A 71,854-nucleotide genomic window follows, 5' to 3' on the forward strand; every position below is an offset into this window, starting at 1 on the left:
CTAGCATTGCATAACACGTCTCTCCCAACCTCTGAGCTAAGCTCCACTCAAATTAGGAGACAGAAGACAAGGGCTCAGGATGATGATTGGGCATTTGGGGGTTTGGAGATGAGACGGAAGATATATTCTCATTTCTGCAAGCTGCTGAATTTATTCAGCTTCCTTTAGTAAATATGTGCTCAGAATTCTCTAATGTGATTTTAGGTAAGATCAAAACTGCATTCATTTCATATCCATAGGAGAAGGGGAGTCAAAAGCAAAGAGTCTATCTGTGGAATAATTTTTTCTTACTCTCAGCTCAAACAGTTATTGTTCTACAGAAGCACCCAGAGTAACATGGTAGCTTCAGATGTACTTGATTCACTTCAACTGAAAAAAATCAGGTGCATTATGACTAACAGGATTACTCAATACCTAAGTGGCAGAGTTCAGGTGTTTGGGGCTTACTGTTTGACTTGAAGCTTCCCTAGAGATAATACATATGTATCATAACTAATTCTTCTGGTCTCCAAGAGGTCATCCAATTCCATAATTATCTTCTACTTTGTGAAACTGTAGAGCATTACTTCTACCTAAAGGGTCATTATAGAATAGAATAGAGTAGAATAGAATGGAATAGAATAGAATAGAATTAACCAGGTTGGAAAAGATCTTCAAGATCATCGAGTCCAACCTATCATCCAACACCATCTAATCAACTAAACCATGGCACCAAGCACCCCATCCAGTCTCCTCTTAAACACTTCCAGTGATGGCCACTCCACCACCTCCCTGGGCAGCACATTCCAATGGTCAATCACTCTCTCTGTGAAGAATTTCTTCCTAACATCCAGCCTAAACCTCTCCTGGTGCAGCTTGAGACTGTGTCCTCTTGCTCTGGTTGCCTGGGAGAAGAGACCGACCCCCTCCTGGCTACAACCTCCCTTATGGTAGTTGCAGAGAGCAATAAGGTCTCCCCTGAGCCTCCTCCTCTCCAGGCTAAGCAAGCCCAGCTCCCTCAGTCTCTCCTCATTTTCTTCAGGGCAAGAGGCAAATGATCTATTAGATTTTTAATAAATAAATAAATAAATAATTGTACCTGCAGGCTTCTTTTTCCACATGTTCCACCAGGGAACAATTAGGATGACACAACTGCGGCAGATCTGAGCCGGCAGCCACAGCACTGTCCATGACAGCACTGAGTGACAGCAGCTGACGCGGTTAGCTGCATAATAATCACTGTGCCCCATTGGATTCTCTGAGCATCACGCTTACCAGCTGATCACTTTATGACCCTACAGGCTCAAATAAACTGTCTTGCAGCCTTGGTACTTCTACTGGTAATAGTCTTCTTGCATATCTTATACAGATAATAGTCTTATTTGTTCAGGAGCATGTATGTCTGAAAGCACTCTGCATTTATACCCCTGCAACAAATTGTTTGCCTTAGAGATGGCACAGAACTGGGAAAGCAAACAAAACTTTCATTGGTTACTGCAAATGAACTACTGGAGAGAGTCCAGCAGAGAGCCACTAAGATGCTGAGGGGGCTGCAACATCTGCTTTCTGAGGAAAGGCTGAGAGACTGGGGCTGTTTAGCTGGGAGAGGAGCAGACTGAGAGGGAATTTCATTAATGTTTATCAATATTTAAAGAGCAAGAGTCAGGAAGGTGGAGCCAGACACTTGTCAGTGGTGCCCAGCAATGGGACAAGGGGCAGTGGACACAAGCTGGAACACAGGAAGTTCCATGTAAACATAAGGAAAATGTCTTTACTTTTGAGAGATGCAGAGCACTGGAGCAGGCTGCTAAGAGAGGCTGTGGAGTCTCCTTCTCCAGAACTTGAAATCCACCTGGATGTACTCCTGTGTGATTTACTCTAGGTGACCCTGCTCTAGCAAGGGGGTGGGACTAGATGATTTTCAGAGGTCCCTTCTAGCCCTTACCATTCTGTGAAGAAGAGGAAGGGAAATCAAAGTGCTTTTTTATAAAGGAAAAAAAAACACTAATAATAAATAACATGAGAAAGAGCAGCCAAATGTTTCCATCATATGCAACACCTTCTCCTTGGCCCTTTGTGGAGAAATGCAGTGCTTTCCACAAGCCTTTGCCATCTGCTTGCCATGCTGCTTCAGAGCAGAAGTCCTTTTCTCCACCTCTACCGCAAGCACCCTCAAGCAGAGGGGGAAGGTTACCCTTCAACATTTGCACGCACAGACAGAGCCAGCAAACACTGACAGATGCCTTCAAAAGCCAACATAAACATTTCCTACAGCTGGCAGATCATACCAAGTTTGAACTGGAACATTTAAAATGCTTTGTGTGAGCCATGCCAATTTTTCTCCTGCTTGTGGGCAGCTAGAGTGAACAAGTTACATACGCCCTAACAAGTCGTTTTCTCCAGCTCTGGTGCTCCCTTCAGAAATCAACTAGCCTGTTTTTACTTACTATTTGCCTAAAATGAGCTCTCAGTAATACTGTCAGGCTGGGAACAAACTTGAGTTTAAAAGTAAAGAGACACAAGAATAAAGCAGCAGCCAAGGAGCTGTTGGGTTATCAGTTACAGGTGTAGTTTAAACTAATCATTGCAGCCATCCTGGGGGGCTTTTCCCAGCTTTACAAAACTCTCCTCAAGCCTATTTTGTTTTCCTTCCTCCAAATAGCCTTGGAAGGCCTTCAGCCTTTTTTTGAGTGAAGCTATTTTTAGTAAAGTATGATTTGTGAGATATGCTGATTGTAACAGAAGCCAGAAATGCCTCCCTTGGTGAAGCAGCCTTTAGTTACTTTCCCCAAATCAGTATTGTCTACATTTGTTTAACCTCCTAACTCTTCGGCACTTGTTGAGAGAGACACTGAAAAATAAAAGCTGTCTGTGAATCCCAGCCCTCACTTCCAGTACTTCCAGATTGTAAGAAACAGACAATTTGACTTTAAAAAGCGTGAATGTTGTGGGGAGCACCAGCAGCCAGATCTCCCCTAGAGAGCAAGGCATCGTCGTATCAGCAACCTCATTCTCTTGGAGCCAAAGTATCCTGCACTCCTGACTGCACCTCTAAGCATCTGCAGGATGCTTAGATTATAGCCTTGTGTCAGAAGTCTCCACATGGCCCATGAGACAGAGCAGCACAAGCTGCACCTTTTCATGTCATACATGCTAGCAACGCCATCCCAGCCTGCCCCTGTTTCAGGTACACCTCACACCCAACTTACCATTTTGTTTGGCTGCCGGCTCCGTTGGATTAACATGCAGCATGTGGCAGTCACTTCACATTAGCACAACCAAAGCCTGTCTCACCTCCAAAGTAACATGCAGAGAGTTGCCTGGGTTTGGAAAGATGAGAGTCCTTTCCAGCCTTCTCAGTTTTTTTCTTCCTCTTCCTCCTCCCATTTGTCTGGTGCCCCTGTTCAAACAGGACCAGTCAAAGGCAGTGATGCAACTCCAGGAGCAAAAACCTACATGGGAGCTGGCTGTGGCTGACACCCATGGTGCCAGCACACACATGCATGGGTTGGTTTGTTTATCCTTATAAAAATTATTTCCTTGTTTGCCCTGAGTGCATTGATGCCAATACACTGCAAGAGGTCAAGGTGCTGAGCAGTGGCTCAGACAGACAAACATAAAGCAAGCCACGAGCAGAGCTTCACCCCAGCTGTTATCCATGGTGTTGCTGTCACAAGCAAGCCATGAGCTGGTCCCACTTCTGTCCCAACCAGCCATCAGCCTATCTCCTGCCATAATAGTCAGGCTCCCACCTGTGTCTCAGGCTACCTCTGCAGAGTTTATCACCAGGTTCATTTCATTCTGGCAGGCTTCCTAGGGACAGCTAAGAGAGCTGACTAAGGAAAAAGTTAACAGGCTAGCCTTTGAGTTTATTACAGAGGATCTCCAGCCCTTTCATAACTAGTTGCACAGGGCTTTCCCACCTCACCTTCTTTCTTTCTTTCTATTTCTTTTTTTTTTTTTCACTTGTTTGTTGGTTTGGGCTTTTGGGGGGTGGGGGTTCTTTGAGTGTTGGTTGGTTGGTTTTGCTTGTTTGGGGTTTTTTGTGGTCATTTTGGTTGTGTGTTTTGTTGTTGTTGTGGGCTTTTTTGACAGTCAGAGAAATACCAGTCTGAAATATTTATGACCTGTTTGTCATGGGGCAATATAACCACAAAGCATTCTCACAAAGTCTTCCTGGAGGAAAAAGCAAAAGAACCTTCTACCCTCCTGGGCAGACAAACTTGGAAGGGGAGATTGTCAGACCCAGCTCCCTGTGAACACCAACCACCTTATTGTTCATACAGAGCCATTTCCTCCTCAGCACATCCCAAGTGCACACCCTGGATGCAGGGCTGATGAGGCAGGGGAGACATCCTTAAGTAATTACTAAGTTTGTTTCCTGCTGGTGTGGCCCTGTCCTGCCTTTGCATACTCTGTCTGGTTCTTCCCAAGGCACTCATCCAAGCTGTGCTCAAGGGTTTAGCAGCAGTGATTCCAACCTTGACAATCCTGAACACTTTTTACATTTCTGGACCTGGAAGCCTTCAAAATGCTTTTAGAAAAAGGAGAAGAATAGATTTAAGTGGCACCAGAAGGACCTGGGAGGGAGGTATCCCACTGAATTCAGAAAGCCAAAGGTTGGAAGCAGGGATCCCATTTGATTCTCTACAGACATGCCTTAGGGAAAATGCCTTGATGGCTTCCTGAAGCTCATGCTGGAAGCACCTCCCAGGCAGGGAGCAAAAGGATGTCCTCCTGTTACCTCTCCCTAATGGGGCTGTCCTGTCTTGTTCTGACCACAATCTTCCTGACTGCCTGGGTAGATCTCCATTGAGATAAGCTTGAAAGCTCACTGTAGGATGTAAGTGGGGTTATAGGTAACTTGCCTACCAAAAGTTATTGATAATGGAGGGCTCCTTTGCAGGGCAAGGGCTAAGAAGATACCTTTTGACAGAGTCAGTGAGTGTGAACAGGAAAGACGGAACAAGAAGAGGCTGACAATCTTTTAAGGAGAGGGAAAACTCATAATTGCTAGCACTAGACAACTGCTGGTAACCTCTGTGCACGCCAACATCCAGAGGACAGGGTACACCAAGAACCTAGCCTGAGAGAGATCAGGTGTGGGAGATGGAGTTCAGCTGGTGGTGATAACACACCAGCATATCTTCATCTTGTTCTTTATGGAATCCAGTTTCAAGGGAAAACACTGATGGTATCTCAGACCAAGCTTTCTTTGTCATGTTAGCTTTGGAGTCATGTATGCACTGATAGAATAAACCAGGTTGGAAGAGACCTTCAAGATCACCGCGTCCAACCCATCAACCAATCCAACACCACCCAAACAACTAACCCATAGCACCAAGCACCCCATCAAGTCTTCTCCTGAAAACCTCCAGTGATGGCGACTCTACCACCTCCCCAGGCAGCCCATTCCAATGGGCAATCACTCTTTCTGTATAGAACTTTTTCCTAACATCCAGCCTGAACCTCCCCTGGCGCAGCCTGAGGCTGTGTCCTCTTGTTCTGGTACTGGCTGCCTGGGAGAAGAGACCAACATCCGTCTGTCTACAACCTCCCTTCAGGTAGTTGTAGAGAGTAATAAGGTCACCCCTGAGTCTCCTCTTCTCCAGGCTAAGCAACCCCAGCTCCCTCAGCCTCTCCTCGTAGGGCTTATGTTCCAAACCCCTCACCAACTTTGTTGCTCTTCTCTGGACTCGCTCCAGCAAGTCAACCTCCTTCCTAAACTGAAGGGCCCAGAACTGGACACAGTACTCGAGGTGTGGCCAAGCTCAAACACTGCTGGTGAGACAGACTGGGCTTTTCAACAATTTTGCAACAGAAAACACAAGTTTGTTTCTGCTCTTCTACTCACTTGTGCTGAAGCAGCAGGAGAGGATGGTCACCTGCTGCCATGGGGCAAATGAAGTTCTTCGTAATGCATTGAGACCTTGAGTCCACATTTCATAGGCACATTCTCTGCCTACCAAGTGCTAAGAGCCAAGATGTTCTGGTTTAGACAACAATAAAGACACTTTTTTTTTTCCTCCTTTTAGCAGAATTAGAACATTTGGCATTTTCTTTGTATTTTTGTCTCCTAGAGACTCACTTCTCTAGAACCTCTTCCAAAATCCACAATAGTCCAGGAAGTTCTCATGTCGTCTTCTTGTCAAACTAAGAGTAACTTCAACCTTTAATTATAGCTGAGAGGCTGTTCCCAGTGGGGAGGTTCACACAACTGGAAAATGGAGAGCACAGCAGCTTGAGCTTGTGCCCCAGGATCTGCAGCCAGAGGAAGCTGTCCGAGCACCTCCTGAATGCTTCACTCCAAATCAATGGAAGCAAATGCTTGAGGTTTAGACCTGCAAGTGTATACACCAATAAACACTGGGCAAGGAATTTTGGCCAGGTTAGGAGCACCACTGGGTAATGCTTGCATTCAGATAAGATCCTTGTAGAGCAGGGGAACAGGAATGTTGAGCTAGGACAAGGTAACTGTAAGAAGAATGCCACATAGATCTGAGACTGGTGTTTTGCCAAGGAGTATCCCACCAGCAAGTATGGGTGCACCAGTAGTACCAGACATACCTTAAATGATCAGAGTTGGGGTTGCTCAGCCTGGAGAAGAAAAGGCTCCAGGGAGACCTTAGAATATTTGCAGGGGGCTACAGAGGAGCTGGAGTGGGACTTTTTGCAAAGGTATGGAGTGACAGGACAAGAGATAATGGCTTCAAACTGGATTAAGAGATTAACCATTAGGAAGAAAGCCATTACCAGTGGGGAGCCACTGGAACAGGATGCGCAGAGTAGTTGTGGAGGTTCCAAGCCTGGAAGTGTTCCACGGTAGGTTGAATGGAGCCTTGATCAATCTGGTGTGGCAGGAGGTGTCCCTGCCCATGACAGCAGGGTTTGGACTAGATGATCTTTAAGGTGATAACAGAAATGTGAGAACACTATGGCCCAGAGATCTTTCTAGGGTGCTCCTGAGAAGTAACTGAAGACAGAATATACGATGCCATGATGTCTGCAGGACTACACATCCATGAAAGAAGATGTGGCAGCTCTACAACATTGTGAAACCAGCCCTAATTTAGAGGCCCAGGTTGCCAGTAATGGACTAGCGCTGTCAAAGAGGCCCATGCTCCCCCCCACAGCGGCAATCCCCATTCATCTTGAACATCCCAGTCACACAGTCTTACCTAAAAACATCCTCAGCTGCCTTGCTCACAGCCATGTCCTAATCTTAATCACACACCAATAAAAGGCACTGAATTGTATCAGAAGGGTCAGACAAGATAACAGACAGCACTGGGTGTGACACACACTGAAAAATGCCACAGCCCCTCAACACACACATAAAAACACATCAAATAAAAGCAGGTGCCAACATGGGACTCTGCCTGGGAAATGGCCAGTGAATTACTAGCATGTTCTTTTTCCTTCCATAACTGAACAGCCCAGAAAGCAAGTGAATAAGCCAGGGATAACAACTACTAACCTTCATTAGCTGCTTCTGCTAGTGCTGTTGTTCCTTCAAAATTAAATGCACTTTTAATCTCAAATCCTCACTGCCAAGTCAGGCACTCTAGACTATGTTTCTGAAATCACAACAGGTTATTAAAGACTCATTAATCAGACAGAAGTGCTGCGAGGCAAAGGGAGTCCAGACAACCACGACCTTTCACCATCATATTGAAAAATGCACCCATTGGGTGTCAAATGTTCTGAAAATAACTGAGTACTCTGAAAGCCAGTTCTGAATGGCATTTAAAACAATTAAAAAGGCAACTATTGACCACTGGCTCAATTCTTACTTTTCAGAGTTCACACCATTATTTGATCCATTTTTGTAGGTCAGCACAATTTATAGCTGTTCACATGTTTCCAATTCAGGTTACTTGAGACCTTTGAAAGGCCAGTGTTGTCACCTCTGCTGAAGAACAGGAATCAAAGGCACTGAAAGGCTCAACCAGCACAGACAAGCACACACATACCCACCCACTGATTCCAGCTCAGCCCTTTAAACTGGTTACCAGCACACCAACCCCACAGCGCTTGCAGCCTGCTTTTATGAAATGCATTTGCTGGGTCCTAAGGCAATATTTAGGTGAACTTTCTCTGTAAAAAACCCACAAAACCCCAAAACATTAAAAAGAAAAAAATTATTAAGTCCCAGCATGTAGCATTTCACTTTGCCAAGTGATGTTTATCAGGTAAACTGCATTAGCACATTAGATTCTAATTGTGAACTGTACTTCCTTTTTAACCACAGCCCCACCCCGACTCTAACCATGCACAGATCCCACACTCGCTGCAAACTAGGCAGAAAGCCCCATCTGTAAGGGGTGGGGGGGATCTTCAGAGATGGAGATGTGTTTGGAATGGTGTTAGGGCAACTCCAGTCAGCAGCAAAATAAATGTCAGAGATAAGTCAAAGCTTCAATGCGGAGACGCTCTGCCTGCAGCTGAGCTTCAAGGCTGAAAACCAATCTTTCACTTCAAAATCAGCATCTAAGTTAGGTGTGCTGGAATCAGGGCTTGTATCTATCTGGCCCACAAAACCTCCACTTAACAATAAAGTGACTTCTGTTTAAAACATTTCCTATCAATCAGTGCGCTTTAAAAATATCATTTTAACAGCATACTCCCTTGTCAAGCTAGTTTACCAGCATGCAACAAAAGCAGCTTCCTGGTAGGAAAGAGTGCATTTTGTAAGGAATTTTTTAAGTGCATGGAATTAAACAAGTAAAGAAGCTAATTAAAAGTTGTCAAGTATGGGAAGGCATGGTGAACTGAAGAGGAAAAAACCTCTGAAGCTCACAAAAGTCATCAGATTTAAGTGTGGGTCTGCACTTGGAGAATTTAGTCAGCTTTTTGTTATGAATGAAGAACTCAGAATATCCTTTTTCAAAACAAGCATTTATTCAGAGAAGGGATTTTACACACACACACACACACACACACACAAAGGTTTTCAATTAATTTAGCAACACACCTAAAGTCTTCATCAGAATGGTGGTGATAGGACACAAAGATATATTAATACACACCCAAGGCAAAGAGAAAATAACCATCAGCACCTTGCAATACTTTTCCAAGCTTGAAGACCTGAAACTTTGGTCCTCAAATAAGACTCTGGTTCTACAAAACTGCAGAGATTTAATTGGACTCCCTGGTACAACAGCCACCGAGGTTGTTGCCACTTTCCAGGGTGATCTTCTGCCTGCTTTTAAGACCAAGAGGAAGACTCTTAGCTCTCTTAAAAAACAGTAACAGCAAGATAAAGAAAAGGGGGGAAAAGGGAAAGAGTGAAAAGAAATGAAGAAATATTTTAGGGACATTTGCCACTGTCTTTTACTCACTAACTGTATTTTCTCAATACAAGTAATGGGCACTGAAGGAAAGGAGGGAAGAGAGGAGAAGAATAACTAGTTCAACAAATGCTTTCTTGTACTTGTATATCTAACACTGTAAAGAAAGAGCCACCCTTTAAAAATAGCCACAAATTATAAAAACATAATAAATTATACTTCTGGAGAAAAAAAACCCAATTCTTAAAAGCACCACACCAAAGCCAAATGAACCTCTAAGAGCCTGAAATGCAATTAAATTGTCAGCATTTCAATTTGGATAAGTATCTGTCAAGACCTTTGCTGCTACCAAACCTCTGCCCATCCCTGAAAATGCACTTTTTAAAGCAGGAAAAGCAAAAAGAAAATGCATTGACAGAAAACACACCACCACCACCACCCAAGCCTTTCTTTCTTCTGTGTCTCTCTGAAGTAGGATTTTCATAACTTGTCCTTTGTTGGGGCTAAACCACAGCACCCACATTTGAGACTCCTGTGCAAAGCACCAACACAAACAACAGCCAGCTCAGAAATCTCTACTGGGAGATAAGGACAGCCCCACTAAAACCTCTCATTGCCACGGACTTGATGCAAGCAGGTGATGTAACTTACACACCCAGCGGTCATGGCCAGGAACGTGGGTACCACCCCTGGCAGCCAGGAGCAAGGAGCCTGGCTCCCGCACCATCTCCTCAGCACTGGTAATGCTGCTTTTAGAAAACTCCTCCTTCCCCATGGTGATTTATCAAAATCCCTTTACTTGGCATGCAGCTCTTGATAAAATCTTTATTGGCATCTTCCTGTACTGCAAGACAGGAAGGTAAAATAACTACCACCTACTGCTGAAGGAATAAATGTTTCCACAGCTTGATAACAAAAGTTTCCGGTGAGCTTGCCACACATCCATGATTCTTATCTTAATAGTTCAACAGCAATATTCTTTTTTCCTCTCCTAACCTCCACTGGGAAAATTACTTTGGAGTCTCCTAAAAACAAACAAACAAACAAACAAACAGCAACCCACAACCAACCAACCAAAACAAAACAAACAAAAAACCCAAACGAAAAACCCCAACTGAACCAAACGAAACAGAGCAAACTGAGGACACACAAAAAAAGCCCAAATGAAAAAAAAGAAGGGGAAAAAGGAAAAAACCTTACATTTGAGCAAACATAACCATAATCTATAATTCTGCATGAAAAGAATGCAGCATTTCAGACAGTTTGTGGTGGGTTTTTTTTTTCCCTGGTCTCTTTTTCCAGCATACATCCTAATGTCAGGACAAATGATGTGTGCAGTAAAAGCAGCAGTGGTAATTCAATGGATGCTCACCCAGAATGGCTGTCCTGGTGCAAGGACAAAATTAGGTGCCTTTGTCTTGCTTAAATATGACAGAAACCAAGAGCTTCCCAGACCTGAGTATCACTGAGAGTTTTGGGTGCTCAATCAATTCAATTCCAAATCCCTTTTAGGTAGGGTTCTTCTCATGGGATTGGGTTGTGGAGGGTGGGGTAGGAGGAAGTATGTCTCTTCTTCTCCCCATCCCTTCCTAGTTAGATGAGAATAATTTAAGTACCAGACACATTCAGTCTTAAAAAACAAGAACACTGACAAGTGTCCTCCCTTTCCTGACTTCCACCAGTTTGTGACAACTGCATAAAATCAAAACATCTATGACTTGTCAACTAATTGCACCCCATAAAGCAATCATTCACTAATGGTACAAGCAGCCTAACAGCAAATTTAAAGTCACGAACACGACAACTTTTCAAGATGACAAGCAACAGCTGCAGAAAGACAGCAGCATTCCCAGAAGCAATTACGTCTTTCAAGAGCTGAACCTTAACAAGAAATCACGTGCCTCGCCATCACGTAGCTGCTCAGGAATACTGGTATTCTGGTGGAGCTTAATATGTAGTAACAAAACAGCAGCTGTCTATGAAGAAATGGGACTGGGTCAGGAGACAACTGGGTTCTTTAAATTGAAACCTGTTTAGAGAAACTGTCTTTGGAAACCGTACTGAACAGCATTACTGATTATGTTGAGCCACAAACAGATAAGGTTGGTGGTGCCTTTTGGATGTTAGCTATGCGATTTGCAGCACCTTCTTCTCGTGGTTGTAAACCTTATTTCTGAAAGCTGTGTGAAACAGAAAGCTGCAGACGTGCACTAATGCCCTTCCTTAGACTAAATCTTCCCAGAAGACTCTTCCTTGCAATTTTAGTCAAATTATTAACATAGTGAAACTAATACATCTCTTATTAAAGCAAACAGCCTTATCAATTGCTGAGGTATTACAGAGAAATACAGCACCTAAAGCCTGGGAAATGCTGCAGGAGTATTTCAGCTTTATTCACTCCCCAAAGGTTTTAGCCTCAGTCAAACCACAGCTTAATTCGAGTTGAGAGGGAGAGCTCTCTGTTTACGGTGGGGCACCAACTGCACTTCACGGAATGGGCGACCTGGTGTCAATCATCTCAGATGGGATAAACTTTTCTTCTTTCAGGATCCTGAGTTTCTGATTAAACTAGGTTGTAAAGATAATATTTGTAGAATAGAATAGAATAGAATAGAATAGAATAGAATAGAATAAACCAGGTTGGAAAAGACCTTTGAGATCATCGAGTCCAATCACCCAACACTATCTAATCAACTAAACCATGGCACCAAGCACCCCATCCAGTCTCCTCCTAAACACCTCCAGTGATGGTGACTCCACCACCTCCCTGGGCAGCCCGTTCCAATGGCAAATCACTCTTTCTATGAAGAATTTCTTCCTAACATCCAGCTTAAACCTCCCCTGGTGCAGCTTGAGACTGTGTCCTCTTGTTCTGGTGCTGGTTGCCTGGGAGAAGAGACCAGCCCCCACCTGACTGCAACCTGACTTCAGGTAGTTACAGAGAGCAGTAAGGTCTCCCCTGAGCCTCCTCTTCTCCAGGCTAAGCAATCCCTGCCTCCCTCAGCCTCTCCTCATAGGGCTTGTGCTCCAAACCCCTCCCCAGCTTTGTTGCCCTTCTCTGGATACATTCCAGCAACTCAACATCTTTCCCAAGCTGAGGGGCCCAGAACTGGGCACAGGACTCAAGGTGTGGCCTAACCTGTGCTGAGTACAGGGGCAGATACAACCAGTCTTAAATCCTTTCTTTTAATATTTCTACTGGCTGGTGTCTGTTCTTTCTTCTTCTTTCTGAACAGAGTCTTCTGAAGACCTGCATTTGATATTTCTGCAGGTAATCCTTTCAGGAAAACGAAACAAAACAACACAACCCTAAATCACTGCAAGAAGTGCCTTTAAAAAAACTTAAAATTGCATGCAATGATTCCAAATACTTTTAAAAGCTATAGTCAAAGCTTGACTATCCCAGCACCCTCCACACACAAATACATTGAATACTACTTGTACCCTATCAGAGGACACAGTCTCAATCTGTGCCAGGGGAGGTTTAGACTGGATGCTAGGAAGAAATTCTTCATAGAGAGAATGATTGGCCATTGAAATGTGCTGCCCAGGGAGGTGGTGGAGTCACCATCACGGGAGGTGTTTAGGAGGAGACTGGATGGGGTGCTTGATGCCATGGTTTAGTTGATTAGACAGTGTTGGATGATGGGTTGGACGCAATGATCTTGAAGGTCTCTTCCAACCTGGTTTATTCTATTCTACTCTAAGCTTATGCCACAGTCCTGGATTGGATCATCAAACAGGGATCTAAACACATGATTAGGGCCAAAGTACAGATCACACCATCTATTTGCTACTCTGAGTAAAGAAAGAGTTCTGTACACATTCAATAAACAGACTCTTCATCTTCTTAGCAAGCAGCAGACAAAACCCTGCCACTACTGAAGAAAAAATTCATATCAATGCTCCAGTGTCACCTGTCACAGTCACGTTAAGTAGAAGATCTTTAAGGTCCCTTCCAACCCAAACCATTCTGTTACCACTAACCATAGAACTGCTACACTGGCTCCTTCCATCAATTGCACTACTGGTTTAAAATTTAAATTGAAGCAATAACCAGGCTTCCTGGATGTTTCAGGCAGAAAACTGGCAGCACGATGGCAGCTAGAGAAGTGCTCCTTTCTATTTTACAGCCTGATAATTTGCTAGCATCTGCATAAAATCCCTGCTGTCGTGAGCACACATGAGAAATCAGCAGAACTGCCTGCCTGCTTGGAAAGAAAGCTGATCTTGTGGATATGGTTTTGCATGAGTGGAGCTTTATAGTGCAGCTTTTTCAAAGCATTTGAGTTGTGGAAGTGCCAGTATCTAAGTGTCAGGTCCTACAAACAGCTAGTTATAAATTTTCTCTCATTACACCAGGTGCTATTCCCCTCCTCCCCACCTTAAAGAAGAGTCCTGTATCATCCCTGACCTGCACATGCCGGCAAAATGCAGATGTGCATGGAGGGATGTTTTCAGGCAGTGTCTGGCAGAAGAGGGAAAAGAAGACAAGAAATTTATAAAAGCAGTGATAACAGCACACATCTAAGAGCTGGGTGATGTAGCTAATTAGTGAGGCAAAATCCTTGTCCAAATTCAAGATCTGAGCCATCCATCACATGCAATCTGGCATGTGTTAAGGGATCCAGCAAGGACAGACGCTTGCTCTTTGCACGGAGCTGTGTTGATATTGATCGCTGCCCAAACAGTACAGTAGTGATGTGAAATTACTGCTAGAAGTCAAGCTGCTCAAAGCTGAAGGGGTGGAAGACACTCTCACTCTTTAATCTTGTGAGAATACTTCTGCAGAAGGATTAGTTTTTTTCCAAAGAAAAACTCAAGAGAAACACATAACCCAATCCAAACCAGACTGTAGTGCAGAGATAAGCAAAGAGGGCTAAAAGCTTCCTCATATGTGAACAAAGTGGCACAATTCCAGCATGAAAGAATGGGAGGAAACCATCATGAGCAGTCTGCACCTTAGCCAACTCCATATATTTCCTCTGTCTTATTCACACTCCGGTACCTATCCTCGCTCAGATAAACACCATTAGGAGAAGGGAAGATTCACAGAGCACAGAAAAGTGATACAGAACTCAGAACTCAAAAAAGTATGTTGGGTGGGAGATGTGAAGGGGATGCTACAAAGACATTTCCTACCTTATTTCCTTCCAAGCCTTTTCACCTGCACCAAAACATCAATTTTCCAGGATTAACCTGGAAAACCACATCTGGCTACAGATGTCTTTGAGAATTTGAGCTTCTTCTACACTAAAATACACTCCTGTGCCATTCACTGTCTTGTTTAGGCTGGGAAAGACCTTTAAGCTCATTGAGTACAACCATTACTTAACACTACCAAGACTGCTGCTAAACTATGTTCCTCAGCGCTACATCTTTTAAATCCCTTCAGGAATGATGATCCAACCTCCTGGGCCTGCCTCCCTTGGCAGCTTGTTCCAGTGCCTGACAACCTGTTCAGTGAAGAAATTGTTCCTAATATCCAATCCAAACCTCCCCTGTTGCAACTTGTCCTATCACTTGTTACCAGCAAGAAGAGACCAGCACCCATCTCACTACAACCTCCTTTCAGGTAGCTGTAGAGAGCCTTAAGGTCTCCCCTCATACTCCTTTTCTCCAGGCTGAACAAGACCAGTTCCTTCAGCTGCTCCTCACAAGACCTATTCTCCAGACCCTTCACCAGCCTCCCAATTTCCTCAAGATGATCTGTCGGTGGTGGGGACAGAGGGTGAAGCCTGCAGACACCCATGTATCCACCTTGCATTTGTGACTTGCTGCCACCAGCCTGTGGCAAGCCTGACTGGGAGGGTTCTCTCCTGGCAGTCTCACTCCGGGACAGGGCACTGTGAAGCAGCTCAAGATCGCAACTCCCTCTCCTCTAAAAGGCCGATTCCAGAACACGGTTGGGGTGGGGTTTATCCGCCTTCTCTTCAGTTTTTCTGCTTTGGGTTCGTCTGAAGGACTGGCTCCCCGCGGATGAGCGGCTCTTTCCACGCACACTGCCAAGGTCCATCCTTCCCTCTCCGGCCGGCACTGGGCGTGTAGCCGGGGCTCTGTGTAACACCCCACGGCACGCTGGGGCCCTGCCACAGCTCCTGCCGTCCCGCCTGCGGGGATCCCGAAGCCGCACGCCGCTACCTCCCTCTTCTGCTTTTACCCCGGCCGCTGCTGCCAGAAGCACCTTGCCGACTTCCACGGCGGCGGAGCGGGGATGCCTCCTGCCTTGGCGGCCCGCCAGCCGTCCGCGCCCGCCTCGCCGTGCTGAGGCTGCGGAGCCCGGACCTACGGCGGGGAGCACCGCGGCTGCCGGCGGAGCAGAAAGTGAAAGTAGCCGCCGCCAGCGGAAGCCCCATGGGAAATGCCAAGTCCGCCCGTCCCGCAGCCGCATCTGACAGCGCCGTGACCCCCTCCCCGGGCAGGCAAGCTGCGGGGGGCTGCTGAGTCCTGTCCGGTCTCCGCGACTCCTCTCGCTCCCGCCCTGCGCGGTGCCCCGTGGGCTGCAGCCACCATGGGCGGCTCGCCGCCGCCACCATGACCGCGGAGCCACTGGCGCAGCTCCCTGCCACCTTCTCCGCGGACCATGATCCATGGTAAGGAGCGCGCACCTCACCGCACCGAGTCTCTCGGAGGTTAGAGCTCCGCGGGTAGCCCTACTCCACCTGCGCCCAGGCAGGGCTGGGCTGGGCTGGGCTGTGCTCCGCACCCTTCCCTCCCCCCTCCCCCCCCACAATCCCCAGCCGCGCTGTCTGCTCACCAGCTCCGCCGCCTCGCCTGCTTGTGGCGGCGCGGTGCTGCCCGGTGTCCTTTTAAACCCGCGGTGATGTCCGGGGAAGTTCCAGGGTTTTCTTTTATTTTCCATTTCCCCGTCAGAATGAAAGTAAAAGCGCCCAGTTCCCATCCCGCCCGCTGCCGGGAAGCGGGGTGCGGAGCGGCAGCAGCAGCCAGACGGTGCTGGGCGCGGGGCAGCTGCGCCGCGGGCACCTGCCGCTGCCCCTTTTCCTCGAAGTAGGTGCCGGCGGCAGCTCGGTTCCGGGCCCCCGGAGCCGTAACTGCGACGGCAGCGAGTTGCGGCGTGCTCCTCCGCACCTTTGCTGAGCTTCGCGACAGAAAAACTCTCAGTGAAAGTTCCGCCGGCGGGGATTGCGGCTGCGGCAGGGGGTCTGTGCGGTCCGGACAGTGCCTCGCCTCCGGCGTGATGCTTTCAGGCTGTGTGCGCAGGACGCGGTGTGCGTGTGTTTAATCAAAAAACACGAGAGGGGCTTTTTAACATTTGGAAATCCTGGAATGCTGACTCCTCCTGGTATTTCTCAGAGAACTTTTTGGTGTTTTCCAGATACGACCCATGAGCTTTTGAGATTTCACTAGAAGGATGGGGTGTTAGCAGAAACACACACTCCCCTTCTTTTTGAACGCTGGTCATGCAGAGCACTGTCAATTCCACTTCTCTGGAAGTTACCTAATATTAAGAAAACTCCTTTCAATTTTCATTCTGAAGTTTCTTTCTATGACTCTCGCTTAATGGCTTCCAGAGGACTCCATTAGGAACATCTGAACGGATTTCATTGTAATCCTGCTGCCGGTCAAGGGACTTCATGACTGTGCAACAGATCTGTGGGATATGAGAAGAAATTTCTTCACTGCAAGGGTTCCCAACCACTGGAGGAGGCTTCCCAGGGAGGTGGCTGAATCCCCATCCCTGGAAGTGCTTAAAAGAGATAGAGATGTGGTGCTGAGGGACCTGGTTTAGCACCTGACTTGGGATAGTTAGAGAATGGTTGGACCCCATTATCTCAAAGGTCTTTTCCAACCTAAAGGATTCTGTGATTCTTTCTGAATTCTCTGCTTTGGTTCTGTAACTTCCTCATTCCAAAAGGAGTCACAATCTGGACAACACAGAGAAAGTAAAATGACTCTGCAGTTCTCACCCTTGTTGCTGGACAAAGCAAGCGATGAGTGTTGGGAATCTGTTAGACTCTATTTCATTTAGAAGATTGTTATTTGTATCTTTTGGAAGCACAATTTTGCAGCAGCATATCCAGCTTGCTTGTGTCAGTGACTTGGAAACAGGCACTGCGGTGCTTTTTTTGTACTGGAATCAAGAGGTGCATTATTGGCCTATGAGAAAACCATTGTCCTGTAATTGAGTTCTTCCATATTGTTGTAAAATCCATTTAAAATACAGAATCCCAGCCCTACCTACTGACAATTCACTTGGCACAGTGGCATAGAAGTCTACAGAGGTAGAGCTCTGTGGAAGGCAGTTGTCCACTTGAAGCCCAAAGACTGTCATAGATTCACCTTAGCTAATTTTTGTGTTCATGATGTGCATGATCCAGGGTGTGACTGTGGTTTCTCCCTCATGGAGGGAAAAAGAGTCAGTAAAGATTCTGATCAGGTTTCATTGCTTTCCTCTTAGTCAAGATTTCTTTCTGAGGCTGGAGTTGACTAGTGACACCCACGTCCAGAGATGCCCATGTGCATGTGCTGGATGTACCCAGTACTCCCCTCCTCACTGGAGAGGAAGGAAACCAGCAGTGATGGTCAGGGCATTCTTTTTTCCTTTCCTGGCTGCCACCTCAAAGTTACTCTGTATAGCAGTTCTTATTGAGTAGCAAAGATGAGTGGAAATGCTTCACACTAGTCCAGGAACCTCCAACCTAAATTTCTAGCTCTCATTTTTGCCAAGCCAAATGGAAGCTTTTAAGCATCATCCTAGCCAGTCTAGAATAGAATAGAATAGAATAGAATAGCATAGACCAGACCAGGTTGGAAGAGACCTTTGAGATCATCGAGTCCAACCTATCATCCAACACCATCTAATCAACTAAACCATGCAACCAAGCACCCTGTCAAGTCTCCTCCTGAACACCTCCAGTGATGGTGACTCCACCACCTTCCCAGGCAGCCCATTCCAATGGGCAATCACTCTCTCTGTGTAGAATTTCTTCCTAACCTCCAGCCTAAACCTCCCCTGGTGCAGCTTGAGACTGTGTTCTCTTGTTCTGGTGCTGGTTGCCTGGGAGAAGAGACCAATCTCTGCCTGTCTACAGCCTCCCTTCAGGTAGTTGTAGAGGTTGAACGCAGTGATCTTGAAGGTGTCTTCCAACCTGGTTTATTCTATTCTATTCTTTCTATTCTATTCTGGGGTCGCCGTCGCTGGGGGTGTTCAGGGCGAGGCTTGACAGGATGCTTGGTTGCATGGTTTAGATGATTAGGTGGTGTTGGATGATAGGTTGGACATGATGATCTTGAAGGTCTCTTCCAACCTGGTTTGTTCTATTCTATTCTATTCTCATCCTTGAGTATGAGGGAGTTTAGACACCCAAACAGTGTCTTTGTCCAGAGCTGGATCCTTCCCTCAAGGTACCAATCATGTGGTTGTACAAAGTTCCCTTTTGAAGGGAACGTATTTGCTACTACAGCACACACCCTGTCACATGTACTGTGGACTTACCTCCTCTTGTTGTAATCCAGCCTTTTTTAGATCTATCTTCCGGGTTCTGCCACTGCTCCTTGTTCTGTCTCCAGTGAACTCATCAGCTTGTACAATGGGAAACAAAACGACTGAAATCCGTGCGAAGTATGAGAATATACTAAGCCACGACATCGATGAGCTGGTAGGTAGTAGCTCTGGGGCTTTCAAAAAATGTTGCTTGTTTTTGATGACAGCAAATAAAGAAAAGAGCTCCTTGTCTTAACACAGGATAAAATAGCAATTTAGAAGCACACGTTATCCTGGAGTGGTGGCTTCATGTGATGGGGTGAGACGACTCAAGCTTCTTCAGAATCTCTGAAAAGCTCTCAGAAGAATCCCATTTTCATAGAAATGCCTCTGCTAATCCTAGAATCACAGAATGCCTTGGGGTAGAAGGGACCTTAAAGATCATCTAGTTCAAGCACCCTGCCATGGGCAGGGACACCTCCTCCTAGACCAGCTTGCTTACGGCCCCATCCGCCCTGGCTTTCAGCACTTCCAGGGTTGGAGCCTCCACAGCTTCTCTGAGCAACCTGGTCCAGTGCCTCATGGCAAAGACTTTCATCAGAATGACTAATCTAAATGTGGATTCTTCCAGTTTGCAACCATTACCCTTCATCCTGTCATGCCATGCCTTCATAAAAAGGTCCCTCTCTTCAAACACTGGAATGGATCAATCCCGTAGCAGTTAGCAAATGAAGCCACAAGTCTGTAGGTCTTATTGTGATTGTTAATGTATTCATTTAGGTCTAAATCTGGGTGCAGTGTGACTGCAGCAAAACTTCATTCTCTTGTGGTACAAGCAGAGATGTGCATTAACTTCCTAATGTTTGTTTGGGTTTGTTTTGTTTGTTGGGTTTTGGGTGGGGTTTTTTTGGTCAATGACTGTTTACTCCCTAAACTCTTGGGTTTGAAAACACTTACTGGATTAAGTTCTGTTCATCTCAGGTGAACCTTTGGGGCTCCCCAGTATGAGAGAAATATGATGCCACTGGAGAGAGTCCAACAATGGGCTAAAAAGATGATTAAGCTTCTGGAGCATCTGTCCGATAAAGAAAGGCTGAGAGAGCGGAGACCATTCATTCTGGAGAAGGGAAGGCTCAGGGGAATCTTCTCTCAATGTATAGAAATAACTGAAGGGAAGAGCAGAGAGAACAGAGTTGGGTTCAGTGGTGCCCTGTGGCAGGACAAGAGACAATGAGCACACACTGAAACATAGGAGGTTCTGCCTGAACATCAGGAAACAGTTTTTCACCATGAGGGTGACTGAGTACTGGCACAGGTTGCCCAGGGAGGCTGTGGAGTCTCCATCTTTGCAGACATTCAAAAGCAATCTGGACATGGCTCTGAGCAACCAGCTCTTTGTGGCCCTGCTCAAGCAGGGGGGTTGGACCAGAAGACCTCCAGAGGTCTCTTCTCCCCTCAACTATTCTGTGTGTGAAGACCTATAGCAGTTGTATCTGGACTGGGTTTTTCTTTGCTTCCCAAGGACAAGCTCAGAATTGCAGACTGACCCTGGTACACCTGAGGAGAAGCTGACAACTTAGTGTTGAGATCACCAGCTGTGAGTGAGAAATTTGGCTCACTGGTCTAAAAGCACCTCCATGTTTAACTGTGTGTGGTGTTTTACAGGTAAATATGTCTGCAGAGTATCGTGACAGGTGCTGCAGGAATAAAAAACATGAAAGAGTCTTCTTCTGCAACGACACTCAGGTAAAATTTAGAGAACAGAAACTCAAGGGAGTTCTTTGTGCAGTCCAGTCCCTGAAGAGCATGCCTATGACAGGGGGCAATGTGAACTTTTTGGAGTCAAACTGGGACATGCCTGGTTGTTCCTTTAGTTGAATTTCAAATCACACCATTTGTCAAGTAAGTGGATGGGGTTTAAATTAAAACATTAAGTAATTCCATACCTGAGAAGGGTGGTGATTTTCTTTCCCTGCTACAAAATTTCATTTATACATTTAATTCAAGATAGCACAGAAAAAAAATACTTTATTTTGCCAGCAGAGGCAAAGATTAACGTTTCCCAACATCTGTTTTCATTTTTCTGGGGAAAAAAAAAATGTCTTATTGGCTAAGCTTTTCCCTTCAGATGCGAAAGCTTTACAAGTGATGGTTTGGGCAGGCCTCCAGTGACAGCACAATTGTCAGCTGTTGTTACTCATTCTTTTCCTACCTGCATCAACTGATTTTGTTAACAGCTATGATTACTCCTTAAGATCCTTACACTATTATTATTATTATTCCTACTACAAAATTACATTGTTAATATTTTGAAGAGGTGGCAGGCAGGCTGGTGAGGGGTTTGGAGCACAAGCCCTATGAGGAGAGGCTGAGGGAGCTGGGGTTGCTTTAGCCTGGAGAAGAGGAGGCTCAGATGAGACCTTATTGCTCTCTACAACTACCTGAAAGGAGGTTGTAGCCAGGTGGGGGCTGGTCTCTTCTCCTAGGCAACCAGCACCACAACAAGAGGACACAGTATCAAGCTGCACCTGGGGAGGTTTAGGCTGGATGTTAGGAAGAAATTCTTCATAGAGAGAGTGACTGCCCATTGGAATGGGCTGCCTGGGGAGGTGCTGGAGTTGCCATCACTGGAGGTGTTTAGGAAGAGACTTGATGGGGTGCTTGATACCATGGTTTAGTTGATTAAGTGGTCTTGGATGATGGGTTGGACGCGATGATCTCCAAGGTCTCTTCCAACCTGGTTTGTTCTGTTCTATTCCATTCTAGATTAGTCCTGTGCTTTGTTGGAAAAGATTGGCACTACAAAAGCCTAAGAAACTGATGGTAACTTAGATTCATTTCAGTTGTAAAAGGCCTTTGAGATCATTAAGTCCAGGCATTATCTCACTCTACCAAGTCTAGTGCTGATGGAAGGGTTTGTAAAAGAGAACTCAGTGTTCTCTTAGAAGGAGAGGCAATGGCCTCAAGTCACACCGGGGCGGGAGGAGGGTGTTAAGATGGATATTAGAAGAAACTTCTTCACTGAAAGGGTTCCCAACCAGGGAGGTGGTTGAATTCTCACCCCTGGAGGTGTTTCAAAGAGGCAGAGATGTAGTGCTGAGGGACATGGTATAGCACCTAGCTTGGTAGAGTTAGAGAATGGTTGGGCTTAATGATCTTCAAGTTCTTTTTCCAATCAAAAACAGTTCTGTGATTCTACCATTCTAAAGCCTTAAGAGTGTACAGACCTCTCAGGGCATTTTTTTTCTCTTGCTGTCTTTACAGGAAATACAATCACTACAGAGGATGGCATGCAACATGCTCAGATTCTCTCATAAGCAAAGACTCAGCAGGGACTTGAGATGGAAAGCAGCACTAGTCTCGTGTGGGACTTTACAGGTTCTACAGTGCAATATTTTATGCAGACATAGAAAGGTGAGTGGCAGTGTTGGTCTGCAATTTGTTGGAAGCATGTGATTGGCTTTGTGTTGAAGATCTCCAAGGAGATCTGCCTCTCAAAGGTAGAGCTAGCACACATGTGATATATAGCACACGTCTTGTAACAGACATTATGCCCAGTGCCAAGCCTAAGTAAGACAATGGTCTGGAAGTCTACGGTGAAAATACATGCTCTGGTTCAGTACTGACATACCCCAGTTAATTCTGCACTGAAAGACAAAGGTCACACTTGTGCAAAGAAGACCTTTAACTTCTCTAGTGTATAAAAATCATACTTGTTACTTCTCACTGGGTTTCTATGCCAAATTCTCTCCATAATCCTTTTGATCTTGATTTTAAGCATAGTATTTCAAACTCAACAACAGTGAGACAAGAAGATGGATTTGGATGTCTAACAATTTAGTTGATTTGTCTCTCAAATCTAGCACAGCAATCCAGAGACTACCACAGCAAAGGAAGAGCGTTCATCTGTGTAGCTCACACTTACTTACTGAATACAAAACTATTGGCCAGCATCAAAAAGCCTCCCCATAGGGACCAAAGGATGCAATTCTTTGATTGGTTAAAACTGATAATCTGCTCTCCCAGGGGGTTGGGACTAGGTGATCTTTCGAGGTCCCTTCCAGCCCCTAACATTCTGTGACTCTCTGATTTGGATTCAAGGCCACATTTAACACTCTCTTTTTCTCCCTGAAATGGGAAAAAAAATACAAACCACAACTTCAAAGTAATGCTGGGGTTTGTATTTTGCCTGGCCACCTGTGGTGAAGCTGATGTTTGCCTTACCATAAAAGGTTTCCCAAAGAGTGTTAATCTTTTGTTTACATTTAGCTTGTATCTGGGGCTAAACTCCAGCAGTTGCTCTGTCACCAGCTGACCACTCCCCAGCGGAGAAGAGGAATCAGGAAAAGGAAAGACCCACAGGCTGAAATGAAAATGGATGTAATGGAATAGCCAAACTGATCCCAATGTTGATACAAAGCATATAAAGTTATACTCAGCCCAGTAAAGGTCCAGCAGTCACAGCAAACAGGGAGGCAGTCCTGAAGAGTCACAGAGGAGCAGGAGAGAGGAGACTCAACTCTCCTCAGCAAACTTCCACCTTTACACTGAGTGTGATCCCAGGGCTGGGATCCACCTGTAGCAGACTGTAATCAGCTGTGCTGGCTCAGAGCTGCCGACAGCCTGCAGCCCGTGGCTGGGCTGGCGTTCTGGCTCAGCAACACCAGGGCACATACAGGGTTCCTGCCTAACGCTGCGGATGCCTGGGTTTTAAATACCAGTTAAGGTCATTTGGTAAAACCCATGACCGCTCCCTGCGCAGCGACAAGAACCAGGGTCTCCTTGTCTCTGCGTGAGATCCTGAGCGCTAGGTGGCAGCACTAACCCCTGAGAACAGCTCTGTCTTTCCCCAGCCGTCTCAAGGTAGCACACTTACAGTCAGGACTTCTGCAGCATGGCTCAGCATTTAACTGGCTTTTTACAGGAAGGCTGCGGAGGGACTGTTTGGAAAGCTTGTAGCAATAGGACAAGGGGCAACGGTCTGAAACTGGAGCAAGTTAGATGTAGGCTGGACATAAAGAGGAAGTTCTTTACAGTGAGGGTGGTGAAGTACTGGAACAGGTTTCTAAGGGATGTGGTGGAGGCCCCATCCATGGAGACATTGAAAGTCAAACTTGATGGGGCTCTGAGCAGCCTGATCTGGCTGGGAGATATTCCTGCTGACTGCAGAGGGGGTTGGATGAGATGACCTTCCAGGGTCCCTTCCAACCTGATGCATTCTGTGACTGTGATTATTTTTCCAGTCCTTCTGACAATGGAGGCTCATTTTTAGCGCCCTGACAGAGAATGTTCTCTGTTGCACACATTGGTTTCAGGTCTCCATGTTTGCTGTGTGTTAAAGCTGCATTCTCCCAGTCCAGCTGGCCAGGCACAGCAGGAGGGCTGTGCTCAGAGGGAGAACCTCTAAGTGATGTTCTGCCAGGGAACGTCTTGTGAGTAGCCCAGCCTCCTGGCTTCGTTACCCTGTAAGGTACCTCCATTAGACAGACAATGGTTTGACCTGATGATCTCAAAGGTTTTTCCTGCCTGAACTAATTCTGCAATTCCACGATTATTTATTGAGATGGAATGGAGTAATTTTGTTCCAGAAGATGTCTAGGTGAAAAGAACAAGCACTCCTCAAGTAACATCACAAGCTGTTCTCTTTCAGGTTTGCACACAGTTAAATACTGGCAATAGAGAAGATGCAGGAACAGGGGAACAGTCCAAAAAGAAATGTAACCAAGACTTTTGTGAACTGAAAGAAAACCTGTCTAGCCTTCGATCCTGCTGGAATAAATTTGAAAAGATCGTTTCCAGGTGATTCCAGGTGAACCCTGCTCTTTTCTTTCCCAGTGGCATTGCTCAGAATCTGCATTCCATGTGCATTCTCCAAGTAATTCTGCCCACTTCTAGCAACACTGTGGGCCAGGATTTTGTTGGGAAGCTACTGTGCCTCGTTCCTGGAGGCGGAACAAACAGAAATGGCTGAAGGAAGCTGCTGAAGTTGAAGAGGTGGAAATGAAAGACCAGCATTTGGAACAAAAGGACTCTGCAGAAGGCTGGGTCCCACTGTCCTGTTCTGGACACTGCTTTGAATTGTTTGATCTTTTGAGTGCCTTTACCATTCCATCACAAGGAAAGCAATCTACGTATGTGTCTACCACGATGTACACAACGAGCTGAGAAGCTGCAGGTGAAGAAAGCAGTTTGGAAAAGTAGCTGGTTTCTAACTCTACAAAATGCCTCAAGGACCAGAAGGAACCATTTAAAAAGCAGGTGACTTGGGGGCTGTACTGCTGACGTGACCGTGTTTTCAGCATCAGTCTGCAAACTGAGATAGGCTCGGAGAAACAGGGGAAAAAAGGTTAACTTTTGGGGAAACTTGGGAAGTGTAGTGATTTTTGAGAGCTGTAGCACAATTCTGCTGGCTGAAGTGAGGCCTGTGGAAGGAGAACAAGGAGATGCCCGAGTGTAAGTTTGTTCAGCTGACTGGAAGCAGCAGTGGCCTTGTGTACTTGGTTATCTGAGACTTAGCTGCAAGAGGAGCTAGAATTTCTTGCCTTCAGATTGTGATCTGTTACATGCAGTTATTTTCTGTAACATGTATAACATGTTAGACAAACGTGACTATTTTCAGAGAATAATATATGGGCATTTACCTAATGAAAGGTTCATATTTTATTTTGAATAAATAGAAGTATTTTTATAGCTGTTTGTAACTCTTTTTTCAGTTTCTTACTTGGATATTGTAACTCCTTTGATAATAAAATATTTGTCTTCCAATAGAGTTGGGTGATTAAATTTGCTGCTGTCATTAAGGGGAAGAGTGACTGGAAAGCTGCCCAGCAGAGGAAGACCTGGGGGTGTTATCAACAGCTGGTTGATAAGCCAGTGTGTGCCCACGTGGCCAAGGAGGCCAACAGCATCCTGGGCTGGGTCAGCAATAGTGTGACCAGCAGGACCAGGGCAGTGATTGTGCCCCTGCACTGAGCACTGCTGAAGCCACACCTTTAGGACAGTTTTGGGGCCCTCATTATAAGACAGACATTGAGGTGATGGAATGGCTGCAGAGAAAAGCAATGAAGCTGGTGAAGAGTTCAAAGAACAGGTCATGTGAGGAGTGGCTGAGGCAACTGGGGTGGTTTAGTCTGAAGAAAGAAGCTGAGGGGGACCTTCTCGCTCTCTACTGCTCTGCTCATCTGTATTTATCCCCCCCAAAATAAGGAACCCAAACCCTTATTACAATTTCTGCTCACACCTGACAGGAGAAAAATGTAACTTCTGATTTTTTTCCTGCTTAGTCACTTCATCAAGTCAGAGCTTTAACCTCGTGAAGGAGAACAAATCCAGCTCAGACATCGGTTATGTATGAGCAGCATGAGCCAGCAGTGTGCCCAGGTGGCCAAGGCAAATGGCATCCTGGACTGCATCAGAAACTGTGGCCAGCAGGAGCAGAGAGCTCATTCTCCCCCTGTCCTCAGCACTTGTTAGGCCACACCTTGAGTACTGTGTCCAGTTCTGGGCCACTCAATTTAATAAGGATATTGAGACACTTGAATGTGTCCAGAGAAGGGCAACAAGGGTGGTGAGAGGTCTTGAGCACAGCCCTGCGAGGAGAGGCTGAGGGAGCTGGGGGTGTTTACCCTGGAGGAGACTCAGGGGAGACCTTATTGCTCTCTACAACTACCTGAAGGGAGGTTGCAGCCAGGTGGGGGTTGGACTCTTCTCCCAGGCAACCAGCAACAGAACAAGAGGACACAGTCTCAAGCTGTGCCAGGGGAAGGTTAGGCTTAAGGTGAGGAGAAAGTTCTTCACTGAGAGAGTACTTGGCCACTGGAATGTGCTGCCCAGGGAGGTGGTAGAGTCACTGTCCAGGAGGTGTTCAAACAGGAATTGGATGTTGCACTTGAACCATGGTTTAGTTAGTCATGAGGTGTTGGGTGATAGGTTGGACTTGATGATCTCTGAGGTCTTTTCCAACCTTATTGATTCTATGTATTATACTTTACAATCATCTTTAAAATTAAAACCCAAAGAGGAAACATGGTAATAGCCTTTCCATGAACTAAACTCCCCCTATAATTGGTAAAAAGAAGAGATGCAGAGTTTATATATAAGCAGATCACACCTGGTTAAATAGCTCATCTAAGAATATTTTCAAAGTGTCTAAGGAATCCAAATCCCATCTCACAAGTCAAGTAAAAGAACCTTACCTTTGGAAAGAGTAATTTGGTGGTTCTCTTCCAAGCACTAGGAGACACTGGATCATCTTCACATCATGTCTGGTGTCCTTGAGACCAAAGACATCACAACATTCCCAAGGCTGAAATGATGTTACCTATCCCTGTGCTATTTTAAGAGAATTTCACAGTTGGCTGCAAAACTCTGTGCATCACAAGAAGTTTTATTGGCATATTCACTTTATTGTTAACAAGTGGCAAATTAGCATTAGGTGGTGATTTACATTTGGTAGTTAAAACAGAACTGACACTGTAACATAAACATAAATGTACCAAATAAGATGCAAACAAACCCAGGAGTTCTGAAAAACAACCAACCAACCAACCTAACCCCACTGGATGGCCACAAACACACACAGTCAATGTACTGTGAGGCAAGGCAAAAATAAATGCAGTGCTGACAAAATTAATCACATGAATGGACATTTCACTTAAAACCACGAAAGAGAAATAAATTATGTATCTTCCTGCATTCATAAGTATCATATGGGGGGCTGAACACCAAGAGTTAAAGCAGTAGGGGCTGTAGCAGTTGTGGAGAATACGCAGCACTTCACAGATCAGATCCAAACCCACTCAAGCCTCTGCCAGAAATCCAAGTCCAAATTGAGAGCAAGGGCAAACCACGAGCTGCTCTCTTAGAGCTGAATTCCAGTCTTCAGCTCTGTTAAACTGAATGTTTGAGTTGCTGACTCAAAAGCTAATGTTCACATCAGAGCAATGTGATTTCCCTGTTGATTGTTTTGAAAGAAGAAGAAGAAAAACTAATTGACAGAAAATGTCAATGAGCTGGTTTCTGGCAACCTGAAAGGGGGATTAAGCAGGGTTCTCCAGAAATGTGTGCCCTGGAATGCCACAAGGACAACAACCCCCTCCAACACACTGGTATATAAGAATAACCTCTTACATTGTGTATCCTGGAAAGAAAATATCAACTAAGTAGTGGGTAAATACAGCTAGAAAATCTTTTACCTCACATTTCTTCCAACAGCACAATTAGGTAACTCAAACCTTAGTCAGGTGAAAAAAAAACCCCAAACCAAAGACCCAGCAACAAAACCATCACAAGCTGTAACCAGCGGCACTTGAAAGGCAATAAAACTATTTTCACCAGAGTCACCAAATCCAATTTCACCAAAGTTGAACCCTGTCATACAATTCAATCACTGACAGCTTAGTCAAACTGAAAAGATTGACACTTGCAAAAAGTGCTCTTAAAATCCACAGAGATTATCAGCTAAAGGAAACTTGCAACGGCTTTGTTCTTTGCACATACACGAAGTCTATCGCACAGAAAGCGGCACTTCTTGAGAACTCTGCAATACCTAGACAGTACCATTTCATGTCATACTCCAGACTAACAACACAGCCTACATCAGTGTGCACTGCCACATGCCTTGCTTATCAGCCTTGAAATGACTGCAGCTGTACCTCTTGCCACCCATTTGGAAAGGGTGCATCACGAAACTCTTCTCTGCCCGCCTCATTTCAGGCACTAACGCTCAGCTGGGATGGGTGAACTAGGAGCGAGCCACTCTCAGATGACAGAGAAGTTCCACAAAGCCTGAAGACTGTGTCACCTTTTAGATTTTATAAGCTCCTAGCCTGTGAACCTCACTACCTGTGGCATGTATGGAAGAGCTTTAGCGGCTTGAAGAGGTTCAGTGCCCAGAGCACTATGGAGAGCTCCTCAGGAAACTCCTCTCCTTCCCCCCAAAGGCACCCTTCAGGGTGGCCGCCTTAGACTGCTGCAGAGGAGTGTGTTTCCTCTTCCAGCTTCTTTGGTACGAATTGGTAAAGCTTTGCCTCACTATTCATTGCTGAATGATTCACAAGCTGAAGTGGTGGTGGAGCAATCTCCCTATGCCCATCCTCCTGCAGAGGTGTGTAAGACTGAGGGTATAATTATCCCTATAACAATATACTTAAGCTGCTGCATATTTAGAGACTCCAGTTCTGAAACTACCTAGGGTGCAAGTAGCATGCATAAATATAAACCTGTGTAAGATGCCTTAGGCAGTGTTGCATTTACTATCAAAGCTGGAATTGTCTGTAATTCCACTGCACTTCCATCAGCCCAGCTGCAATGCTCCTGCACTCCTTCCTGGCACAGGGATATCCCTTGCAGAACAAGCATTCACATCAGCAGAATGGGAATGTAAATGCTGTCAGGCCATGCCTCAAAAACAGCCTTCCTGTTTCATTATACGGAATTTTACCACTGACTTCCCCCACCCCACCCCCCTTTTAAAGTTGAGTGGAAGAACCTTAGCAAGCATGGGACAAAGATACAGTAGCAGACAGTAAAAGTCTGTCACAAGGTCAGACATTGATAGAGAAATCATGGAAACTATCACATCAAATTTCCCTCTCAATGGACAGTAATTACATTAGTCTGAAGCTTCACACTCCTTCAGTAGCCTTCAGTCCTGCTTTGTATCACCCCTGCTTTAGCAAAACAACCTTTTACATCTGTGTAACTTTGGAGCTCTCACATCCTGGAGTTTCTCTCCAGACACAATCACCACTATGTGTCTTGAGACATTTTGGAACACTCCTCTTTCTGTGGATGTATCAATGGTCCTTCCTCCCATGAAAACCAGGGCAAGGGCTATAGCAAGAAGTTTTGGATCTAGGTCATTAATAAACGAGATTTGGGAACTTCCTGGAACATGTAATGGACCTAAAAATTCAAAATTTAGAGTCCATCTCCATTAACAGTTTGGGTTTGGTTTGGTTGTGTTTTTTCCCCTCTAAATATAACAAGTTGGTTTCACATACTCAGTCTTGCAAGGGCATTCTGAAGACCAATCTCCTCTTTCCTAACAAATATTCCATTGAGATGAAATCCCAGTGACCTGTGCTGGTAACCTGTGTAATACAGCCCAGGGTCTGTCACATCAGACTGGAGAAAGCCAGGTCATTCTGTAACAAAACCAAGTTGATAAAGAGAAAACACGAGGCCTCTGACAGGCCTCACTATACAGGAGAAAACTGCACAGTCAACTACAGCCTCATTGCCTGCTTGCCTTTGTTTGGGATTCAAACACACATTATCCAATGTTACTATCAACAGTCATTTATGTTTCACTAGACCTTCTCATAAGACCAAATTAAAAGTGCAGGAAACCTTTTTTGAAGTTCTTCTCTCAGTTCAGGTCAATCCCCTCTCTAGTCCTTGCTTCAAATCACAGAAGTGTCAATGAAGTAAATGATGTGTCACTCAAGGAGCTTACTAAATGCTGCATTGGAAGCAGAGAATTAACCACAAACAGCTCAAAAATGATGGTAACTGTATGTGGATTTGTTTGAAACTAGGAAACCTGCCACCTGCAATTGGAAGGTGAAAGAGTCTCTGTTTCTTCTACAGCTGCAGCCATCTTGGAAGGCCTGGAAGGTTCTTATTTCCTTACTCAACTTTCCCTTTACAGAAAGCATTGTCAATAAAATGTAAAATGATTTTTCCAGCACAAAAAAAAGAACTGGAAAGTCATCAAGTCAGACCAGATTTCTCAGTAGGTCTACCAACTGATCAAACCTATTCTGGACTTCCGTCTTTGCTGATGGACACTCAGCTTGCAGTAATTCAGTCTGCAGTCCTCTGTGGCCCAAGTGTAGGGCAAATTTTCCAAAGCAGGACAGAGACAGAGGATTCCCATTTTTCCATGTACAGAGATGAAGATGACAAACTAGAGATCCTAAAACCTAAACTACCTGGAAGATAACTTGGGTAATATTTGTCAGTTCTATCATCACCAGCGAGCCACCCCACCACGCTCGGCAGCCAGTTTACACAACTCAGAGTAGCACAAGACTACATCAGATGAAGGATAATGCTTTAAAATAACTTTGTATGGGAAGCACATGACAATTCCACACCACTGAGCTAATTCTAACACATCAATAGTTTGTGGCCTGCAACTTGACTACATCAAGTCTCTTAAACCTCTCACCCTCCATGCCTGGTCCCTGCTTTAGAGATGCTTTACTTCAATCATGCTTTCTTCAAAATTGGCCCTCTGGGTGGTAATCACAAGTTCTGAGATGCAAACAAGGATCACAATGCTATTAAGGAACATATTAATTATGTTAATTACTACTAGTGGTGCCTGTGAGCTGACAGTAACCGTTCCAGACACAGAGTGTATTTGCTGTGGGAAAGGCACAATTAAGTTCTTTCAGATTGTGTCAATTGAGGTCTTTCAGCTACATGGTGCCAGTGCTCCAAAGCAAAACAAATGCCTGCATTCAGCTGCAAACGATTGGGCTTGTGAATGGTTTTAATCTCCTGTGAAATTTATCAATACAACCCCAGCTTCCAGGGCTTGAACTTTCTTCCCAACAAATGAATGTCAAGTCTGTCACTGACTTCAAGAGCCCAAGAATGCACAGAACTGCCAGCAGACCGTGTGAGGTATTAACACCTAACCTATGGAGCACAGCTACTCTGTGATGCACTTTTATGCAAGCTGTGCTATTTGCACAAGAGTAAGAAGAAAAAAGAGCTGCTACTTACTTCAAGGTCTATTGCTCTAATAACATACATTTATATCAACCTTTTTTTTCCCCCTATTTGATCCATCAAGAGGCTGTTTTCAAAACAGGAGTTGGAAATTTAAGCAGGATAGGCAGAGACTGTCTCTCCTTCAGGAAATGAGGGAAGAGAGAAAAAAGGAGTAGGACCTTTGGAAACTTTTAAAGCACAAAACCTTTAGATATGCTAGTCATGGTGGAGAACAGGAGGAGGAATACAAGACTTTCTGAGCAAAAGGAACTTCATAAAATGACAATATCATATTTGCCCTCATAAATACATAAAAATATTAACATGTTCTTATGGGAAAGGAGAAGCACAAACAAAAGTCTTAACTCTTCTTCTTGAGTGGGAACAGTGTTCTCAGTTTTTCCAATTTGACTCCTTAAAAAACATCCTAGGAAGCAACTGGAAAGTCCAATTAGGATATCACTGTTAAACTGTTTAACAAAGGATGCAAGACTCTATGCACTTTTAACTGGGAATTTATAAGGAGTTGCTTGTGTTCTTTTCACTTTGAACACAGCATCTAAATTACTGTCACATATGAAGGAAACACATCCACAGAGAAACTTCTGAAGCTCAAGTTCTTCATGGCTAATTCCCTATGGATCAGTATTATCCTGCATAAGTGATTATTCTTTAGCTAGTAGAATTGACAAGAAAAAGAACAGTAACCCACTTCTCCTGCCTAAGTTACATAACACATTTTTACCTTAATTTTACAGATTTCCAAGAGATATTAAAGAGTATTTCCTTGGGTGGCACAGTTTTAGGTGTCTGCTGTTTCTTATACACACAGTCTATGTATTTGTTTATAAATAACTGTGTAACCAGAAGATTGCACTCAGAAAATGACAAGGTGATATTTCAATGTGTTTGCAGCACGAAGTCTTAAGTGGAAGGAGGGGTGCTCTAGCTTTCTATGCAGCAGGACACAGCAGATGCTTCCAGCTTCTCGTTTTCTTTCTGCTGGCCAGAAGCTGTTCACACAGCAATCCTTCGAATTCCACACTCACAGCAAAACTTGGCCCACTCCACCGGATACCTCGTCCCACATTCGTGGCAGAACTTTGAGAACTGTACAGGTAAGTTTCCTTCGCTGCTTTTGGAACTTCCTCCATTGACTGAGGATGGGTGGTCTCCACCGTCATGCACAGTTCTACTGTCAGACCTGAAAATCCCCAGGAAAAAAAGAACATTGTCTGTAACCCAGTTTATAGCTTGATGCAAAATTATTCCAAGCCTTGCAGTGAATTTCTGTTATTTTAGCTGTCACTTCCATGCTTACCCTTCCTATTTGCTTACAGTAATAGGATAATACAGTACCATGCCTTGTAACTCTACCCAGTCCCCTCTACTTATCTCCCAGGTACCCACCTTCCCTGCATGGCAACACAGAATCAAGATCAAATATTTGATTGATCAGTTAATCTAATCAGAGTGTCTGAAAACTTCAAACTTAGGTTGTCAAAACAAGAAAGGCTAAAACAACAACAATTCCTATCCTACCCTTTGAAAGGGCAGACAGCAAAGAACTTCTGCGCTCAGCATGCAACGTTGATTCCATTTCACATCAACTATTCACTTCCCATTTGAAAGACTATTCACCCAGGTTTTTGACACTTCTACCACTCTTTGTGCACATCTGAGACAACTGATGACAAAGGTGCTCTGTTAGCTGATAAGCAGATAAAATATGTTGAGTATAGCTTAAACGTGTCAAATAATAATGGCCATTGGTTCTCTGTTAACTGCAGGGAGCAGTATTTTTCCCACCTTCTTTTGCACCAAGTGCTCTCCTTTATTTAAGGATCTCTCACTGACACAAAGGCCCCAAAGTTAAAAGCTACCTTGAGTAAATTTCTGAATTGCTGGTTTTCCTTTTGTTTGTTAGAGCACCTGTGCTCATGGTTCTTGCCACACTAGGAGGGGTTGATGTCCGTGGTTTTGTTGGGCCTCTAAAAGAGAATACACATCTGATGATGTCTATGCACACAGAAATATGTACAAGAACATGCATTTATAGATGACATTAAAATAATAGTCCAACACTTTACACAGCTATCAGTTGTATGAAAAATATGCCTTATTTCCCTCCCAGCAGACAGAAGAGCTGTGGTGTGAGCCTGCGTGGTTTGGACCAAATCTGATGTCTCTTACTAAAACAAGTTAAAAACAACAGCAAGTTCCTTCTCGTTCATGTGTTTCAACTTGTTATCCCACCAAAACACTGGTACATCCTGCTGCTACAGGTTGTTTAATGTGTTCTAATGTTAGCTTTCACTGAGCAGGTCCAGAGAACTGGTGAAGGATCTGGAGAACAGGTCTTCTGAGGAGCAGCTGCAGGAACCGGAGTTGTTCAGCCTGGAGAAAAGGAGGCTGAGCAGAAAACTTCAAGCCCTCTGCATCTACTTGAAAGAAGGTCATTGTGAGGTAGGTGTTGGTCTTTTCTCCCTAGTAACAAGTGATAGGACAAGAGGAAATGGCCTCAAGCTGCACCAGGGGAGGTTCAGGTTGGATATTAGAAGAAAATTCTTCACTGAAAGGTTTCTCAAAGACTGGAACAGACTCCCCAAGGAGTCTGGGTGCTCCCCATCCATCTGGGTGCTTAAAAGAGGCAGAGAGGTGGTGCTAAGGGACATAGTTTAGCACCAGCCTTGGTAGAGTTAGAGAATGGTTGGACTTGATACTCTTACAGGTCTTTTCCAACCAAAACAATTCTATGATTCTACAAGCCACTTTTTAGGACAGGCAGGGCTGCCAGAGAAACAGAGAGCAGTTTAAAGAGATGAATGAAGGGTAGCCTATTCTCCCTATTTTGTGACCAGTATGACTTTTTTCTTCACAGCCACAGATTTTATCTAGGATGCATATTTCTCAGATAATGCTGTAGATGCTCTTCCTTCAAACCATAAACATTTATTGATAAATACAAACAAAAGGAGGAGAGGAAAGAAAGTCTATCCAACTGCCACAGTGTCCTTAAGGTTGGCTTCAACAGTACAAAGACAGAGCTGTGAAAGCTGCTCTCCTCAAGCCTCATGGGTTTTATGAGAAGCAACTAGGAAATGAATTCTTAGAGAACATCTCACTGCTAGCTTTGATGGGAGGAGTAAAATCATAATCCACTCAAAAATCTGAGTAGCACTAAGAGAATGAGATGGCAAGGGGCATCCTTTAAACATCAGTGACCAAGGACAGATTTTTCTGTCATTGCTCCAAAGAATGACCACAGCTCACTGAGCAGAACACCAGCCTCCACTGTTAGTCTTCCTGTCTGCTTTCTTACTTAGCAAGGAGATTCCAAAGATGGTTTTATATTGTGCAGACTGAAAGGCGCTACCTAAGTTACATCAAAATTAAATCTTGTTAGTAGTAATGTCAGTCTTTCAGCTCTAGATACAGGAATGGTATGGATCACTGTGGATCAGGGAAGGTCAGACAAGGATGCAAAAACCAGAACTCAACTGTTCAGACAACTCCAAGTAATTTAAAGCAAAACTCTTCAGAAGAGTTACTCAGTTTTCTGCTTGGTACCCACATTCTACTTCTTTCAAACTAACAGCATTAATTCCTTAAACCAAAGTCTCCTCAGGGTGTATTTAAAATCAATCATTGTTGAACATAAGGTTAGGAGTTCTTGATACTTGAAGCATAGTAACACAACAAAATTGTCCACTAATAATCTCTTCTGTAATTCAACTGTTCATTTCTCTAAGTGATCTGTAAGGTACCCTACCACAAGGTACTCTGAAAACTCACCTGATGCTTTCATACTAGGTGCATGCAATAGAAGTTTCCCAGAAATCAGTGTCTTAAAATCATGATTTGTATGGTGTCTAGTACAAGGGAAACAAACCATTGAAAAGCCACATTGAAAGTGCACTGTCACCTCTGTCTGCTGAGGAAGGCAGAGTCCCTTGATCAGGTAAACTGCTGCTCATTAAAGGTCAAACATCTTTGATTGTCTCAACTTTTGCCACCACAGCTTGGTCTCCTCTGCTCTGTCCAGCCTCTGCCACTTCTACCTACCTGTCCAGTGCTGCTGTTTTTAATGTGTGGCTGGGATTTTTTTGGGTTGTTTTTGCAAAGCTGTATCACTCCCTGTTCTAAAGTTGTATCAGGCAAGTATTTGTGGACCCTGAAACAGATGAGGCTGCATACCAATGCACCTTGTATTCTTCAAATCTGGACATACATTTAAAGACATTTATTACCCACCCTCAACTTTTCAAAAGAAATAAGGCTGAAGGGGTTTTCCCTTTCCTAAAGCAGCTCACTTTGTGCATGTATTTAATTGCTACTGCTTGCAAAATACAAAACTGAATGACATTTGTAGAAGCAGCCTATTTAAGCATTCACAATTTGGTTGGATTTTCCCATAAAAGAGTGAAATATCAAGCTTGCTTCCTTCCTAGACAGGGCGTTTTCAGCTATTCCTGGCAGCTGTTACTGTCACCCACAATGGCTCACAGCCCCGTGCAAGTTCACAAATGAGTTTCTTATGACTCATGGCATGCATGCCACAGTCCAGAAACCTTTGTCACAACTGTACTGTTGCTACGCTGAATTTCACAACAGCTCCTGGCTTGCACACTTGTCCAATGCTGCTGGCACTTAACACATTGAACGAGCTCCTGCAAGGAAGGCAGGTTTCCTTCACCAGCTCAGCAGACACCTGAATAAGAATAGAGGTATACTATAAGGGGCAGAATAAGTGTCTATACTCTTAAAAAAGTTTACTTAAGATGAAAAACCAAATCACTGTTCAATGTACAATGGGCTATTGCAACCATGTTTAGCAATACACTGAGCCAAATTTTGACCATCACAGTTGTTATGATAATATTAAATTAGGATATACTAATTGTTGTAAAAATTAAAGTCTGACCTAATTTCTGATGGCTCACAGGACTTACAGCTCAAACCAAACATGAAAATGAAAAACAAATAAAATTCTGTCTGTCTAAAAAGAACTCCTCCTTTCATTCCTTTTGCTTCTCCCAACCCAGTTTCTACTATTCCGGCTCTGTCTCAAAGACACTTCAGCTTTGGTTACAGCACTAAAACAGCTGTAGGAGATTTAAGAATGGGCTGGGTTGGAAGGGACATTGAAGTTGTAAAATGAAGTCCCTCTCCAGCTCTCCTGTAGCCCCTTTGAAATACTAAACAGCTCCTCTAAGGTTTCCTCACAGCCTTCTCTTCTTCAGGCTGAAAAGCCCCAGCTCTCTAAGCCTGTCCCTACAGGGTAGGTGTTGCAGTCCTTTTTGTGGCCTCCTCTGGATCCACTCTAATAGTTCCATGTCCTTCTTTTGTTGGAGTCTCCAAAGTTAGATACAGTACTCCAGGTGAGGTCTCATGCTAGCAGGGTAGTGAGGGAGAATCACCTCCCATATGAAAATAAAATTGCTTTGACATAAGACATTTGCCTATAGGGCAGATACTTGTACAGTTACTAGGCTTAAATGATTACTTTCACTTTACATCATCAGATTTACTCAGGTTTACAAAGATAGTCATTAGTTCATTAGTCCTAATCCCTAATTAATCAGTGACAGAAGAAATCAAATATGAGAGAAGTCTTCACCTTTCCTTTCCTACTGTAATGGTTTAGCACAAGGGCTTACCTGCCTGTTTTCCCAACACCAAAGTGAGGGGAAGAGTAACACACACAACTCAAGGCTGAGATAAAGAGATAAGAGTTGAATGTATCATAAGCACATCATAAGGTATCATAAGCACAATGTGCGATTACCATAGCTAATAACCTAAGTAATCTAGCAATATATAATTACCTTACCTTAGCCTATTTTCCACAAAGAAATACAGGAAAACTAAAACAGAAAGCCAAACCCAGCAGCTACCTGATTCCCACTCTTTCTGACGCCATGACTGCAGAAAAAACACACCCTAGAACCCAGAACAGGAAGCCTCCCATGCTGCAGTCTGAACTTCAAGCCCCATAATACTTTGCTCCAGTTAGCACTTTCATTTTGCAAGCTGGCATGACTGCAGCATGGTATGAATAGCAGCAGGTTCAATTCAATCCATGACACCTACTGTGAAGCTCTTTACCTACCGTGAAACAGACACTTAATCATAGAAGCTTAAAACTCTTTGGGTTGCAAAAGATCTTAAAGATCATCTAGTTCCAACCCAGCTACCCCCTCCTACTAGACCAGGCTGCTCAAGGCCCCATGCAACCTGGCTTGGAACACTTCCAGGCTTGGAGTCTAATTATATTCCATACTCTTCTCTTGCAGCATTTACATTGAAGACAGAGTGAGCAGCAGATGTCTGTCAAGGTCACACTTTTGTGGTTCCAAAGCTTTGTAGGAATGCTTCTGTAAAACAGATAAACTATGCTGATGTGTAATACTTACTTCTTCACAGGCAACAACACATATGGTCTTTGGATGGTACTGTCTGGTTTTCTATCAGTGTCATAAAACTTTGGCACAGCTCTTCCAGTTCGCAGTGGTGGGCCTAACTTGTCCATCTTACTACTAAAATATACAAAGGGGTACTCATAAGGAGATTGCTAGACTGTTACTCAAGTTAGCACAAAAAAAAAAACCCCAAACAATAACATAACAACACTTAACTATTCAAAATTCAACACTTTTATTCCCAAAGAGTCCCCATTTACTAAAGAAATGTAAAAATCAGACTTTATAAATCCATCAAACAAGAGGGGGGTTCTTCAAGGAGAAAGGTAACAAAAAGGTCTTCTTACTTTTAAAGAGGAGAGCTAGATAATGGTTGGACTCAACGATCTTAAAGGTTTTTTCCAACCGAATCGATTCTATCACTTCCAGGAGCTTCAGGCAGCAGTTCAAGAGTGCCACCTAAAGAGCAAGAGGCGCACTGCACGCCTGTGTCTTAATCCCTCCTGGCTGGTCCATCAGCCAGCAGTCAGTCACTTCTTGCCCTGCTGCGTATCATTCTACAGAATGATGCACAGATACCATCATTCTTCACGGACAAGCAGTGTCTGATTCAATTGTACCCCTCCAACACACACATCATTCATTCTTGGTATTTCACATATAATGGCAATTCTTCTGTTAAAACTCGCTACCAAATCTGGAATTGCAACCATCTAGGCCAAATATAAAGGTTTTATTTATTTAATACAAAATAAAATGCTACCTGTAACTAAAGTAACTGCAGGAGCTTGGTTCTTTACACCAGAACCTGGAATCTAACCTCAGATGACATCTTACAGCATGAGCTCTGCCTGACTCAGGCACAACAGAATCTCAGATCTCGTGCCTATGGCTTGCCATTTTATTGGTTAAATTGTAAATACAGCAAAAAAAACACATCTTGTCATCCTCATGAAGGTGATTTTTTGTTACATTTTGAAAGCACTTTTGTTTAAAACAGTAATTCTAGCTGCAATTAGCTATCACTCAATTCGTAAGATATTTTGATGTTTAAAATCTGTGTCACTACAGCATTTAGTGCTTCTCACACTCTGACTTAGGATGTTGACTGCAGTGTCTCAGTTTCTAGTTTAATTTTGGACACCTTTCAATAGAATCCTACATATCCCCCCCTCCTCACACTGCACTACTGAGTTGATTAAGGCCAAGATTATCACAAGTGACTACCCTAAGGCACCCAACTCTTCTATGTTTTAACTGCTCCTACACCCCTTTGCTTCAGTGTAAGTCCGGCCAGACTGATCTCAGAAGTGAAAAGCAAAGCAGCAAAAAGAAAGGATTAGAATTGCTAGGTGTCAGGAATACCATTTAAGTAAAGAGACACTTTCAACAGCCACCTGTGAGAAGACAGGTTAGTATGACCAGGAAGAAATTGTAAGTACTGGTTGACAAAGACAAGAAGAGAACATAAATTTTTCTGAGCAGAAGTGAGAATGACAGTAGGCAGGAACAGAATCATCACATCTCTACACTTAAGTGAGGTGATAAGCCAAGTTAACATCCACTGCCCCTCAACAGAGATCATTTCTTGAGAGCTACACCAACCACAAGTCCTCTATTTGTACTTAACTGCATGTGTGAACAGAGAGAACCTGTGCAAACACCTCTCTCTGTGTTAACTGATATCTGGCTTGGTCATGTTACAATTCTTCCTACAAGCTTCAGAAATAGAAGGCTACAGAATATAAAGCAGTTAACTCCAGTGAGCAACTGCCTAGTAAAATACAATAGAAGTTCCTTGTATGAAGTGAAGACCAAAATCCATGCCCCCCATGCAAACCAATACAAAAAAAAGCCCAGCCAGATGGGATTCACCACTGGGTCAGAAACAAGCCTTCAAATTATCAGATGACCTTTCTGTTTTAAAACCGTGGTTTGCAGACCTATTTGTTTGTCACTCATCAGTAGGTGTTAACTTAGCCTCTGAAAATGGAGAAAAGTGATAGAAAAGTCAGTTAGTCAACAAGAGAGGGCAGCAGGATTTTCTGACAAAGCATATATGGCTGCAAGCAGTAGTGAAGCTCATCTGTAGATCAAAGACTAACAGAGTAGTGTGAGGGGGGAGAGGAAGGAGAAATATTAAAATGAAATCCAGTTCTGACAAACTGACTAATTCTGACTCTGCCTCTGATCTATACCTGAAAGGCTTTGTGCACATGGGTACAGCAAGGAGGGACAGAACTGCATCCTCATGCTGCATGGTGTCGGGGGTGGGGGCAACAGAGCTGTAATTCACTTCTCTGTGTGTCTTGTAAGACTTCAGAGCAATAAACTAAAAATCACTAGTTCTGTGAGACTTATAAAGCTATCCCCATAAATTCTTTCAGAACATCTTTTTTTTGATACCTCACAACCTCAAGCTGTTATTTTTCTCCATTTTAGACAGCCTTCACCAGTCTGACAGTAAAGGACTAAGTCATCTTCCCTCACCAATGTTCTAACTCAAGTCATTTTATTTTCTCCCAGTGCTCCGTGGTGCACCCCAAACTTCAGTAAAATTCCTCAACTTCTCTCAATCCTTTCACACGTATCTCCTCTGAGCTGCTGTGTGCTGACTACTCCCCCAGCAAAATACCAGTAACAGCCATGACCACACCAGCTCTCTCCTTGAACTCTAGTATTCTACTAGATTACTAGAACAGCAACTTCTCATTGCTGTTGTGCGGTGATGGTTTCCATTGGATCATCTGCACTCATTCTCTTGAGTATCGTCAGACAGAAAAGGGAAGAGGGAAGTGTCCATCCTTCTGTGCCAAGAGGGAAGATCCTGTAACAAATGGCTTGTGCTCTGTGGCAAAGGCCTCTTTCTTATCCTGAAATTCATGGGGAAATGTTATACCTAATGTTTCCCTCCCCATTTTTTTTTTAAGCCTCTTCACTTTCACAAAAACAAAAACCCTACAGCTATAACCACTTCTGTATATTGTTTTTAATCTACTTTATATCTATTCCTATCATTTGATCTCCTTTGCTGTTATTGTATCAGAAAAATCTTTGCCTTCTCCAGTATTGTGTGTATAAATTAAGGATAAATTCAAAACACTGTACTTCTGATGCTCATTGGAAAGGTAACTACAAGTGAAATGGACCACAGAGATTTCTAGAACTAGCAAAATATAAACATGAAATAAACCATCAATGACAACATTAAATGGAAACTCACCCTGCTTGTGGGTTCACCATTCCCAATGAGTTTTTATGAGCTGGGGATAATGATTGAATTTTGCTCCCACTGGATCCAGACGAAGGCAGGGCTTTGTTTGAAGAGGCGCCTTGTAGGTGAAAACAAGTAGGGAAACAGAAGAGAAGGTAAGATTTTGCTGCTGGAAGGATGCAATTCATTATGTATTTTATAACTGTAAAATTCAAACCAGGAGTATGAGAAATACCAAGAGGTGAACAAGTGTCAAGAGTCTAGAGAACAGCAAGTATGCTTTCAGAAATTCACATAAAACATGCAATTGAGAATGTTCTATCCTAATAAAAAGCATGGGATCCCAATTCCTTTCTTCAGAAAGAAAAAGGAAAGAAGTCTGGAATGTCAAAATCTGTAGAAACAGAACATTTCTGATACCTGACAGACAGCATCTGAAATCAGATTAAGACCAGCATTTGCAGGATTGTAATGCACACTGCTTAACTACAGATTTTCACCGATTCATGATCATTCTCAGCATACAAATCAGTTACAGAATTAGGCAACAGGAAAGATCTCAGTTGAGGGATTGGTATTCCATACAATGATGCATTTCCACACAATTATGTATTTCCACACAGAAATCATTTTGCAGGTTCAATTCAGAAAAAGACTAATTTAGCCTGACATATAAAATAGCAGAGAATCTTCTGTGCTCAAGAGTTTCCTGGGATAGCTGTCAATTAATACCCCTTCCAACTTTATTTTAAATGACTTTTAACAAACCACTAGATCCATCTCAACAATAAAATACATAGCCATCATATTTGTAAGCAAAAAAATAAAAAGCAGGTCACAAACCCAAGGATTAAAAACCTGCATTATGACCCAGTGACACTGCTCCTGTAACGCTGAAGTCCTCCTATGAATTTCTTTACCTCACCAATTTAAATCAGGTGGGCAATGCTGTACAAACCCCTCCCAGCTAGTAAAAGTCTACCACTCTTACTGCAGTTTGTGAACTAATTTTTAGAAAGGAAATGGAACAACTCAACAACATTCATTTCATACCTACACCGGTTTTGCTAACACCACTTGGCTGTGGTAAGCGCGATGATGATGGTGGTGGTGGTGCTGATCCTACAGAAGGCATCTTCTTAACTGCAGCAGGTTTGTACTGTAACAAAATACAACCTAGAAATTTAAGCAATTAAATCAAACTATCTATATAATGTGATAGGCAGTTACCTAGGCACTGTGGGAAAACTGATGATGATTTAGCTACTAAGTAAACTGTTTCTGCGATGGGGTCATCCAAATAGTTTCTGCTTTCTTATACATGGAGGTAATACCAATAGATAAGACACTCTAACTCAGTGCTGTTGTTTCTACATTTAACTCATTTTCTTTGTGTGTTTCCTGCTTTTCTATTTTTTTTCCAGAGCTGTCTCATGAGATCAACCTTCTCACCTGATTACCAGTTACTTTAAAAAAGGATACTGAAGGGCAGGATCATTTTTGTCTGACAAATCTCACTTGCGCCTGTGTGTCCAAGTACTGACCCAGAACAAAGTGCAAGAATCACCAAGTAGCTGTGTGTCTAAATCCTCACTGCTTCCAGAGAAAAAAGCATTACCACCAAATGAGAACTCACTTCAATCCTTCACCTGTTTGCACCATAAGGTAACTATTGCAGCTCTCTGAACTTCTGTAAGACTCTAGTTCACCAAAGCATTGCTGTCAGTTGTCCTGCAGCCATGTTATCTTTCTTTGTCCACTTCAGGGACAGTCTTGAACTGTATTTAGAAGACTGGCACAAGAGAAATTCAATTTTCTATACGAATGCTGCATCTCCACTTCCTGCTGCCACCCTTACAAGTCTCTGAATCACATTTACAGCTGGTTTTAGCTTTGCAGCTGCTGCCATCTCATTTACGGATTTCTGCAACTCTCTTAGGAAAGCAAACATCTCCTCCATGCTTAGTGTCTGGTTTCAGTCCAGCCCAATTACTAAAACTACAGGATAAAGCAGTTAATCCATTTAAGAGCAATGAACTACCTGACAAGTTTGATCTGCAAGCTACAAGTTAGGAAATACGTTACAGCTCACCTGTGTTCGAGTAGGAAGCTTCCCTTTGGGATCAACTGCCAATTTCCCTTTGTTAGTAATCCGTGCTGCTTGCTCCTTACAGAAATTGATGTGTCTGTCAGCTGCATTTTCATTGAATCTCCTCTGGCAATAAGGACACTGAATGTAATCTTAAAAACAGAAAACCTTAACATTAATAACGTGTTCTAAAGTGTTTCAAAGTCTTCTAAAGACCAGCCCCACCCTCAGAGAAAAGGAAGGGCCTTGGAATCTGAGAATTAAATCCAGATTGCTGGGGAAAAGAATATTGTCCAAATGTAACACGAAGGACACTTCTTGTCTGATGGATGAGAGGAGTGGTTGAGGATCTAAGCAAAATCAGAAACAGTTTGAGAGGTGCTGTTCAGCCATGGACATGGCAGGGATATATCAGCTGGAAGGAAGTGGTTTATTTAACAAAGAATAACATATACCAACAATAAAAAATATATACATATATATACACCCCAAAAATATATTAAAAAATACCCCCAAAAAAACCAAAATAAAATCTATTTAAAAAAAACACCCCCCAAAAATACACCCAACACCAAAAAAATAAAACCCACCAAAAATAAAATACACCAAAAAAAAAAAATCCACCAGAAAATACGCAAAATACACACAAAAAAATAAAATCTATTAAAAACCCCCCCAAAAAATAAAAACCACCAAAAATAAAATACACAAAAATAAAAACAAAAAAAACCCCACCAAAACAAACACCAAAAAAATTAAAATACACCAAAAAACCCCCAAAAAATTAAAATACATGAAAAAATTTAAAATACACCCAAAAAACACCAAAAATTTAAAATACACCCAAAAAACACCAAAAAATGTAAAATACACCAAAAAAATTTAAAATACACCAAAGAATTTAAAATACACCAAAAAAACAGAAAAAAAAAACCACACAAAAATACACCCAAAAAACCCACCAAAAGATATACAAAAACCCCACAAAAAACCACAAAATACCACCAAAAATACACAAAAAAAACCCAAAATAAAATATAACAAAAAAACCCAAAAAACCCACAAAAAATTATACCAAAATAATAAATATACAAAAAAACCCCAAAAAAATAGAAAACTCAAACAATATGTACCAAAAAATATACCAAACCCCCCCCAAAAATATACAAAAAACCACCAAAAAACCACCCCAAAAATATATTAAAAAAAGAACCCAAACAACAAAAAAAACACCCAAGAAAAAAATATATACCCAAAAAAAAAAATAAAATCATTTTTTTAAAGTCTGTTCCACCTGTGAGTGTGGTAAGGACTAGGAAATACTAACTGCAGTACTGGAAATGCTCTTTAAAAAAAAAAATTAAGAATATGTATATTTCAGAAATGTAACCAGAAGGAAAAAAAAGAAATCAGAGCACCCAGAGGTCAAAATGAGGAGATATCTACAGGCACGTGCAAAGTAGGGTAATTGGTGGCTTATTTTTCAGTATTATTCACATTAGAAATAGGACTACTTGAAGGAAATACTACCCTGGGGGGGAGAGCAAAACCAAGCAACAACAACAAAGCAACACACAAAACCAGAAACCCAGGAAGTCTGTGTAAACATTTAAAATACTAAAAGATCCCTCAGCTGTATGCTGGAAACACACCCCGTAAAAGAAAACTGCCCTTGCAAAGTGAAGTGTTTGGACTGCAGTTTCAGACAGACGTTTTGGTACCTAGAGGTAGGGATGCTGAATTCCACACATTACACTATTCAAAACCATGTCACCCTCAACATCAGGAGAGCTGGGTGCTGGCCAAGCAGGTGAAATTAGTTCGTTCCTAAGTGATTTTAGAAATGCACAGAAGAAAATAAGGAGAGATTCCCCCAGCTGCTGCTTCCAAGGTGACAGATATTTTACACTGAGATTTAGATTTCAAACGCAGCAGATCTGCCTTACCTACTTACCACTTAACATTAACATATTTTGATTAAATCAAATCATAGAATTGTTTGAGTTGGAAGAGTTAAAGATCATCTAGTTCCAGGCCCTCAGCCAGGGCCAGGGACATCTCCTAGACCAGGTTGCTCAAGGCCCCATCCAACCTGGCTTGGAACACCAACCTTGGAGCCTCCACAACTTCTCTGAGCAACCTGGTCAAGTGCCTCACCACCCTCATGGAATGAGGAAATGAAGTTGTAGGTACCAACCATGAACTGTTACCCTAGAACTCTACAACTGCCTTAAGGGAGGTTGTAAACAGGCGGATGTTGGTCTCTTCTCCCAGGCAGCCAGCACCAGAACAAGAGGACACAGTCTCAAGCTGCACCAGGGGAGGTTTAGGCTGGATGTTAGGAAGAAGTTCTACCCAGAGAGAGTGATTGCCCATTAGAATGGGCTGCCCGGGGAGGTGGTGGAGTCACTATCATTGGAGGTGTTCAGGAGGAGACTTGATAGGGTGCTTGGTGCCATGGTTTAGTTGTTTAGGTGGGCTGGATTAGTTGATAGGTTGGACACGATGATCTTGAAGGTGTCTTCCAACCTGGTCTATTCTATTCTATTCTATTCTATAACTGTGAGGAAAGCACACAGTAGGAACACATGAATCCTTTAGAGAAATGACAGCATGGGAATCTGTCTGCTCTTTCTGAGCAGTTCCACTGTTGTGGACAGAACCAAAGTGTTGAAACAACTTGCCCAGCCTATGGTTTAAAAGATGGCAGCAAGCTACATGCTGGCCATAACTACCTTTTGCTGCACTAAAAACAAAGACTTGGAAAGACAAAGAATTGTGTCTTTTTAGCCTTGAGAAGAGAAGGTTGGAGAGGGAATCTCATAAATGCTTAGAAATACTTAAAGGCTGAGTGTCAGAAGGATTGAACCAGTCTTTTTTCAGTGGTGTTCAGTGAAAGGAGGAAAGGTAACAGGCACAAACTCGAACGGGGAAAATTCCATCTCAGAAATGCCATAGTGACATAGCCCTGGAATGGGCTGCTCAGAGAGGCAGTGGGGTCTCCACCTTCACAGAAATTCAAAACCCACTTGGATGTGCTCCTGTGTGACATTCTCTAAGTGAACCTGCCTTGGCAAGAGGGTTGGACTTGATCTCGAGGTCCCTTCCAACCCCTACCATTCTGTGATTCTGTGGCTTTGAAAGCTACACAAGGTGCTAGCCAGCCAGAGCCCCATTCACACACCAGCATCTGCACAGGTGTAATCAGATAATCAGGTTCAAGAGCTTGTGAATACTGTATTCCAAATTCCTTTCCAATCCAAATTTTTACAAGTTAAGTTACAACAAGACAAAAATTGACATTGAAAATTTAAATTGAAAACAGTAAAAGAAAATCTCCAAGTAAGTTCACTGTTTTACATACCAGGGTCATAGGATGGTGGCGGTGGTGGAGGGAGTTTCCCACCATCTTTAAGGTTAAGTCCTTTGGCTGCTCGTATAGTTGCTATAAACTCCTCGTGCTTTCGTCTCCAATTAGAAGGTTTTTTGGGTGGTTCTGGCTGAGAAGTCAAAAAAAGAAAGAGCTCTTACTTCAAGCCATGTGCCTTGTTTTAGTACACAAGACTACAGTCAGATTTTTTTTTTCCAAGATCCTAGTTGATCCAATTATCTCAAATGGCCAGGAGAAATGAGCCTTACTGTAGTGAACCCCCAGTGTGCCTTTGTACACAGAGGCGATCAGAACATACCCGTGGCTTAAGAGGCTTCACTGTGGGAATGTCAGTGCCTTCTGCTCTCTGACGGCTGGAATCAAATGTCTTCCTTTTCTTGGCAGAAGTTTTTTGGCAAATGGGTCCATGCTTTTTCTACAGGCAAAATAAATCAAAACATGATAGAGTTTTGAAGATGCTATTTCCCTCTCTCTCACTATGCCAATCAGCAAAGCAGGCCTAGCACTGGGTGAGTAAAGTCTGACTGACTTCACTCAAATATTTATGCCAGCCATTACCGCTAGAACAGAACTTTAGGAATTCACAAATGCATATACATGGTCACACAAACTAGGGCAATGAAGGAAAAGTTAAGAGGCATCTGTATTTGCTCCTTGCAAATCAACTGATGGTAGGTAGGCAGCATTTGCTCTAAGAGACAAATCAGAGGCTTCTGAAATCCACATGAATATTTAAGGACAGACCAATTCCTCTTAAGACTGAAGAACACAATTTTGAAGATGGCCAACAAAACACTTCACTTACTGGCTGAGACTGCATAATGCTAGGGCTTACATCTGCAGAGGCAAAGAAGGATTCTCTGACCCAAGAGAAGATGCTTATAGAAACATCTCTCTTTGGGAATTGCTGGGATGCTGAACTAAAAGTAAACTACCTCTGTGGAGCTTCAAAACCAAGACAACTGGAGTTGATAATTATTTGGGGAAAAGCCCCACATCAAACCCAATCCCATGTAAACTTCAAGTGCCCACACCACTTACCAGTGCTGCAGGAAAGAAAGTTCTTCCACAAATCTTGCATGGCAACAAATCTCCAGCTTGCACAGTAACCTCACCTTAAAAAAAAAAAGAAGGAATAAAAAAATTCCACAACATACTCCAGTAAGAAAATCTGCTGGAATTTGTGACAGCAGTTTCTCCCTGGTTTGCTAACCTCATATGCTAAGCAATAAGAACAGTTGTTATTTAAGAGGCATACCTTCTTTGAACTGTGCAGAGACTGCAGATCAGAAAGGAAAACATCTGAGATTTAAGGTTCTTATATCTCAAAAGGAGAGAAGGAACTTTGCTGCTTCTCATGATACAAAGAGGCCAACCATCAGGCCGGTTTGCTTAAAAACAGTTACAAGATACCCAAGTCCTTCATGTAATTCTGGAAGCAGTCTGGCCCATGACACATCATCAACTCTGACAATTTTCAGTACTAGACTCTGCACCCTTAAAAGGATCCCTCTATGTCAACATGCAACAACAGGTTCACTTTAAGTCACAACAGCCCAAACACACTCTAAATGATATTTAGTATCTGTGTGCCTTTGAGAGAGAATCACCTGTTATATTCATACCCCATCGCTTATTTTTCTCTATTAAGTCAAACTATTCCACTTTATCTCTTGTAAAGGAAAAAAAAAATAGTTAATGCTACTTTTACTGTACATTCTAATCAGATTAATATTGCCCATTTACAAAAGCATTTCTGATGTTGCTCTTCCAGCATTGGTAACAAAAATGTAAGTGGTGTACTTAGTCATAAAGCCTTCTGGTTAGAAAAGACCTTTAAGATCAAGTTCAACCATTCTCTAACTCTGCCAAGTCTGGCGCTAAACTATGACCCTGGGCACCACACTTCTGCCTCTTTGAAACACCTCCAGGGATGGGGATTCAGCCACCTCCCTGGGGAACCTGTTCCAGTGGTTCAGTAACCTTTCAATGAAGAAGTTGCTTCTAATAGCCAACCTAAACCTCCCCCAGCACAACTTAGGGCCACTTTCTCATACAAGATATGCACAGATTTATTTTCATTGCTTCAATTCTGACTCTCAGTCCTCTTAACAGTCATCACTGCAAACTCACTTCTGCTACAGGGTTCAACCCCCTTTTAGCATGTTATGCTTCCTCTGCAGAAACAAGGAGAGGCATTTCATGGAAATACAAAGGGACACTGTTTGTGTCTTTGAGCAGTTACTTTAAATAAATCAGAATTAGTGGTGTATAGTATAAAAATAAGGACAGGTCTGAAAGAATTTAAGTATATGCCTTAGGCAAAAAGAAACAAAGCTACATTTTCCACCACTGTCTTCTGTTCACTGAACTCTGGAACTCAAGCTCCTGGTTAAATGGACCATTACTAGAGGGAGGCTTGACAGGTGCTCACCTGACCCAGTACTGTTTACACACAATGTACCAATGCATAACAAAGGCCAGTTAGCACTCGAAGTTAGTTCCAGAGCTGGATTTCTTCACAGCATTCCTGCCCTCCTCTGCTGAGGTATTCGCTTACATTCCTCAGGAGCTATTACTGCTTCTAACATTTCCTGCCTATCATGCCAATCACTGACCCAAAAGACAAAAGGAAGTTCTTTGGCAAAAGGGAAGCTCCTTAAGTTTTGTTGAAAATGGGAAGGTGATAGTCCTTTAGATATGCACACTTAGTCCTTCATTCTCTTCATTATTCAATAATCTGAAAGGTCTTATCCAACAAAAATGATTTATGATTCCTCACAACAACAAATCAGACACCAAAACAAACAACAAAACCTCCCAAACCCTTAGCATTTCTTCATAGGAGCCCACCTTAAAGAAGGGTTAACAAGAAGGGTTATTGTCATGAGATCTAATCATTTACAAATAAAATAAGGGAGACTTCAAGGTGCTGGACTGTGTCCAGAGAAGGGCAATGAAGCTGGTGAAGGGTCTGGAGAACAGGTCTGGTGAGGAGGGACTAGGGGAACTGGGGTTACTTGGTCTGAAGAAAAGGAGGCTGAGACCTACTTGCTCTCTCCATCTCCCTGAAAGGAGGTCGGAGCTGGGTGGCCGTTAGTCTCTTCTTCCTCCTAACAAGTGGTAAGACAACTTGCATCAGGAGAGATATGGATTGGGTATTAGAAAAAAAGGAAAATCCTTGCTGAAAGGGTCCTCAAACACTAAAACAGGGTCTCCAGAGAGGTGCTTGAAACTTCCTCCCTGGAGTTGTTGAAAAGAGGCAGAGATGTGGTGCTGAGGGACATGGTTTAGCACCAGCCTTGGTAGTTAGGTAATGGTTGGACTTGATCTTAAAGGTCTTTTGCAGGCAAAATTATTCTATGATTCTGTAACTGACGACATGCATGATTTTCCCCACCAAGCAAATCCCTTCTTGCCTGTGCCATTCAGCAATTTTCAGGAAGAGTCAAAGGAAAGGCAAATCATAGTAAGCTGTCTTTTATATTCAATCATTCCTGTACTGTGCAATTTTTGTGCAATTAGGTTCTTCACAACTGTCTAACAAATACTGAACCAATCTACCTTCATCTACCTACCCCTAATTTTAGAGGAAAACCTCATGAATTCTCTTCTACTTCTGTATTGACAACTCAGTCTAATCTGGTATAAACCTGTCACTTCCAAAAGATCACACAAAGCAGCATCATTTCCATCCCTTCGAGCTGAAAACCTGAGTAAGACTTTCCCAGCACCCCTGCATGTTTTTGTGTCAGCTTTTCAGCCTGACAATGCAAGTGCATTGTAGTTGTCATAATTACTGGGTTTGCATTGAGCCCGAACCTGAGGGTGGTGAGTTTGGTGTCACTTCCTCAAAAATAAGGAGAGTCCCATTGCCTCCCAGTGCCAGCCCAGAGGAGGATTCTGTGAAGGAGGTGTTTTGTGACTGAAAAAGCATATATGCAGTCAAGAATGGTTGTAATATCAGCACACACACAACTTGCACCAAGGTGTAACTGTCTGTCCTTCTTTCCCTCCCTACTCATTTGAAGCCTATGAATGTGAAACACACCAAGGTCACACGAACCAAGCTTTAAAATAACCAGCTCTCCTGGACTCCTCTCTAAGACCATAGTTCAGGGGATTCTTAAAAGCAGATCCCTAATCAAGTCAAGGCCTGCTCACCCAAAGGCCAATGCTAGCTGCCCAGTCCCCTCTTCTCGGGATCCTGAATTCAATCATCCCATAGACACTGCAGGTAAGGCTGCCCCCTGGCCTTCACATCTCACATGTCTGTAGGTAGAACCAGTGTTGTTTCATATCTCTATAAATGACATAGCAGGATTGAGGCACCCTCAGCAAAGTTGCAAACGACAGCAAGCCAAGTGGTGCAGCTGGCAGGCCTGAGGGACAGGATGTCATCCAGAGGGACCTGAACAAGCTTGAAAAGTGGGCACATGGGAACCTCTTGAGATTCCACAAGGCCAACTGCTAGGTCCTGCACCTGGGTTGGGGCAATCCCTGGTATCAATACAGGCTGGAGAGGGATGAAGTGATGGACAGTAGCCCTGCAGAGAATGACTTGATGGTGCTGGTGGATGAAAAGTCAGACATGAGCTGGCACTGTGTGCTTGCAGCCCAGAAGCCAACCATGCCCTGGGCTGCATCTCCAGCAGTGTGGGCAGCAGGTCGAGGGAGGGGATTCTGCCTCTGCTCTGACCTGGTGAGATCCCACCTCAGGTACTATACCTAGCTCTGGAGCCCTCAGCACAAGAGCATGAACCTGTTGAAGCAATTCCAGAGGAGGCCACGAAAATGACAAGAGGGCTGGAGCACCTCTACTCTGAGGACAGGCTGAGAGACTTGGGGTTTTTCAGCCTGGAGAAGGCTGCAGGGAGACAATTACTGTAAGAAGGCTGGGGACAGACTTTTTAGCAGGGCCTGTTGCAACATGAAAAGGGGTGATGGTTTTAAACAAAGAGAGGGAGATTTAGACTAGACACAAGGATGGCATTTTCTGCCATGAGGGTGGTGAGACACCAGCCCTGGTTGCCCAGAGAGGTGATAGAAGCCCCATCCTTTGATACACTGCAGGTCATGTTGGATGGGGCTCTGAGCAACATGATCAGATGTCCCTTCTCACTAGGGTGGGGGGGGAAGATTGGACCTTTAATGGTTCCTTCTATAACCAAAACTGTTCTATGATTCTACCTCCCTTTGTCAGCTCCTTAGTCACCTGGATCAGGAATCTATCATCAGTGCATACCAGAAGACTCCTGAATTGCTTGTGCCTCACTGATTTGTCCCTACAGCATGTCTCTGGTGGTTAAAGTGTCTCATGAGGACCAGGGTCCCTGAATGCAAGACTCCTTTCAGTTACCTGAAGGAGGCCTCTTCCTCATCAGGTGGCTTGTAGCACTCAGAAAACTTTCCACACTGGTCTGCCCGCTAACCCTCATCCATAAGCATTCAGGTGGCTCCACAGCAAAGCTCTGTGCATTCTCCCTGCTCTCTCACATAAAGGGCAACTTCCCCCCCTTGCCATCCAACTGGTTCTTCCTGAAGAGCCTGTATTCATCCACCACAACACTGCAGGCCTGAGAGCTGTCCCACCACCTACACAAGATGCCAGCCCTGCAACTGCATGCAGACCTCCAGTTCCTCCCATCCTGCAAGTGCACAGCCACATTAGAGGCACTCAGTCATGATGATCATCGAGAAAAATCTATCAGAGCTTCCCCAGTAATGCATTTGGAAACACAACAAAAACCAAAGGCAAATCAACAGCACTATCTGATCAAGCTGACTTCCAGATCCATTATCTGGTCTTCTATTAACAAGCTTTAAGATCAATTAAAGCCACTAGAAAGCACATGACCTGTCAAATCTATGTAGGTGTTACACAACGGGCATCATAAACTCACATTTTCCTATAGGAGGATATAAGCACCATGATGACTGTGAGCAGGCAGCCTGACTATGAACAACCCTCAATCAACACTGCTCTGCATCAGTGACCCCCAAAGCCATTCTGGATTTACATAGTCTACCACCCAAATAGAACTGGGACAGAGCAATTCCAGTTTAATCTTGCTTGCTTAGCAGAATACTGCTTGGCTAACAATAACATGTTAAAAATCAATTTTTATTATAAACTTCATTTAGAATATATTGATTCCTAGTTTGCTCCTCTCCTCAGAATTCAGTTTTAAAGAAATGCCAGGGAGGAGAGCAAAAGGAAGCCCATTCCTCACTGCCTCCCTCCAGTCAACTGTTAACACACTAGTGGAACTTGATTTCACTGAACAGCCACAGCTACTTTTCAGAATAACCACACTGTCTGTGTGTGCAGGTAAAACACATTCCCCTTCCTCAGTAGTCAACCAATTGAATTCAACTGCCTGAGCAATCTAGTTTCTGCAATTCAAGTTAAAAATGTGATAATTCTACAATAACTATGGAGAAAGTGTGTCAAATCTATGATTAGATGTCGAGGAGACTAGTTTGAAATAACTGCTGTCTACACAGGAATTTCCCTTTGAAAGTGGAACACTCTTGATTGTGCACTTCCCCTATCACACCAGCCTAAACTTAGCTTGCAGAACGCTTCCTTAAGAAAAACATTTCAATTTCTGCCCCCAAAACATAAACACCAAATAAAATAAAAAAACCCACCCCCACAAAAACAAACAAGCAAAAAAACCCCACACCAAGCCAACAGAAACATAATGGGCTTCGAAAAAGAAACAGATTGACCACAATTATAGTGTCAAAATTAGAGCATTTAATGGAGGTGCAAGTGAAACAGTAATTGAATGCACAGTCCTAATTATTGTTGTTTCAATGGCTCTCAGAAGCAACTTCTTAAAAAAAAAATAGATACAATAGTATTAGTTTTGTGTTTCCATCTGTAATGGTTTCCAATTTGCTGACTTAGGAAGAGCACTGTGACATTAAATTGTCCTTTTGCTGGATAGATACCTTAGGGGTAAAAAAAAACACCTTATAAATATATATATATGTGCACATACACACACACATATATGAAATAAAAGCTGAAGTGTTCCAAAAAAGCAGGAACCTTTCTCAAACAGAGCTAAGAAAATGGCTGTCCAAGTAAGGAAGAATCTAGTGAGAGGCAAGACGAGAGAAGAGAAAGGAAGACTGGCATTAATATTAAATGTTACTTTCAAAACAGGGTTTTCTACACTGTTAGGGGGTTAAACAAATAACAAATACTGGCATTCTGGAATTCTGTCCAAGCAAGCAGAAGCACTTGCTCTCAGCAGTCACATTAAATATATAAAACCCCAAACTGGAATGTTTGCACTGTTTTGAGGTAGATTGGGGTGTCTCAAGACATTCTGAGTGCCAGGGAGGGGTCGAGGGAGAAATGCTATTAGAACACAGATCTCAGCTCTAAGCAGAGGATGCTAGGCAGCAAGACTTTAAGACCTCGAGGACACACCCAGCCTGCTCAGAGTCAAAATGCTTAATCATAGCAGTCCCTACTTGGCATCTGCAAGGAAAAGCTCTGGCTTAAGAGGCTGCAGGCTGTTTCCTGAGCAAGCAGCCACCCATCCCTTTCCAACCACAACCAGCCTCTCCCAGCTGCTTGAGTGCAGCAGGCTGAAGGAGAACGTCTGGGACTGGGTAAGCCCTGCCATTACCTACCACAGAGATCTGGACTTCTGCCCTCGGACACAGCTGCCCCTCTGCCTTTTACTCCTTAGGCAGCAGCAGTCCTGATCTGCTGGGATGAGATGTGAACAAATGTGGGAAGCAGCATTTAGTCGGCTCAAGCAGCTGTTGCCGGCATCCTCCCAGAAAAAACAACAGCCTGGAGAGAAGCCGATCAAACGCCACCGTTGGATTGCTCCGGCTTAAAGTCAGGAATTCAGTGCTTGGATCCCCTCCTCCATCTCCTCTTCAAGCAAAACAGAGCAACAAACAGCACGACAGCTTCTCTTCTTGCCATCCAGCAGTGAAAGAAACAAGGACATGTTAACCCACCACACATGGTCCTGAGATTCAGCTCATGGACTGCTCAGGCACGGAGTTTTAAATTCGCCTCCGAGATCACTACATTTTCAGGCACATTCAGGCTACTGCTCCAAGTATTTTCACCAGTAAATCACATGAAAACTGAAAACCTGTCAAACAAGGCTGTACAGTAGCAAATGTTGAGTCAGCAGCTTCAGATTAACATCAAGTTTGTCCCCTGTAACGACTGATTCCTTCCACAAAACTTTAACATTAGACATAGGGGTTTCAGTATCTAATAATAGAACTGCACTGATACAAAGAACAAAGCTACAGACTTCAAAAAAGCCATCAAAGTAAATTTTAGAAGAAACTTTGGAACCACACAGAAACCTGCTTGGCCATTTCACTGAACATTCACACTTGCCTGTAGAGAGAAAGTGCAACTGCAAGACTGGAAATATTACTTAGGTTTTTTTAATGTCTCCATGAGCCAACTAACAGCTAATGGACTCTGTGCATTGCAGAGAGAATCATTGTACACTGGGGGGGGTAGTTCTTAGCAGAAATAAAAACAGATCTTCCATCTATGATGCTGAGCTTCAGAAAAACAAAGCACCAGCTACAGAGGGGGAAGAGTCCATGCCAAGCATCCTCGGCCTTCAGGGGTCTTCCACTGCCATACAAACACAGCAGCAGACTGCTGCCAAAAGACAAAGTCCTGCCCTACCCCGCAACTACGTCCCTCACATGCACAACTGCCAGGAGCTGCTGTACAGATCAGCTCTGGGAACTGATTTTGCAAAGCATGAACACAGAGAGTGAGCAGCACCAGACAGATTTCAGAGGCAGCCTGTGTTGGATGTGTACGACAGTGCAACTGTGCTTCCAAGCACAATCTGAAAGGGCAACAAGCAACGTTCTCCTGAGTTGCAGGTGGCACAATGACTGTTAGAAACTGTACTACACAATGAAACAATTTATTCTTTCATTTATATTGAATAATTTCATGTCTCATTAGTAATCTATAATTTATTATTTCATTCTCCCTTTACTCAGCACTGGTGAGGCCACACCTTCAATACTGGGTTCAGTTTTGGGACTTTCACTCCAAGAATGACATGGAGGTGCTGGAGTGGGTCCAGAGAGGGGTAATAAAGCTGGTGAAGGATCTGGATAATATGTCTGGTGAGGTGCAGCTGAGGGAACTGGGGCGTTTAGTCTAGAGAAAAGGAGACCTCCTTGCTCTCTCCAACTCCCTGAAAAGAGGTTGCAGCCAGGTGGGTGCTGGTCTCTTCTCCCTAGTAACAAGTGAGAGGAGAGGAAATGGCCTCAGGTTGTACCAGGTTGGATACAAGAAGAAACTTTTTCACTGAAAGGGTTCTCAAACACTGGAACAGACTCCCCAAGGAGGCAGTTGAATACCCATAACCTGGAGGTGCTGAAAAGAGGCAGAGATGTGGTGCTGAGGGACATGTTTTAGCACCTGGCTTGGTAGAGTTAGAGAATGGTTGGATTAAATGATCTTAAGGGTCTTTTCCAACCAAAACACTGCTATGGCTGTTGTCCTTTTGTTGGCCTACATTTTCCCATCTTGTGGATGCCTTACTACAGAAATTTCACCTGCCTGCATCAAAGGACTGGAAATCTGCAAATAAAAAGCAAAACCACTTGTTTCAAATATTTTGAAGGAAAGAAAAAAACCAACCAACCCAACCACTATATGTTTGCAGTCATTTGCTGAGAGAAAGAAACCCACAGTAGAAGTGACCCATGGATATGCAAAATACTTCAGTAGCAAGAACTTGATTAGCTTTCAAGGGTGCTGGATAAACCAGTGTGAGATATGACATTAGAAATGTTAGATATGGCTTATTATCAGTACTGTTCTCAAACTTCTTGAGGGTTCAAAATCATAGAATCATTTAGGCTGGAAAAAAGGATCACCAGGTCCAAGCATTAATCCCGCACTACACCAAGTCCACTGCTAAACCACTTCCCATAGCACCATGTCTAAGCATCTTTAAAATACTTCCAAGGATCGTGATTCAACCACTTCCCTGGGCAAAGGCACATTTCACATCATGGAAACATGCTTTGATAAGGTGTAGCTTTGGAATCTACATTCCAGAAAAGGTTCACAGAGTAAACAGATTTCACCCATGATTTAGCAGTTCCTTCTCCCACCACCCCCAATACCCACCAAAATACAAATGCAGTGTAAACCATTTCCAGCAAAGTCAAAAGCTGGACAAATTATACTGCAGAAAAAAGACATTTTTTTTTTCAGGATACTGCTGTTATCTGTAGATCTCTTCTCTTTCCATCCTCTGTCCTGGAGGTGCTGTGTCATACAACAAAGCTGGCGGAGCTGGCCTTGGTAAGTCTGCTCACAGCCATATCAATTGATGGCTGGCCTGCAGATGACATGCAGCCCCCACTGCAGTCAAACATATAGTTTACTCAAAATGAAAGCATGCTTCCCCTTCTGCACAAGCCTGATAAAGCACTATTGGATAAGCGACTGGATGCCACCATCCAAATTTAAAAGGCATAAAGAATCAATCAAATAAAAGAGAACCTCTTGAGATTTTAATGCCAGATCATGCTGTCCAGGTGCATAGTTCGGATGAAGTCATTAGGCATAAAAGCAGTGTCTGATGACTGTAAAATCTACCAAAGACAGAAAACGTGTGTAATTGAGAATGTCTTCTCTTCTCCAACTGTACTAGAAGGCATAAAGAACAAAGGCTATACTGTGCACATCTCTGTTTAAGCACTCAGTTGCTCGTAGTGAAGTAGACCACAGAAGACTAAATTAATGGCTGGGTTTGATATTACTCAGCACATGTCTGTGTTTTTCCCCTCAAGTAATACAGTGAGAGCAGCCTGCAAAACACAGTAACGACAAGCCTACCGAAGAGCTCACATAGCAAGCTGTAACTTCAGCAATCCCAAACTGCTACCAATGCCCTGGTCCATGCCTCTGGAGGGCGACGAGATCTTCATTACCACAACCGTCACAACGCAAAGTTGCCAATACTCTGCCAGCACACACCTAGCCGTAACAGCACCGAACACTTCCCGAGCATTATAAGCGTATCCTAAAACCCAGCTTAGCCATCTGTCTGCAAAAAAACCCACAATGCTTGGCAAAGATGCCGGCCCCCACCCCAATCACGGAGTAGGCTAAGCCCGCTCCGAGCGCGGCGGCGGTAGGAAGATGCCGGCGGGGAACGGCCACAGCCTGCAGCTCGGCTGCGACAGCTCGGGAGAGCCCGAGACAAAGCGCAGCGAGGCCGGCCCGCCCTCGCCGGCCCGCTGCCTCCCGCCGCTCTTTGCCACCCCAGAGGCAGGTTGCGGCACTCCCCCACCCTCGGTCCCGGTACAGCCCCAGCGCTCCCGGCCGCGGAGCGAGCCGAGGCCGCCGCCCCGCCTCAGGAGGCTCCGAGAACGGGGTGAGGCGACGCCCGGGCCGCAGGTCCCGCTCCCGCCGCCGCCCAAGCACGCCCCGCCACAGCACAATGGCTGCCCTCGGAAAAAGGAAGGGAGCCGCTGCCTCACCTTCCAGCCCCTCCATTGCGCGCCCCTCCCGCCGCCACCGGCCCCGCCGCCGCTGATGCTGCTGTGGCAACGCCGCCACCTCCCGGCCCGCTAACAACCGCCGCTCCCATTGGCCGGGCGCGGGCGGGCCGCGCCCCCCCAGCAGGCACAGCCCCTGGCACAGTCACGCCGCCTGCGAGTCTTCCTCACAGCCTACCCTGCTCCTGCGCTCTGCCGGTCCGGGAAGCAGCTTCCCCCCCTGCAGTCTCCTGTGGCAGGCAGTCCCAAACATGCCCTGGTGTGGCTTGAGGCCATTTCCTCGCGTCCTATCACTTGTTACTTGGGAGAAGAGACCAACGCCCATCTTGCTCCAACCTCCTCCGTTCAGGGAGTTACGTTGGTCCAGACTAAGTAGCCCCAGTTCCCTTAGCTGCTCCTCACCAGACCTATTCTCCAGACCTTTCACCAGCTTCGTTTATGGTCACACTCCAGCACCACGGTGTATTTCTTGCATTGAGGTGCCCAAAACTGAGCAACACTTCCAGGTCTTTCTCTGCTGGACAGTTTCCAGCCCTGCTGCCCAAAGCTTGGAGCTGTGCATGGGGTTGTCACCCACATGCAGGACCCAGCACTTGACTTTGGTGAATCTCGTACAATTGGCCTTGATCCAGCCTGTCCAGGTCCCTCTGCTGAGCCTTCCTACCCTCAAGACTGTTCTCAAGTGTTGTGCTACATTTATTCATTTCTTCTTTGCACTGAATCTGTTTGTGCCAACATTGATTTTTCTGGCTTAAATATTTTCCTTACTGTTTACCTCTTTGATGAATGTATAGGCACTTAGCAGGCTTTCAGTATTTGGCTTTCTTAGCCTAAAAGAAATAATTCTCTCTTCTAAATTTCCATTTTTGTAGTCATCATTTGAACCTATTGCATGTTAGTTCATATTTCATACATGGTCAGGGTCATAAACTGTCCTTCAGAGGTGATCTTAGAGCATTGTTTGGATTTCTTTGCTGGGCATATTTCTACAACTGCATCTTAGGTTACATTTGGTATGTTGTGGTAAATTTGTAGGCACCATGTATATATTTAGCTTCTTTCCATATCAGTTGTTCTGGAGTGGCAGCAATGATGATAGGAATTTTAGCCTCTGAAGAGTAACACAGTTGGAACATCTGTTCAGAATCTTCAGTATCTTTGAGAAGGACTGAGTAAATACAACCCCAAAAGCAAAAGCCATGTCTGCCTTGTTCACACTTCTTTTAAATACAAAACTAACATAGAACAACTACCTGTGACCACATTCCAGAAGGATCTCTAAAGAGGAGAGGTAGTAGTCTGCAGTAAACTCTGATATTTAGCAGGAGCATTGAGATTCAGACAGTTTTCAGAAGTGGCCAGCAGGAGCAGGGAAGTCATTGTGCCCCTGTACTCCGCATTGGTTAGGCCACACCTTGAGTACTGTGTCCAGTTCTGGGCCCCTCAGTTTAAGAAGGACATTGAGACTCTTGAATGTGTCCAGAGAAGGGCAACAAGGCTGGTGAGAGGCCTTGAGCTCAAGCCCTATGAGGAGAGGCTGTGGGAGCTGGGATTGTTTAACCTGGAGAAGAGGAGGCTAATTGCACTCTACAACTACCTGAAGGGTGGCTGTAGCCCAGAAGGGGTTGGTCTCTTCTCTCTAGCAACCAGCACCAGAACAAGGGGACACAGTCTCAAGCTGCACCAGGGGAAGTTTAGGCTCGAGGTGAGGAGAAAGTTCTTTACTGAGAGAGTCATTCGCCATTGGAATGGGCTGCCCAGGGAGATGGTGGAATCACTGTCCCTGGAGATGTTCAAGAGGGGATTGAATGTGGCACTTGGTGCCATGGTCTAGTCGTGAGGTCTGTGGTGACAGGTTGGACTTGATGATGTTTGAGGTCTCTTCCAACCTTGGTGATACTGTGATACCTCAGGTCTCTTTCTGCTGGCCAGCAAAGATGTGGTGGGTTGAAATTTTTTCAGTTTTAGCTGGCAAAAAGGAGGAGTCTGCCCACACATGTAAATGATGAGATTGATAAATAACAAGGACCTATTTTCCCCACTGCTTTTGAGCAGCTTAGTCTGGATCTTTGGTTGCATGTGTCAACATCTACAAAAGAGACTAAGATTCTGCCCTTCTAGGCAAAGGTTTGGAAGGGTCCTGAATTTCAAAATGTGGGGAAGCAGTGATACCAAATCTTTCTGCCAGAATCTGACAAGGTCTTTTGCAGAACTGGACAACTGTACTCACAGGTCCCAGGTACATTGCTTATCCTGGAGAAGGCTCTGGGAAGAACTTAGAGCAGCCTTCCAGTAGTTGAAGTGGGCTACTGAAGAGATGGGGAGGAACTTTGTACAAAGGAACGGAGTGACAGTATCACAGTACATTAGAGGTTGGAAGGGACCTCCAGAGATCATCAGGTCCAATCCCCTTGCCAAAGCAGGATCACCCAGGGTAGTCCACACAGGAATGCATCCAGATGGGTTTTGAATGTGTCCAGAGAAGGAGACTCCACAACCTCTCTGGGCAGCCTGTTCCAGGGCTCTGTCACCCTCACTGTAACGAAGTTTCTCCTCATGTTGAGGTGAAATCTTCTATGTTCAAGCTTGTACCTGTTGTTTCTTGTCTTATTAATGTGCACCACTGAAAAGAGATTGGCCCCCTCCACTTGACACCCACCCCTTAGATATCTATGCACATCGATGAGATCCACTTTCAGTCTTCTCTTCCCAAGACTGAACAGCCCCAGGTCTCTCAGTCTCTCTCCATAGGGGAGGTGCTCAAGTCCCCTAATCACCCTCATGGCAGAAGGATGAGGGGAAGCCAATAAATCAGAATATTTTCTTCTGAAGTAAAATTTAAGCTCAGCCAATAAATTCTGCTCTGTCTATGAATCAATATGATCTTTTCCTCTGCAAAGTAAAAATAAAGATAAAACAGAAAATCATAATACAAATACAGATTTAACTGTGATTTTCATTTTCTCAGCTAAATCTCAAAAGGGTGAAACCACCTCATCCCATCCACAGAACCACATGTATAATTTTAAATGCTATACAGGGCATTTGGAGAATCCTAGAGAGCAGAATATTTCACCAGCTGTGTGGTCAATTTGCACAACACGTAGATGCAACCAATTTTTGCAGGCCTACCCAGCAAAATTCAGTTTTAAGCATGTTTTGTCTTGGGGAAGACAAACAAATAAAGGGCTTTGTGAAACCCTCCTCTAATGTGGCTCTGCAGAATCATCTTGCTTTATTTCTCAGTAACCTCTCAGCTCTAGCTTATGCTGTGCTTTAGAAAAGAAGATGGTGTCCTAAACCAACAAGCTGGAGAGTGGGAAGGGTGTTAGAAATGGAACACAAACAGTGCAGGGGATTTCCTGAAAGTCAATCTGTCAGGTTTACATGTTCTGTACTCTGATTGTCCCCATTTTTTAAACTTTCTTTTTCTTCTTCTTTTTTAAGGACTAACCTGCTGGCAGGACTGTGAAAAGCAATCCCCTCACTTTAGAAGACTGCTACAGAGGTGGCAAATGCCAATACACTGAAAAAAAGAAAACAGAGGTACTACACCCCCTAAAATGTTAACTGTGGCTCCAGTCAGGGCATAGAAGTGGACTTATAGAAAAACTCTGTGCATCATGTCATTCATGTGGCCAGCAGGAGCAGGGAGGTCATTCTGCCCCTGTACACTGCACTGCTTAGGCTGCACCTCGAGTACTGTGTCCAGTTCTGGGCCCCTCAGTTTAGGAAGGATGTTGACTTGCTGGAACGAGTCCAGAGAAGGGCAATGAAGTTGGTGAGGGGTTTGGAACACAAGCCCTACGAGGAGAGGCTGAGGGAGCTGGGGTTGCTTAGCCTGGAGAAGAGGAGACTCAGGGGTGACCTTATTGCTCTCTACAACTACCTGAAGGGAGGTTGTAGTCAGGAGGGGCTTGGTCTCTTCTCACAGGCAACCAACACCAGAACAAGAGGACACAGTCTCAGGCTGCGTCAGGGGAGGTTTAGGCTGGATGTTAGGAAGAAGTTCTATACACAGAGAGTGATTGCCCATTGGAGTGGGCTGCCTGGGAAGGTGGTGGAGTCACCATCACTGGAGGTGTTCAGGAGGAGACTTGATGGGGTGCTTGGTGCCATGGGTTAGTTGTTTAGGTGGTGTTGGATTGGTTGATGAGTTGGACGCGATGATCTTGAAGGTCTCTTCCAACCTGGTTTTAGTCTTATTCTATTTAAAAGCTCAGCATGAAAATGTGGATTCATAAGATACCAGAATTTTATTATTAATGCAGAAATCTGGAATTACTGAATTGTGGAGCCCTGGATCTTGCAAAGTGAGTGAGTGTCCTTCAGATAGAAAAGTGCAGCTGGGGCAGTGAGGTGGTGGGACAAAAGCAAACCTGCTTTAAAAGAGAAAATGCAAGCAAATATGTAAACTGTGAGTAATATGTAAGCAAGAAACACAATCTTTCTGTTTCTTCAGTCTTGAAATTTCAGCTTTGCAGACATCACAAGCATACCTTAGTTTACAGAAGAAAACTGTTATCCTAATTAGAGGAGACTAACACCATACCCTGCACAAGAAGGATTTGTTCTCACTCTCTTCTGGAGCCCTGGTTTCTCCCCTCTGCTCTGGGATGTATGGGGTGCTTTCAGAGGTGGTAAAAGGGTTTCTTGAATCCTGGATGTTAACTGTGACTAAAAGAACAAAAGGCACTCTTGTGGTAATTCAGCTGAGGAATTATTTTAGTAGGAGAGCACTCATTCTTGCCTGTAGTCCTCAATTAGTGCTAATTGTAAGTAAAAGCTTATTAGGAATATTTAAATTTTCAAGGCCCCCTGTACAAGCATATCTGAATTCCCAGAAGGTAGTTAGAGTGCAAAGTGTATTAATTAAAAAGCCACTTTGGGAAATCCTTCTTTGTTCAGTATTCATTATGAACATGAAAGACAGTGAACAGGTTTTGATTTTCCATGAAGGTTTTAGTCATTGTGACAGGGATTCAAATGGCAAGGAACAGCATTTGAGATGCTAATGAAATTCTGATCATTTTGCAGGACTCAGCCCTTTTATGACACTTCTGCCCCAAATGAAGCATTTGCAGAGCTTTGCAAAAATCCAGGAATGTGTTGTCAAACTGGGGATCCCCAAGGTGCTTTCTAAAGTGATTAATGATTTGGAGAACTTCAGTCTAGAGATGTAGTCCACAGCTCCTATTGGCCTGTCCAAACTGTTTATAAGACTCATAGCTCATTTTCCACAGCAGCTGTCCTTACCTAGGGTGACTGTTGGCCACATGGATATTTCTAAATTCCAGAAATCTGTCCTCATTTCATTTTCCTAAATATATCCTTTGATCAATATATGCCTTTCAGATTATCAAAATTCACAGCTCTCCACCACCGGAGACAAACAGCTCACAACTGGGAGGTGGTGTTTGCAGTGTAACCAGTCTTGCTTTACCAGTCTGGAACATCACACCCATGGAAAGAGACAACTTTGTGTATCAATAATATCACAGAATGGATTGGGTTGGAAAGGACCTTGAAGATCATCTAGTTCCAACACCCTGCCATAGGCACAGACACCTCCTAATAGATTAGGTTGCTCAAGGCCCCATCCAAACTGGCTTTCAACACTTCCAGGCTTGAAGCCTCCATAATGTCTCTGGACAACCTGTTCCAGTGCCTCACCACCTTCACAGGGAGCAGTTTCTTCCTAAAGTCTCATCTCAGTGGAGCTTCTTCCAGTTTGAAGCCATTACTCTTCCTCCTGTCACTCCATGCCTTTGGAAAAAATCCTGCTCCAGCTCTCATGTAGGTCCCCTTCAAATACTGCAAGGCTGCTCAGAAGGTCTCCCCAGAGGCTTCTCTTCTCCAGGCTGAACAAGCCCAGCTCTCTCAGCCTGTCTTTACAGCAGAGGTGTTCCAGCCCTCAGATCATCACTGTGGCCTCCTCTGGACCCTCTCCAACAGTTCCATGTCCTTGTGTTCAACACAAAAGTTCAGTTAGCTGTGAAAATTGATGTTGATTTGAAAGATTTACATACATTGGTCTCAAAACTGAAACTGAGTGAAGGTTTCTGATGTTACTCCATAGTATAAGACACACTTTGAACTCAGAACCTGAGTTAAGCTGATCTTAGCTCCAAGAGTCTCAGTGGAAAACCCCCAAACAAAACCCCCACCAAACAAAAAAATCCCCAACAAACAAACCAACAAACAAAACAAACCCCCCAAACAAACAAAACAATTTAGATGTAGAAGCTGTTGCTTATGGAAGTAATGGCCAGCAGATAAGGAAATCTTTTGATCTTAAACTGCTACTGATGCTGGTGGTATGACACATGGAAGCAGGAAGTGAAATCACCAAAACAATAACAAGCAGAAGGAAATTACATCTCCTGACCCTTAATCACAATCATAGTCCTTTTGCATGAAGAAAGCTGGATACATGCAAATTAAATATGTGAGTTTGGCTTTCATGTAGTTTTGGGTACCACAGGAGATTTTGGGAAGAGAGTATTCCACATGGATTGCAATATTATGACTGCAGTATGGTGTGGGGTTGGGTTTTGGTTTGGTTTTTTAGTGTATGTGTGTTTTCCTTTTACCACTTTCATTTTATTCTTGAGAAGTTTGCTGATTTTAAACAGGGTTCAATGTTATTTTCTCAACAGATAATACATGAGGTTAAGACTAAATGGGCAGCAGAAAATCCCTCAGATAAATATTTGATGTGTGTGCATCCATCTCTCTTATGTGCCTTCTGAATGTGTTTTAAGCACTCTGGTCTGTAGGTATTTATGTCCATTTGGGAAGGCCATTTAGATCTTAAAATGTATCAGTGCCAAATAGTGTCAACTAAAATGCAAAGGATTTACTCAGAAGCCAACCATAGGCAGCAATTAGAGGAAACAAACAGGCATTTGCTTTAGCAGAGGGCTTTGGAGTAGATGATTTCTAGAGGTTCCTTCCAACCCCTACTATGCTGGGATTCTGTATTGGGCTAGATGGAGGTTGTTGAGCCAGGCTTTGGGAGGCAGGACCATCTGCTCTTCAGATAAATATGTGCAGCATATGCAGAGAAATGCAGAGCTTTGCTTGGAGCACTGTGGCTGGGTCACTGCACAGCAAGCCCCAGCGGTGCCTTACAAGTCAGCACTCTGCTGAGTTTAGCCTTTAGCCTGTGTTTAACCACAGACACACCCTCTCCACTGCCCAGTCCTGCGTCAAGTTACCTCAAGGCTTGGTGCATTTCCCCTTATGGCAAAGGCAACTGGTCTCCTGGGCTGCACTAAACACGTCATTGCCAGCAGTTCAAGGAGGATGATCCTGCTGGTCTGGTGAGCACTGGTGAGGCCATGCCTGGGGTGCTGGTTCCAGTTCTGGACTCCTCAGTACAAGACAGACATGGACATACTGGTTCTTCCAGTGAAGGCCCATGAAGATGATGAAAGGACTGGAGCACCTCTCCTTTGAAGAAAGGCTAAGAGAGCTGGGTCTGCTAAACCTAAAGAAGGGAAGGCTCAGGAGGATCTTACAAATGTCTATAAATACCTGACAGGAAGGAGCAAAGAGGACAGAGCCAGGCTTTTCTCAGTGGTGCCAGGGACAGAACCAGAGGCAATGGGCACAAACAAACACAGGAGCTTTCCTCTGAACATCAGGAAACATTTCTTTACTGTGAGGATGGCTGTGCAATGGCACAGGTTGCCCAGAGAGGTTGTGGAGTCTCAGTCTTTGGAGATACTGAAAAGCCACCTGGACATGCTGCTGGGCAACCAGCCAGGGAGCTGGACCACACGACCCCAGAAGTCCCTTCCAACTTCAACCATTCAGTCTCCATAATTTGGAAAATGAATGGTGGTACTTGATGATCTTAAAGGTCTTTTTTAACAAAGACAATTCTATGATTCTATTCTATGATCCTAATTAATTCCAAACCTACAAGTCCAGCACAGTTCTGGCAGAGCCTGGACATCTCCTTGCACTCATATTTGTGTCTTAGAAATACAGTGCATCATGGATGAGTGGATTTCTTTTAGGTCTTGCAGTTTCTCTACATTCAGACCCGAAGCATTTTGGACCTTTGGCCCTGGATTTGAACTAGCAATTTAGCTCTTCCTACTTCTGTGCTTCCCTAGAAGTCCTCCACCGCAATCTCAAACGCCATTTCCACCAGCTGACGTCTTTAATCATCCATCATCTTAATCAGTCATCTTTTGTGTGTTTTATTCTGCAGTTGTGTATATGCCAGTTCAGTTAATCTGCCTGATACACAACATCCAGTAATTGCTAACAAAATGATTATTGTTTTTTGCCAGAAACAAACCAGAAGCAAATGCTGCCACTGACACTCTTTGAGATAATTGATATTTTTCTTGCCAGTAATGTGTGATTACTCTGTAGCTATTTTTGCATGTAACAGATTTCTCAGTTCTAGCAGGAAGACTGAGGTCCCTGTTCCCTCTGGATGGAGAGAGGGCTCAGCACCCAGGTCTCTACTTGATACAGTAATTTACAGGAGCTTTGCATTATTCCAGTTTGTACCCTGAACTTGGATACTGGTACTTGCTATCAAAGTATCCTATCCATGCCCTGACAGGCAAATTCTCCTGCTTTTCTTTAAGGGAATATATTTCTCTCCAAGCCTCAAGGTTTGTGTTTGCAGTTCTGAAACTCCAGCCCTTCCCAACTTCACAAAACACCATTTCAACAGAAAACATCATTTAGTTAGGAAACACTCACATTGCACCTATGGGTCCAAAGGTCTGGAGGAGACCACAAAGATGACCAGAGGACTGGAGCACCTCTCCTGTTAAGACAGGTTGAAAGAGTTGGGGTTGTTCAGCCTGGGGAAGACCTATCCACCTTTTAGTATTTGAAGGGGGATAGAGGAGAGCTGGCTGGAGAGGGACTTTTGACAAAGGCATGGAATGACAGGACGAGGGGGAATGGCTCCAAGCTGGAAGAAGCTCGACTGGCGATTAGACATTAGGAAGAAATTCTTCCCCTTGAGGGTGGTGAGGCACTGGAACAGGTTGCCTAAAGAAGCTGCGGAGGCCCCAAGCCTGGAATTGATGAAAGCAAGGTTGGATGGGGCCTTGAGGAACCTGGTCTGGTGGGAGGTGTCTGTGCCCACAGCAGGGTGTTGGAACTAGATAATCTTTAAAGTCAAACCCAACCTATTCTATGATCATAAAAGCACCACAAAACCAGCATTGAGGCTGCATTTTGTGCTGCTGTAATACAGAGGACCGATGTGCTTTTATACATGACAGTAATGATCCTCATCATCACTCATGACTCACAGTCTCCAAGCTGATTTGCAAATAAATATGAAGGAAATAAAAATAATCAGGGCTTTCTTTGAAGGGTTGGAGTTTTATTGCTGTTCCAGGATTTTTGTTTGGTCTTCTGAACATTCAGAACAATGTGCTGTTCCCAGATGCTCTTTCTAACGCTGTGGACAGTAACAATAGTGTATTCACGTGATTGGGAAAAGAATTGAGCTCTGAAGTATCTTTATTGGACTCTATTAAGGTTATTTCTTGTAGAATAAAGACATTTTGTATGAAAAGAACTCTGGTCCAACGTTGGAAACTCCCAGGTGGACCTGAGGGAGCAATTATGCAAGCAACCACCCTCAGAATAAATCCATCTGAAGAAAGATTTCAATCCAGCTGAAAATATGAAGCTGATTTACAGCACAGACCTGATGCAGAAGTTCTAGGGTCATGATGTTATTTCCACTTTCTGGTAAGGATGAGTGATCTAAAAGATCACAACTGAAAGGGCTAACCTTTTTCATGCGTGAAGCTTTAAGGTGACACACTGCACCTTCCCTACCTGTACAGCATGTTTGTACCTCCTTGTGATGCAGCCTGACAGACTGCTTCATAGAAAGCATGGATTTCAAAGCCCAAGCTGTCAAACTACAGCATGACAGCATCTTAAGATAAAATTGCTTACTTTTCCTGTAATGTATCTGCAAAAATCTTGTGTGCTGTCTTTACTGGAATATAAATGCTAATGTGCCATTACATCTCCATAATGTACATGTGATCAAGCATACAGCTTTGAATTGTTCATCTATTGGATCAAAGATGAAAATAATCTCAGCCTGCCTGGGCAAGTTAGGTACTAGAATGCTCATGAGGAGAAAAAAAAAAAGAAGTGTTCTGCTCTTCCTAGTGCTGAAACTGAAAAAATAATGACTGAATTGACATGTGATTGAAGGTGGTGAGTCAAGTGATTTTCCTGCTTAGGGAAATTGTACTGTTCCACTCATACAGGATAGAGATGTTATATATATATATATATATATATAATCTTAGAAGCTTTTTGGTTGGAAGATCATTGAGTCCAACCATCCTCTAACTCTGCCAAGGCTGGTGCTAAATCATGTCCCTTAGCAGCACACCTCTGCTTCTCTTAAAGACCTCCAGGCATGGAGATCCTGTTCCAGTGTTTGAGAGTCCTTTCAATGAGGAAGTTTCTTCTCCTATCTATGCTAAAACTCCCCTGGTAGAACTTAAGGCCAGTTCTTCTCCTCCTATCACTTGTTTTGAGGGAGAAGGGACCAACACCCACCTGACTCCCACCTCTTTTCAGGGAGCTGTAGAGAGTGAAAAGGTCTTTACTCAGCCTCCTGTTCCTACACAACGATTTCTGGGGTTTGATTCATACAAGCATAAGGTTTTGCTATGTTTGCAGGTACCATGGAACAAGAACTTGCTAGCACTGTCATAACTCCGAATGTTACAGTATTCTCTGGACCCTCAATCTGTGAAAAGATAGATGGCCTACTTTAAAGGCACTGTAATTTCTGTGTGGGACTTCCTCTCATGAAGACATAAAAATCTCTAAAAAAGATTTGTAGAAGGAACATACACTGAGCAGGGTAGGGAGACATATGTTGCTAGAAACCAGGACCCACTGCAGCAGAGTCTTGTTAATCTTCAGAAAAGAAGCTTTCTGAGATGCCTGCACTTGTACAGCAGCACACTAACAGGTAAGTATGTCTTCCTGTCTTTCCTGGTGCCATGTCTGGATGACTGAGACATTTTAGGAGCACATTGTGTCCTTTCATGCCCTCCAACACTAAGCCTCTCTGTGAGGAACTGCAGACAGGCTTGTTTCAAAGTGTACTAAAACAAAGTGACCTTTCCATATGATCTCTTTCCTGCACTGAAATGCTGTTCTCTTGTGTTGCTTGGAAACACTTGGGCTACTTATAGTTACAGCCACCAAATCCCTTCATTATTTGTCTCTAACAGTGCTTGGCCCTGATCATGGGATTTTCATGAAAGGAAAGACAGGTCAATCAGGACCTTTGGAATATCCCTTCTTGTTCTGAATTTTCACTGATGACATTTCTGGTTGTTTTAGTGTTTTGGTTTGGGCAGGGTTCCCCCTCCTGCCCCCAGGAATTCCATTAAACACAAACTTCACACAAATACCAGAAGAGTATTCCTGGCTTTCATTGTAAGGACTCATCAAATAGGCTTTACATTAAAATATACTGAGGTTCTTCCTTTCCTGATAGCAAAGATCATCAGGAAAGCACACTGGTGTGACTGGCGAATGCAGGCTGGGATTCTGGGGGCTGTCCTCTCAGCAGTCCAGAGTTGGTATGAAGACCAGAGAATAAGGCATTTCTGATTCCAGTTCTGCTGCTGGAATCAGTTGCAAAGCCTACTTTAATGGCCTACTTTTCATTAAAGCAGCTACAGAGATCCTATTTATGAGGATGCAGATGCTGGAGAAGCTCTGGAAAACAGTGTGGTTTAGGAGATGAAGGGCAAAAGCAAAGCCTGTCATTTGATCACTTACAATCCTTTGCTAGCCTGATTTTCAAATAATTGCCTCAACACTTTAATCACAGCTGTCTGGACCTTTGTTTCTATAGGTGGATTTAATTCCTCGTCCTTTCTTTTCAAGTTCTACTCAGTGCCACCAGGAGGTGTCCATGTGCTATTTACCGGTTAACTTCTGGGGTGTTTGCCTTTTTTTTTTCCCTTTTGCTTTTTTTTTCTCTGGGGTGGGGTGGGAGGGTTCTGTAACACCACAGTGGCAGCAGTTCTTAGATCATTATTTTGCACTGTTGTTGTGTGCACTTCCAACCGAATGAGGATGTTGTGTTTGTGTCTAGAGTTAATTCTTTCCCTGGCTAAGAAGAGCTGCAGATGAAAAAGACCTGTGAAATCATCCATCTTCTTCCCTTCCAGCATGCCCTGCTCTCTGAAGTATACTCTGTAATGTAGTGAGGATATCAGTCTGTTGCTAGGGCAATGATGACTATAATCAGATGTTACACACCCTACATTTTGCCTGCATTGCAGGATCAAAGATGGTGCTGTAGAAACAAAGATCTTTTGCTGAGTCACTGATCTGTGCCCTCTTGGCACTTGTGTATCCAGGATTAGTAAGGGGATGAGTGTATGCTACAGAAAGCTAAATATCACACAGTATTTTTTAATCTTGTGTGTTCCCCTTTGGTCTGTGATATTTAACTGGAAAACACATAGTACAGTTTCAGTGTATAAAACCTGTACAGATCCACAGGACCTCACAAATGACTACAAGATCCCTCATTACCACTGCAGCCTAAAGCAGTGCCCTGTTTGTTACCACGTGGGTATTCACAGGCATTCATTAGCGTGAACAGTAAATCTGATTTCATTTGAAACATCAGATAGAAATAATTAGTTGATAAAATCTGATCAGCCTTGCCTGGTGATATGATGCATGTTCAGATGTATTCCATGAGATCTCCTGAAAATCTTAGGCCAAGCAAATAACCATGCAGCCTGTCGCGGCTCTACCTGCAGAGCTGCACGTGAGGGAGGGCAATGTGCAGCAGTGGTGCTTTTCCAGTGGCTGTGCAGTCAGACTGAGTGTTTCTGCCTTCAAATGCATCTTGCAGTTAATCTGTGTTTTGGTAAAGTGCACATAGTTCATATAGACTACACAATCAGTTTGGCTGGAAAAGTCTCCAAGCATTAACTCCACCAAGGCTGGTACTAAGCCATGTCCCTCAGGAGCATGCCTCTGCCTCTTTTAACCACCTATAGGGATGGGGATTTAACCACCTCCCTGACTGAGAATCCTTTCAGCAAAGAAGTTTCTTCTAATATCCAACCTAATCCTCCCCTGGTGCAACTGGAAGGCATTCCTTCTTGTCCTGCCACCTGCTACTAGGGAGAAGAAACCAACAACCATCTTGCTCCTTTGAGGGCCCCAAAACTGAATCCAGGACTCAAGGTGTGACCTCACCAGTGCAGAATACAGGGGGACAATCACCTCCCTAGTCCTGCTGGCCACACTATTGCTGATCCAGGCTAGGATGCTGGTGGCCTTCTTGGCCAGCTGGGCACATGCTGGCTCGTGTTCAGCCAGCTGTTGACCAATACCCCATGGGCACCTTTCCAGCCACTTTGCCCCAAGCCTGTAGCATTGCAGGGGGTTGCTGTGACTCAAGACTGAAGTATACATCATCAGACAGAAAAAGGTCTTGAAATACAGTAGCATATTGTAAGTGTGATGGTCAAACTTCTTAAAACATTTAAGAGATTTCCAAGTTTGCCAATTTTAATTTAGCAGATTTCACTGAGGCCAGGCTACAGGTCTGTTAACTATAACCCCATTCCACCAAAAACCTAGCATGGCCTCTTCCAGGAGGAGTGATTGGATTCCCACGAGCTGACAGCAGTTTCAGGATTTATCCAAGTGGTTCCTTACCCCAGTGACTCATATGTCCCGTTCTGTTG

The 71,854-nt window shown here is 43.9% G+C and overlaps 2 protein-coding genes across 2 annotated transcripts; one reads left to right on the plus strand and one right to left on the minus strand.

The window, feature by feature from the left end:
- Positions 1–15,766: 15,766 nt before the first annotated feature.
- Positions 15,767–24,564, plus strand: LOC104304988 (interleukin-7). Its single transcript, XM_054167434.1, has 5 exons — positions 15,767–15,862; positions 18,747–18,889; positions 20,380–20,460; positions 21,979–22,128; positions 24,365–24,564. The coding sequence occupies exons 1-5, from the start codon at positions 15,853–15,855 to the stop codon at positions 24,515–24,517; spliced, it is 537 nt and encodes a 178-aa protein (XP_054023409.1). The 5' UTR covers positions 15,767–15,852; the 3' UTR covers positions 24,518–24,564.
- Positions 24,565–30,577: 6,013 nt separating this feature from the next.
- Positions 30,578–58,156, minus strand: ZC2HC1A (zinc finger C2HC-type containing 1A). The gene is made up of 9 exons (XM_054167235.1): positions 58,083–58,156; positions 47,598–47,671; positions 46,855–46,971; positions 46,530–46,665; positions 43,169–43,317; positions 42,130–42,235; positions 41,086–41,194; positions 33,324–33,431; positions 30,578–32,644 (listed from the first exon to the last, which is right to left on the minus strand). Exons 1-9 carry the CDS (start codon positions 58,096–58,098, stop codon positions 32,458–32,460), a joined length of 1,002 nt encoding a protein of 333 aa, XP_054023210.1. The 5' UTR covers positions 58,099–58,156; the 3' UTR covers positions 30,578–32,457.
- Between the last annotated feature and the right edge of the window lie 13,698 nt (positions 58,157–71,854).

This window comes from Dryobates pubescens, chromosome 14 (genome assembly GCF_014839835.1).
Source record: "Dryobates pubescens isolate bDryPub1 chromosome 14, bDryPub1.pri, whole genome shotgun sequence".
NCBI lineage: Eukaryota > Metazoa > Chordata > Aves > Piciformes > Picidae > Dryobates > Dryobates pubescens.

Excerpts from the sequence above, each read along its gene's own strand:
- LOC104304988 (XM_054167434.1), top strand. Across the intron at positions 18,890-20,379 it reads GCCACGACATCGATGAGCTG|GTAAATATGTCTGCAGAGTA; the intron begins GTAGGTAGTAGC and ends GGTGTTTTACAG. Across the intron at positions 20,461-21,978 it reads TCTTCTGCAACGACACTCAG|GAAATACAATCACTACAGAG; the intron begins GTAAAATTTAGA and ends CTGTCTTTACAG.
- ZC2HC1A (XM_054167235.1), bottom strand. Across the intron at positions 41,195-42,129 it reads TGTTAGCAAAACCGGTGTAG|GCGCCTCTTCAAACAAAGCC; the intron begins GTATGAAATGAA and ends TTCACCTACAAG. Across the intron at positions 33,432-41,085 it reads ATGGTGAACCCACAAGCAGG|AGGCCCAACAAAACCACGGA; the intron begins GTGAGTTTCCAT and ends ATTCTCTTTTAG.